Source organism: Rosa chinensis, chromosome 2 (genome assembly GCF_002994745.2).
Source record: "Rosa chinensis cultivar Old Blush chromosome 2, RchiOBHm-V2, whole genome shotgun sequence".
Classification (NCBI taxonomy): domain Eukaryota; kingdom Viridiplantae; phylum Streptophyta; class Magnoliopsida; order Rosales; family Rosaceae; genus Rosa; species Rosa chinensis.
Window position 1 is genome coordinate 43,501,682 of NC_037089.1, and position 72,089 is coordinate 43,573,770.

At 37.2% G+C, this 72,089-nt stretch overlaps 1 protein-coding gene, 1 long non-coding RNA gene and 1 pseudogene across 4 annotated transcripts; all 3 read right to left on the reverse strand.

The window, feature by feature from the left end:
* Window positions 1-11,733: 11,733 nt before the first annotated feature.
* Window positions 11,734-17,642, reverse strand: LOC112185436. Its single transcript, XR_005807266.1, has 6 exons — window positions 17,580-17,642; window positions 17,358-17,491; window positions 17,000-17,136; window positions 16,620-16,683; window positions 11,887-11,976; window positions 11,734-11,766 (listed from the first exon to the last, which is right to left on the reverse strand). It is a non-coding gene; the product is annotated as an uncharacterized LOC112185436 (long non-coding RNA).
* Window positions 17,643-65,870: 48,228 nt separating this feature from the next.
* Window positions 65,871-70,422, reverse strand: LOC112189277. Of its 3 annotated transcripts, none has more exons than XR_002931810.2 (4): window positions 70,266-70,422; window positions 67,250-67,425; window positions 66,210-66,923; window positions 65,871-66,013 (listed from the first exon to the last, which is right to left on the reverse strand). XR_002931810.2 is itself a non-coding variant. In XM_024328571.2 (4 exons), exons 2-3 carry the CDS (start codon window positions 67,343-67,345, stop codon window positions 66,378-66,380), a joined length of 642 nt encoding a protein of 213 aa, XP_024184339.1. In that variant the 5' UTR covers window positions 67,346-67,425; window positions 70,266-70,422; the 3' UTR covers window positions 65,871-66,013; window positions 66,363-66,377. The 3 variants fall into 3 exon arrangements, 1 of the variants encoding a protein (XP_024184339.1); XR_002931809.2 differs by having other exon boundaries at window positions 66,186-66,923; XM_024328571.2 differs by having other exon boundaries at window positions 66,363-66,923.
* An 853-nt stretch (window positions 70,423-71,275) lies between these two features.
* LOC112188304 overlaps window positions 71,276-72,089 on the reverse strand; it is a 3,711-nt pseudogene continuing 2,897 nt past the window's right edge.

The window sequence follows — 72,089 nt, forward strand, 5'->3', positions numbered from 1 at the left end:
GACTTGCAAATTTGTAGAAGGCTCAAAGTTGAAAATTATGCCTTTGTCCATTCCCATGTTGGTTAGAGTGAAACTGGGCCCAAAACAATGATATTTGGTCTACAAAAATGATGACATAAGGTGGTCCTTATATGCTCTGCTAGGTCCTTAGGATTTTTTGTATCCTTAATCTTCATTTCGAAAACCCTAGCTTAGCCCTATTACAACCTGTTTTAAGTGCTAACTTGATCCTTGAGATGGGCAATCTTTGGTTAGTGGAGTCAGTTACGCAGTCGAGCTTATGGTTTAGGTCCATTTGTGCACTTAGTCATTTCATGAGGTCTTTAAAAATTCTTCACAAAATGATTTTATTGATGAAATATGCAAGCTGTTTGTTGCCTTACAATTTGTTCTCTTGCATATACTTGAGTGTGAAGCTTTTAAGCATAGCCATTTCTGAGAGAAAAATCGAGAGTATGCCCTGTAAGTTTGGATTGGACTTGTTCGAAACATGCTATCATTCACTGTATAACTTAAGTTCTCCATATTTGCTTAGTCATATGAATGTCACAGGTTTATTAACCATGGAATTATCTTTGTGATTTTGATTAAGTGTTTAACGTGAAAGCCATGAGTTTGGAGTCTCTGAGACAACAGTTAGGAGCAATAGAGTCATTTACTTGCTTTTTGTCAAGTCTTTGTTCTGTTTTGGATTTTTTTTGTTTTGTTTTGCTAAGGGACTAGCAAAAGCTAAGTGTGGGGGAATTTGATAGGAGCATTTTAATGCGGTATTTTAATAGTTAATTCCTCACATTTTGCTTAGTTAATTCCTTAACGAATCGATTTTTAACTCAATTTCTATTTTTTAGGTACATTGGAGTAGATGATGATGAAATGAGCTGTTTGGCCCTAAAATGAGCATTTTGGCCTGAGAAAGCGTGTCTTGGATAAATTGAGCCAATGAGAAAGCGAGCTAGACAAGAAATGAGGAGTGGCAGACTAACCATCCGAACTTCAAATGAGTTGAAACTTTCCAGATTCATTCTAGAAAGCCCAAGGATCATTTCTTATGAAGAGTGCTAGAGCAAACTATGAGTAGAAGGCATTCAAACAATCAGCCCAATTTTCTACAGAAGCAAAACTGGAAAACTGGACCTGTAAGAGGTCCAGCAGCATTTCCGGCCCAACCACATGGCAATACATTCTGAAATTTTACCACAGTAATCTACATTCATGGGGAATATTTGTTATGAAGAAGTCTTGGGCAGAATCTAAACTTTCGGTGGAGATAAAATTGAAGTAAATGAGTAGGAAATCCATCATCATCATCACCCAAAAACATTCTATGTTTTAGGGTGTAATCATCATGTTTTCTCCATCATTTCTCACACTAATCCACCATCATCATCACCCAAAAACATTCCATGTTTTAGGGTGTAATCATCATGTTTTCTCCATCATTACTCACACTAATTTACTCAATCTTTTCCAATTTCACTCTTCTTTCTCTTCCCTATATAAACACCTTCTCTTCTCACTCTAAAACATCTTCCTTCATCCATCTCATCTTGTTTGTCTCTCCATTTCCTTTCCATTTTTCTCTCCATTCTCTAGTTTTAAGTTTCTGCATTTTTAAGCAAAGAGAAGAAGAGAAGAAGAAGCCATGAAGCCTCCTAGCCGTCATCATCCACCTTGTGCCGTGATAGTGAAGTCTTGCTTTAAAGATTCAAGATCAACGTCTCAAGCTCTTCATCATCCACTCCGTTCATGGTGTAATTCTATCTTTTTACTTGTAATTTCTTTTGGTTTTCTTTGTTTAGATTTGTAGAACTATGAATTCTAGTTAACAAATAATGTTAAGGGCAAACTTTAAAGCCCGTTTATATGTTTTGAGATAAAGTTGTGATTTCTATATGTTGATTTTTATGTTGCTTTATGATTAATTGAGAATTTTCAGATTCATATATTGTGATTCGAGAGTTGCTTATGTGAGTTTGTTTAATTAAATTTGCGTTATAGATAACTTTTGTATTTTAATCTTATGTGGTTGCAAACACGTAGGGTTTTGATATGAATGGTGCTAGGTTTAAGAACATGAAATCGACTTTTCGTTTTGTGTAAACTTGAATCAAAGTAGTAAAGGTTTTGTGCAAAGACCGAATTTAATTAAAGAGGATTGCAATTAGGTGGACTTTTCCATACTAAGTTGTACACTTGAGTTGATAGCCTTTCTCTATGTGTAATGCGTTAAACATGACATGATTGACTAGCTTTCTAGGGTTTGATTGCATGTTTAATAGGATTAATCTAGGTGCTTTCACTTAGATTAATTAGCATTGAAAAGTAAAATATGGGAAATTATTTGCTTTTAACGTTTCACATGATCAACTCCTCTCTCATGACTTAGATGAACAATATTAGAGTTTGAATCAATTTTAATCATAAGTTTCGGTTTTGATCTTTGTTTCTCTCATTCCATTTGTATTTTTATGTTTTTGCATTTTAATTATTTTGTTAACTTAGTTTTATTTTCGAAAAAACCAAAAACAAAATCCCCCCATTTTTCGTAAATAATGTTTATACTTGTGAATATCTTTGTGAATATTATACTTTGTTTTAATTTTAATTGTTTAATTGTTTGACAATGACAGGTGTACCCTCAATCCCCGGAATAGAACGATCCCTATTTGCTTATACTACTAACGACATTTCAGGGTTAAATTATGTGCTTCCTTTGAGCGCATCATATCCGCCTGACCAAACGAACACCGAATGAGTTGAAATTTTTCAGTTTCATCCTAGACATCCCAAGGATCATTTTTTATGCAGAGTTCCAGAGCTAGTTTTGAGTGGAAAGTCTTTAAACAGTCAGTCCAATTTTCTGAAAGACAAAAACTGGAAAACCTGACCTGTATGTATTTCAGAAACATTTACTGCCGAACCACAGTGAATTTAACTCTGAAATTTTACCAAAATGATCTGTACTCATGGAGGAACATTTGATATGAATAAGTCAGAGGCCCATTCTGAAGTCTTAGTGGAGAATTGATTGAAGGAATAAAGGGGCAGAAAGTGACCCAAAACCAGATCAACACCCATCATCTTCATGTTTCCCACCCACATAAAGAAAGCTAAGATGCTTTTCTCTTTTTCCTTGGATATATTTTTCTACTCCAATCTCCACAATATATCATCATCACTTCCATATTTCTACACCTTCATGCTTTGCTTTCATTCATCATCACTCCATCTTTTCCATATTTTACAAACTACTTCCATACTCCACCTTCATTATTTTTCTTTCTTTCATCATTTCACTCTTCTTTCTCTTCTCTATATAAACACCTTCTCCTCTCACATCAAAAATATCTTCCTTCATCTATTTCATCTTCTTTGTCTCTCCATTTCCTCTCTATTTTCCTTTCCGTTCTCTAGTTTTCTTGCATAGCAGTTTTCATATCTTCAAGGAGCTTAGCCGTGCCATCCACCCTCCTAGCTATGATCGCCATCTTGTGCCACCACCTTGGAGCTACTTTGGATCTTTGGGACGTAATCAAGGGTTGTTTATATCATCTTATCATCATATCTTCACGGTTATGTGTAATGGACCTGTACGTATTTCAGAAGCATTTACGGCCGAACCACAGTGAATTTAATTATGAAATTTTACCAGAATGATCAGCACTCATGGAGGAACATTTGATATGAAGAAGTCACAGGCCCATTCTGAAGTCTTAGTGGAGAATTAATTGAAGGAATAAAGGGGCAGAAAGTGACCCAAAACCAGATCAACACCCATCATCTTCATGTTTCCCACCCACATAAAGAAAGCTAAGATGCTTTTCTCTTTTCCTTGGATATATTTTTCTACTCAAATCTCCTTAATAGATCATCATCACTTCCATATTTTTGCACCTTCATGCTTTGCTTTCATTCATCATTACTCCATATTTTCCATATTTTACAAACCACTTCCAAACTCCACCTTCATTATTTTTCTGCCATTCATCATTTCACTCTTCTTTCTCTTCTCTATATAAACACCTTCTCCTCTCACTCTCAAAAATATCTTCCTTCATCCATTTCATCTTCTTTGTCTCTCCATTTCTTCTTCATTTTCCTTTCCGTTCTCTAGCCTTCTTGCATAGCAGTTTTCATATCTTCAAGGAGCTTAGCCGTGCCATCCTCCCTCCTAGCTGTGATCACCACCTTGTGCAGCCAACTTGGAGCTGCTTTGGATCTTTGGGACGTAATCAAAGGTTGTTCATACCATCTTATCATCATATCTTCACGGTTATGTGTAATTGTAGATAGAAAAAAAATTTGTTCCAAAAAAAAGATTATGAACTCACAATTTCAGTTTTACACAAAAAAAAAAAAAAGCAAAATTTTCTATCTACAATTACACATAACCGTGAAGATATGATGATAAGATGGTATGAACAACCCTTGATTACGTCCCAAAGATCTAAAGCAGCTCCAAGTTGGCGGCACAAGGTGGTGATCACAGCTAGGAGGGTGGATGGCACAGCTAAGCTCCTTGAAGAGATGAAAACTGCTATGCAAGAAGATTAGAGAACGGAAAGGAAAATGGAGAGGAAATGGAGAGACAAAGAAGATGAAATGGATGAAGGAAGATATTTTTGAGAGTGAGAGGAGAAGGTGTTTATATAGAGAAGAGAAAGAAGAGTGAAATGATGAATGGAAGAAAAATAATGAGGGTGGAGTATGGAAGTGGTTTGTAAAATATGGAGTAATGATGAATGAAAGCAAAGCATGAAGGTGCAAAAATATGGAAGTGATGATGATCTATTAATGAGATTCGAGTAGAAAAATATATCCAAGGAAAAAGAGAAAAGCATCTTAACTTTCTTTACGTGGGTGGGAAACATGAAGATGATGGGTGTTGATCTGGTTTTGGGTCACTTTCTGCCCCTTTATTCATTCAATCAATTCTCCACTAAGACTTCAGAATGGGCCTCTGACTTATTCATATCAAATGTTCCTCCATGAGTACAGATCATTTTGGTAAAAATTTCAGAGTTAAATTCACTGTGGTTCGGCCGTAAATGTTTCTGAAATACATACAGGTCAGGTTTTCCAGTTTTTGTCTTTCAGAAAATTGGACTGACTGTTTAAAGGCTTTCCACTCAAAACTAGCTCTGGAACTCTGCATAAAAAATGATCATTGGGATGTCTAGGATGAAACTGAAAAATTTCAACTCATTCGGTGTTCGTTTGGTCAGGTGGATACCCCTCTTTTCTTGTCTAGCTCACTTTCTCTTAGCCGGAGTAGGAAAATGTCTAGCTCACTTTCTCTTCTCCATTATTTTCTTAGTCATTTCTGAACTTTGAGACTCCATTTAGCTCTTAAAGTATCATCACGAACACAATGTACCTATAAAACACCTAATAAGTTAAATTGATCATGTTAAAGGAAATATCTTAGCGAAATATAGGGTTTTAATATTATAAATATCGCATTTTATGCTCCTATCAACGTGTCATCTTTTGTCTTCACTGCAAGGGTGATGTTGAATGTGTGATACTGAAACAATATTGAGTCAAACAATCATCACTCGAGATTCGCAAGTAAAATTCGTAGGTCTAGTCATGTGATTCAAATCAAAGAAAAATATGTAATTTGCATCCTAAAGTTCATGAATGAAGACGTTAATAAAGATGAATTTGTGGTGGTAAAATCGAAGTGGAAAAAGCAGGGCCATAGGCAAACTCAGGATTTTGATCAATTAAAGATAGATCATTTGATTAGTATTTACTATTGAGTAGTGCTAGACACACCAAAATATTTTACCAAATTCTAATCGTAAATGATGTGGCATTTGCCTCCTCATCCGTACTAATTTCCAACATGTAATTATGTCAATTAATTATCATTTTATAGTTTCCAACATGTATGTAATTAATTAATATTATACTTTTTAAGGAAAATAATTAGGAAATAATGTTTCCCTGCAATCCCAAAAAATTGATCTTCAAACACTAGGGAATATCCCTAATACTACCGGTCATCATCATCCTCATCTCATGCTGCATCAAAATTTGGAACCCAAGAGATGAAAACTCATCTAGAATTTGAATAAATAAAAGAAGGTGTTGCATATTGATAGGCGCATTTTAATGTGATATTTTAAATGTTAATTCCTCACATTTTGCTTAGTTATTCCTTAACGAATCGATTTTTAACTTAATTTCTAATTTTAGGTACATTGGAGTAGATGAAGAAGAAATGAGTGTTACGTCCATAATTACCTAGAAATGATGGAGAAGAATGAAAATGCACTAAAAAGTCAACCTTGAATATTTTCTTACTCCGGCTAGGAGAATCAGAGCCAAGCAAGGAAGAAGGAGCGGCCACCTGACCAAATGAACTCGAAATGAGCTGAAACTCTCCAGATCTATTCTAGACACCCAAATGATCATTTCTTATGAAGAGTTCCAGAGAAAAATATGAGTGGAATGCCTTCAAACAATCAGCCCAATTTTGTACATAAGTAAAACCGGAAAACTGGACCTGTAAGAGGTCCAGCAGCATTTCCTGCCCAACCACATGGAATAAAGCTCTGAAAATTTGTCACGATGATCTACACTCATAGTGGAACATTTTTTATGAAGAAGTCGAAGGCTCATTCTAAAGTTTTGATGGAGAAATAATTGAAGGAATAAAGAGGAAGAAACTGACCTGAAAACAGCTCAACACCACATATTCATGTTTCCCACCCATATGAAGAAAGCATTTCTTTTTCCTTGGATACATTTTTTCTACCATAAAAGATCATCATCACTTCCATATTTCTTCACCTTCATGCTTTGCTTTCATCATTACCTCATCTTTTACATATTTTACAAACCACTCTCATACTCCACTTTCATTATTTTTCTTCATCTCATCATTTCACTCTTCTTTTTCTTCCCTATTTAAACACCTTCTTCTCTCACTCTCAATCACCAATTTCTGAATCCATAACACAAATTCCTTCATCCATTCCATCTTCTTTGTCTCTCCATTTCCTTTCCATTTTCTCTCCATCCTCTAGTGCATTCAACATTTCAAGCAAGGCCAAGGGAGAAGAAGAATTGCCGTTAGCATCATCCTCCATCACCATCCTTGAAGCTTGCTTTCGAGATTCAAGAGACCACATCCTCAATTCGTTCATCTCATCTCCATCTCACGGTGTAATCTGATTCTCCTTTGTAACCTTTGCTTTGATTTCGTTGGTTTTGTTCTAGTTGACATATGTGTTTGAATGAATATTAATTTCTGGAATTTTATGATTAATTGAGAATTTTCAGATTCATATTATTGTGATTTGAAGGTTGCTTATGTGGGTTTGTTTAATTAAATTTGCGTTATAGATAACTTTTGTATTTTAATCTTATGTGGTTGCAAACACTTAGGGTTTTGATATGAATGGTGCTTGGTTTAAGAACATGAAATCGACTTTTCGTTTTGTGTAAACTTGAATCAAAGTAGTAAAGGTTTTGTGCAAAGACCGAATTTAATTAAAGAGGATTGCAATTAGGTGGACTTTTCCATACTAAGTTGTACACTTGAGTTGATAGCCTTTCTCTATGTGTAATGCGTTAAACATGACATGATTGACTAGCTTTCTAGGGTTTGATTGCATGTTTAATAGGATTAATCTAGGTGCTTTCGCTTAGGTTAATTAGCATTGAAAAGTAAAATATGGGAAATTGTTTGCTTTTAACGTTTCACATGATCAACTCCTCTCTCATGACTTAGATGAACAATATTAGGGTTTGAATCAATTTTAATCATATGTTTCGGTTTTTGATCTTTGTTCTCTCACTCCATTTGTATTTTTATGTTTTTGCATTTTAATTATTTTGTTAACTTAGTTTTATTTTTGAAAAAACCAAAAACAAAATCCCCCATTTTTCGTAAATAATGTTTATAGTTGTGAATATATTTGTGAATATTATACTTTGTTTTTAATTTTAATTGTTTGACAATGACAGGTGTACCCTCAATCCCCGGAATAGAACGATCCCTATTTGCTTATACTACTAACGATATTTTCAGGGTTAAATTATGCGCTTGCTAGAAGCGCATCAATTTTTGGCGCCGTTGCCGGGGATTGAAAAATCACTTGCTAAATTGTGTCATTTATTGTATATATTTGTTGTATATAAATTGTTTAAAACTTTGTTTAAATTAACTAGGATGTTATTTATATTATTGAACACGAATTTTAATTGTAGGTTGTAAATTGAGAGGAATAGGTGAAGTCTCTTTTGTTAATATTGGCCTAAACCCCTTACTGGTACCTACCTCAGGTCCCTTAAGGTTGAGGGCGGCCTTTATTAACACTTGTTGAACTGTCTTCACACTTATGACCTTTCTCATCTTAGTAAGAAAGCCTATGTGAAATGGTGTCTAGGAAGGGGACAACGTTCATGACGGGTTTTTTGAATCCAGAAGTGCTTGCAAATGGGCATAAACCACAATGTGGGAGTAGCTCATGCCAAAATGGATTTTTCCTCTCGTGTTCGCCCTCCCCCACCTGGCCATTTCAGTAAGGTTGCCCAAACGATTTGAAAGGGAGTTTGTGTCTAGGCGACTATACTTGGGCCGCACGTTCACTTGATTTACCGCTTGGAATTTGATTCGATATCAATAATGTTTATAATAAAAGAAATACTTGTGAATACTCTATACGTGTAAATTATTTTGTTGTTTCACACTTTAAACTTGTAAAAATACTTTTCACGTTTTTTTACTCACTTGAGTACTTAACTTGTGTCTTATGTACAATATACTTGTTAATACTTGTAGTTTGTAATTAATAGTTATACTTGTTTTTATTTTGTATTTCTTTGTTAATTATAGTTACTAACTTTATTTAATGTATGTACTGTCTGGCTGCAAGACGTAAAATACAAGCGCTACTTGGGAGGCAACCCAATTCAGAATATAATCAGATTTGCTTTCTCTTTCCCTATTTCTTTTTATTTATCATTTTTTCTCTATTGTTTTATTTTAGGATTTGTTTTCGTAAATGTCTTCTATCTATGCTTACTTATTTCATTGCATGCTTTTAATTGATTACATTGAAGATAATGCAATATTTAAGTGTGGGGGAAGTGATTTATATTTTTGTCTTTCATTTTGAGTCCAATATATATTTATATTTGTCTTTTATTTTTGAGTCCTTTATATAAAAAAAATTAATAAAAAAAAAAAACTGCATTCATTCAGTCTTATTAAATTAAGCTATTTACAAAAAAAAAAAATTAAAATGTCCTCACCATGCATAGGGAATAGTGGAAGGGTTTCAATCTCCTGGTGATATTCTCCTCGTTGTTCCATGATCGATCCATCAACACCATAGCCGACACGTAACCCAAAATTTAGATCAATGGATCTGTCAGTACTAGTAGAACCAGTGGAACCAAAGTTCAGATCAATGGACCTACCATCATCAGTAGAACTAGTGGATCCAAAATTGAGATCGAGAGATCCACCAACCCGAAGATAGATCATTTGATTAGTATTTACTATTGAGTAGTGCTAGACACACCAAAATATTTTACCAAATTCTAATCGTAAATGATGTGGCATTTGCCTCCTCATCCGTACTAATTTCCAACATGTAATTATGTCAATTAATTATCATTTTATAGTTTCCAACATGTATGTAATTAATTAATAGGATTAAATTCTGCTTACTAACTTGTACTTTCAAGGGTTCATCAGTTTAGTCCCTACACTTCTAATTTAATCAGAAAAGTCCTTACACTCTCCAATTTCATCAAATCGATCCAATCCGTCACTATTCCGTCAATTTTCGTTGTTAAAATGATGACGTGGGACCTTCTCACAGGGAAAATTCCTAAACTACCCATCACTAGGAAGCTCGCCGACGCGTTAGTGTTGTGAATGCAAATGGGTAGTTTGGAATTTTTCCGAAAATTGACGGAGTGGTGACGGATTGGATTGATTTAATGAAATTGGAGAGTGCAAGGACTTTTCTGATTAAATTAGAAGTGCATGGACTGAATTGATGAACCCTTGAAAGTACAGGGTAGTAAGTAGAATTTAGTCCTAATTAATATTATACTTTGAGCTAATTTCATTTTACCTCCCTAACATTTACATGTTAAATCAGTTGTGGCCCTGCACTTTTAATTTCATCACATGTATCCCTATGCTTTCCAATTTAATCAATCATGTCCAATAATTCATTTTTTTGTCAAGTATTTTGTAAATTGAAAATGTGGCTCTAATGGGCCCCCTTGTATGATGACGATTCAATAATGTGGCATGCAAAATTATATCGTATGTGACTACAATTTCAAAATACATCATACAATATTTGGCAAAAAAGCTAAGGGTTAGACAAGATTGATTGAAATTGGTACGTACAGGGGCACGCGTGATGAAATTAAAAGTGCAGGGGCACAAATGATTTAAGGTGTAAAGATTAGGGAGGTAAAATGAAATTTGCCCTTATACTTTTTAAGGAAAATAATTAGGAAATAATGTTTCCCTGCAATCCCAAAAAATTGATCTTCAAACACTAGGGAATATCCCTAATACCACCGGTCATCATCATCCTCATCTCATGCTGCATCAAAATTTGGAACCCAAGAGACAAAAACTCATCTAGAATTTGAATAAATAAAAGAAGGTGTTGCATATGAAAACTCAAAATAAAGAAGATGATTATGAATATAGCAACCACAAGGCATAAATTGGCTTTGTAAATCATAATAAAAAGGGATTATAATGAAAAACTGTGAATTAGCTCTTACTAAGAGATTAAGATTATCTCTGCACTATGATAATCTTATTTTTGTTAGTGCTAGCACTACTACAAAAAGGTCATCAGACGTCGGTGGATTTGTGTTGTGTGATGACCAAGCTCACCATGGTCTAAGTGAGTGTTGTGTGATTGAAAAATCAGACAACGGTGATTTCACCGTTGTGTGATAATAGTTTGCTAAATAGAAATACATATTTCCGTTGTGTGAGTTCTGCGCAGCATGTGCCTGGCATGGCATGCGCGGCGATGCCTCGGCACATTTAGACAACAGAAGATGAAATTTTGCCGTTGTCTGAGATTCATAACACACAACAGGTATGACTTATTCTTTGTTGTCTGAGATTCATAACACACAACGGATATAACTCATTATTTGTTGTCTGAGACTACTAACAGACAACGGATATAACTTAATATTTGTTGTCTGAGGTAAGTAACACACAGCTGAAGTAAAATTATCTCCCTTGTCTGTTGATTACTCAGACAACAGTGATCATTTTATTTCTGTTGTGTGTTATGAATCTCACACAACAGAATTTTGTTTTCTTTTGTTGTTGGTTGTTAGTTCACACAACAACTATATTTGGTTATCCGTTGTGTGAATACTATAATCAATTGGGTACCAACTAGTGACTGTTGTAGGAGAAGCCTCAATTTTGAACTATTTTACATTCATACAACACATTGTTTTGTATTGTGTTGTATGACTAAACCTTGAACAACAAGAAGAATATCAATATAAATGTTTGTCCAGAATAATGCTCAATATATTACCATATAAACAATACTCTAATCCATATATATCATTCAAGTACCATTATTCAAGCATCAATACATTCAAGTAACAAGATAATGCACCAAACAAGAGCATTCTTAGCTAGCTACACATGAATAAAAAAACATTCTTATTCTCGATGGCTCTTAACCTTCAGCTGCCATTCGCTTATACAAAATCTCGAATGTCTCACTCACAATTGGCCTGCAAGATGCAAACTTGTTTAGTGATTTGAAAAAATTTGACAATGTCTGCATTAGGCACAAATGATTTAACAGTTGCAGAAGAAAAGTATATATACAAAGATGCATATACTAATATTACCTTCTTTTTAAGAGAGAGAGCACTTTGCATTCGCACTTTTGGCAAAGTTTGGTCTTGATTGGCCAAGAAGCTATTGATTGGAAAGACCTCCTGTAGAGATTAAAACACATGATATACACCAAAAGCTCTATGATCAAAATGTTGTATCAAAGAACAAGAGCATGTAACCCAAGTTCAAGTGCCTTCTCCCCACTCACTATCAAGAGAAAAGCAGAACCCATTATGCACTATTAAAAATGAGAGACCAATATGAGGAAGAAAATCTTTGGGAAGAAGAATGTACAATCTGTCCTTTCATGCATGCTATATAGGGCTGAGATTTTTGAACCGAAAACCCGAGGAACCGACCCGAAGTGGTCGGTTCAGTGCGGTTCCAGTCGGTTCTTCATTTGAGTCTTTCGGTTCCATATAGAAACCGACCCGAGGAAAAGGGTATCGGTTCGGTCCTGGTGTTTGGTGTCTATCATCCCTTAGAACCGAATATCCATTAATTGACACGTTGCCTAAATAATCAACTATAACCCTAAACACCTAAACAGTTCAGAACAACAGAAGTCATAGAACCCAAACATGCCTCCTCTTCACTTCTTCGCCTCTTCCCCAAAATTCAATTAATCGATTCAAACCATTCCCACTATTGTTGAGATTGCGATTTGCCCATTTCGATTTTGAGTTCGATTTGAATACCCAAACTGCCAAACATTTCTTTTTCATTCCCAACTTCACATTCTCGTTGAGCTCACCATTTCGATTTCGATTTCGATTTGAATACCCAAACATTCCCAAACTCGGTACAAGGATGAAGGGAGTTGAGGATGAAGGGAGCGAGCTTTGATCTGTCCAAGGAGCTGCAGAGTAGGAAGAGGTTGAAGAGCTCGGGTGTTGAGAACTTGAGATCAAGTGAAAGTCGATCACTTGGTGCTCGTAGAAATTGATCTGTAAATCTGCCCTGTTAGCTTTGCAGGTTTGTAATCTTTGATTCTTTGTTATAAACTTCATACATGGATTTTGACATGCAAATTCTATGCAGGCTCATTCTTTTCCATCATGCCCCAAACTTCTGGTGCCGGACAATATGGGTCCAACCAGTCTGGTGCTTCTGAACAATCTGAGCCATCCTCTGCTTGCAATGAAATTGTTATTGCAAGAAACAACCCGGAAACAAGCAAGCCGAGAAGCACTGCTCAAAGCACTGCTCCTATGAAAAGAAAACAAGGAGGGAAAGGCAAGCAGAGGAGTGATGTCTGGGATCATTTCACAAAGGTGGATCATCCATTAATCGACATTATTGATGGAGTTGAGAAGGTGGTTGGCAATACCAAACGAGCTCAATGTAAGTATTTTTCGACGCATTTGGCATGCAATCCTTATGATAATGGAACTTCCTTTCTTAGGAAACACATAGAGATAGTCTGCAAAGGGTACCCGGGTAGAGTTAAGGTTGAATCTGGGCAACAAGTGTTAACCAGTGATGGTAAAAGAGGGCAGGGTAGTTTAGTTTCTGTGAATTGGAGTCAGGATAATTGCATTGAAGCTGCTACTCATATGATTGTTGTCGATGAACTTCCTTTTATTTTCATCGAAAAACCTGGGTTTAATTACTTTTGTAGTGTTGCAGTGCCTCTTTTTAAAGTCCCTTGTAGAGGAGTGATAATGAAAAACTTTCTTCGCATGTATGATGCGAAGAAGGAGGAGTTGAGGAGGGAATTGAAGTCTCATTGTGTTAGTTTGACAACTGACACTTGGACTTCTTGTCAGAATATAAATTACATGGTAGTTACTGCTCATTTTATTGATCGGGGATGGACAATGCATAAGAGAGTGCTTGCATTTGTGTAGTTCCAAATCATCACGTTATAACAATGGAAAACTGTTAGAGTCTTATCTTATTGATTGGTCTATTGAAAAAGTTTTAACTGTTTCTGTTGACAATGCATCTGCAAACAAGCATGCTATTGATTATCTTAGGAGGAAAATGTGTAGTTGGATATATACCAGTTTGTGAAGGTAGGTTTATGCATGTGAGATGTTTAGCTCACATTGTAACCTCATTGTGCGGTCTGGTTTGAAGTTGATGGAGAGGTCAGTGGTAAGCATAAGGAATGCTGTGAGGTATGTTAGGAGCTCAGGTGCTAGGCTAGAGGAATTTAAAAAGGCTGTGGAGAAGGAGAAAGTTGAATGCAATAAGATTTGCATTTTAGATGTTCCAACAAGGTGGAATTCCACATTTCTTATGTTGGACACATCTTTGGAGTTGAAAAGGCTTTGTGAGGTGTCTGATAATGATGAAAGGTATCGTAGCTACTTTGATGAAGAGGAAGAAGTTGTTGAAGATGAGGCAGAGAGTACAAGTAAGAAGAGAGTGTCTACGAAAAGAGTTGGGCCACCAACTAAAACAGATTGGGACAATGCAGCCATTTTTGTGAAGTTCCTGAAGGTTTTTATGATGTGACACTTAATGTAAGTGCTTCACTTACCCCTACTGCACACAAGGCCTTCCATGATGTTGTAACCATTGAAGCTGAGCTTGAAGAACTAGGCTCAATTGGTGTAGGGCCTGATTCAAGTGAATCTGACTTGGTATGTATGACATGGCAGTTCAAATGAAGTCTAAATATGACAAGTATTTTGGTTCCTTGGATGACATGAACCAACTTGTCCTAGTTGCTGTGGTCTTAGATCCTAGGTATAAGTTGAGAAACATTGGTAGAGTGTGTGAGGTGTGGCTGAATTTGCCTAGTGGGGAGATCAAGAAGAAATCGGAGGAAGTGAAGCAGCTTACTATAGAACTTTGTGACTTGTACAGTCAGTCTAATGATGCATCAAGTGGAGGACAGAAGAAGAAAACACCAATTACTAGTGAACTAACAACTAGTAACAGTAGAGGCAGATCGAGGCATTAAGTGGGAAAAGGTTGTTATGCTTGAAGATTGGAATAGGCAGCTTGAACAAAACAATGAAGTTGTTGTGAGACATAAAGTGGATCGTATTTGCTGGACCCTATAGAAAAACCTGAAGTGAAGCAAGGGGAAGAGTGTGATTGGAAGATTTTGGATGGGTGGAAGCTGAATGGAGGTAAATATCCCAACTTGCAAGCATTGGCCAGAGATGTATTAGCAATACAAGTGTCTACAGTTGCAAGTGAGTCGAGTTTCAGCACTGGAAAAAGGGTGATAGATCCATATAGAAGCTCTTTAACTCCTAGGACAGTTGAAAAGTTAATATGTCTACAAAATTGGCTAAAGTCTGATTCAATTATGGGGTTGGAAATGTACCAAGTGTAGAGGAAATGGAAACCTATGAACAACTTGAAGCTGGTATGTGTTTTTGACTTTCTGTGCTTAAAGACTTAAGTTTTATTTTTTTTTCTCTGTTGAAATTCCCTTGAACCATACTGATTTGTTATTTTTCTGCAGAACATGAAAAGGAGGACAGAGACAAGGTTGACAATGTTGGTGGATCTGCAGAAGCACCAAGTGTGAAAACAACCAAAACCAAAAGTAGTGAGGCTTCAGTTTCAGCCCCTGCAACCAAGAAGAAGAAACATAAAAAATGATGTTTCTCACTTTGTCAAGGTATGAAGTTTGCAGATTTTTAATTTTTGAAGGCTTCAATTGTTTCTTACTTTTTTGTTTTCATTTAGTTAATGGTAGTTCGGTGAAAGACTTGGTTTAGAATTGAACAATATGTCATAATCTTAAATTTTGAATAATGCAGAATTGCTTGTATGCCTATTAGCCTTGGTGATTACTCATTTGATTCTTGGATTGGTGTAATGAGGAAGCTAGGAGAAGTCTGCATTGTAGCCATTGCTGATGGAGTTGTGCATATGCTTATTGCTTAAAAATTTTAACCTATTGTGGATTCCTAGTTACTGCTCATTGTGATTCTGTTGGAAACTTGGAATGTTGCAGACTTTCAATTGTTCTACATTATTTGTTTTGTTTCAGACTTCCAGTTTGTACTTTGTACTTTGTATTTGCAAGATGGACATTTTGTAACGTTGTAATGGCATTATGGCATGTATTTATGACTTTGTATGGTCTTGCCAAGTTTCTGCGATGCTTTATTGAAGTGATTATGAAAAATTGCAAATGCATATTGCAATTTTGCAAATTTCTGTAACTTTTGTCAATCAGTCAGTTTTGAAACAGGAACCGAAAAAACCGAGAACCGTTCCGTATGTGATCGGTTCGGTCCCATCTCGGTTCCTAAGATGAAAAATTGCAAACCCGAACCGAAAATATACTAATCGGTTCGGTCTCGTTCCATTAAAAATCTGCCAAAATAGGACCGATGCCAGCCCTAATGCTATATATGGTGATGCATATATACGTCATTGATGCAGCATTTGAAAGAAATGAAGGATCCTATAATTGACCCTCCCATAAAGTCTAAATATATCCAAAGCTAAATAAAGCACCATCTCACGCAATTGCAAATTTACAAGTTGCAACATTTTGCAATCCATGAAATCTTAAATAAAGTAGCATGGTTCTGCAATAACTAATTACCACAGAGTAAGCAAATGCAAAATTTAGGCTATTTTCAAGAACAAAAAATAAAAAGCCTGCATATCAGAATAACAACAAATTAAGGGCGATCTGATTATAACCATATGAAATAGAATATCCAAAACCTATAGGAAGCATTGTGATACTAAACTGTACCAACTCCCCATGTCTGGAAGTATATAATAGGTTTCAAAGGAAGTTTTCCATTTGTTCCATCACCTTCTAGCATTGAATGCCTATCTCAGCTTTAAATTTTGCAGCTTCTTGTTTGTACCGTTTAGACCTGGAAATAGTGCCAGAAATGAGCAATCAATTAAGATATGAGAGTATCAATCCGTCTTGATCTACAATTTTTAATTGTTTGTTTACACTAGCATTGAGAGCATTGAGCCGTTCTGTTTTATATTTGATTCCAGTTTACAATCTATATTAAGCCTAGCACAGTACACACTAGTAATTGTTTGTACAGTTAAAACAGCTCATTAGGATCACAATATCACAAAGTTCCTGGCATGGAAAGTTTTTAGATAGTACACAAACTTTAGAACCATTGAACTTGATATCAATTGTGATAATAAAAGTTAATAAACTCAGCTTACTTCATGGTATGGAAAGGCTTTCGATAGGACTCGGACAGCCTCATCGTCCCATTTTTGGTCCCCAAATTGTGGCGCAATGATTGCTCCATTGGCAACGTAGAAATTCACATAAGAAGCTGCAAGTCTTGTGCCTGTAACTGTAAAAACAATGAACAACAAGATTGAAAAAATGCTCCACACAGTTTGAAATTTAATAATTTTCCAATTTAACAATAAAAGGGGTAACTAGCCATTAGTATCATCATCTCCTGCCAAGCATGTTGGTACATAGTTTAGGTTGAAGTAAAAAATAAGTGACCTAATTCCCAAATGAAAGAAAGTAAACCAATCATTAGATAGTAGCCAAGTATAGTTCTACCATACAATCCACGGGGGAACCAAATAATCTTCGTCACTCCAAGATATGCCTTAAGTTGATCCTTTATTTGCTCCTTCGTCAAATTAGGTTCCTATTTTTATTTAGCAGGCACTCCTCAGTAGTGAGGCAAGTCCCTAAAGCAAGAAAGCAATTTATGATTAACAAAATAAGATGACAACTGTGCTTGCACAGAACGAGCTTTCATAGTGCCTTGATTGTTACCTTCTCCATCTACATGGATGCTTCCACCTTCGAGAATTATGGTATGTGGAAACCTTGGAAGCTCTCAATTGCCAGAATCTGCAGATTACAAGTGTCAGAAAAACCTTTTGGCAATGTCTCAGAACACAAAGCACATATCCTATAAAATAAAATAAAAATATGATCTGTTTAGTTCCTCTTACCTTCATGCCACAAGGAGGTCATGATTCCAGTCTAGATAACAATCATCATCAACGCCTAATGAAATCTTCAGTTTGTCAGTCTGTACTTTATCAACTACTAAAGACATGATAAAGTCAAACACATTTTTATAGAGAAATGTGGATTACCAAACAAATCTAGAAGTTGTAAAGCTGCAACTTCTCTTGCAGGCTTACCCAGATGAGAATTGATGGTGTTGTTGACGCCGCAAATGGGACAGTGTTCTGTTGTTCTCAAAGTAGCAGGCAGCTAGCTAGCTCCCAATATACAACCAACGGCCATTTTAGAGATGGATCGAAAGTTCAATTACCTAGTACTCCCACCACCAAAGCTACATGTCACTCCCCGATCCCAAATTCATGGAGATCATTGAGTCTTTGACAACCATTTACAACTCAAGAGACAGTAAAGAAGGTAAAAGCAGAATAAGCACTTCTTAGTGAAAAAAAAAAACATGGCATTTATATAAACCACTCCAAAGAAACATATTACATATATACAATAGTACATATGTACAAGAGTTGAATTATATAGAAACATAATCAAAACACTTACAGCAAGGGATAATGTCCAGTGGCACCAAAACATCAAAACTAAAGAAGAAAGACAGAACTCTTAACACTCAGGCACTCTTTTCACAACCCTGCTACCCAAGTATCTGCAAAGAATAAAAAAAAAGAAAATAGAGGCATGAGCAACTAAAGCTCAGTGAGTAGCTAAACAAAAAAAATGAAACGTAAAGGTGTGAATCTGCAACATTTACATTGAACTTTAAATACCACTAAAATGATCAAGTCTAGAACCTGAAACTTAAAACATAGCGAAAAGGTGCAATTTTGGTTGAGATTTGAAATGATAAGAAATTCAAATTGAGCAGAGAAACAATCATAAGCACATTAAATGGTAAATCAACCTACTGCTATCAATTAGGCAGCTAAACAGCGTACCATCGTAATCTTATATGGTCAGCAATTTTCTTTGCCTTTGAAGCTCATTATAAATAACCAAAGTGCATTTGAAACAAAGAAGCTGGTTTGCAATCAATTTTTTGAAACACAAGATACAAAGAACATGCTATCCAACACAAAGATAATATGTATCTTTACCCGTGATGAAATCTATGTTCCTACCCACTACCATGTTTGTATGTATATATCCATGCCTTATACAGCTGGAACTATGCCACCATTTTCAACAGATTATTGAGCTTCCTTTGACTGTTTCCATATTGTTTTTCTAAAACATGTGTGATCTGTTTCTCTTCCCACTTTCCATGGGTCTTTTTAAATGAATGTGATTGCCGACGAAATCTATTTACCTTATTGAGACTACTTCTAAGCAGATCACGGCCTTACATACCTCGCCCTGCAAAATTATAAGAAAATTATAAATGCCCAATTGTCCAATTCTAAACGTTTATCGAATAAGGACAATATAAGAATGAAATGAAACCCATGACGCCGATTATGGAAGATTCGAACTAGATGTCGCTAATCAACTTTGATCGATCCTAGTTGAAGGCAACAGAAAAAGCTTTTAAAGCTTTGTTACCCAGAACCAAAGCATACAGATCTGGCAAGAAAAAAAAAGATAGACAGATCAAGAAGGAGAGAGAATTACCTATCCGTTGGGAATAAATTTGTTTGCTCAGAGCTAGAGAATCTGAGCTCCGATTTGGTTTGTCGAGGAAGAGATGCAAACGGAGAGAGAGGTCACTAGAAACATAGAGGCCAAAGTGTGAGTTTGTGCGGGATAAAGAGGTGGGAACTGAGAAGTTTAACTTTTGGCAAAAAAAAAGGGCGGGCCAGCATTTGTGTTGCTCCTGTGTTCTATCACTTACCTGCGTTCTAGGCTCTTGGTGACAACGTCCTTAAAATACTTAAGAAAATCGAACCTTGGTCCGAACGAAATCCAGAAACTCAATCAAAAACCAAATCCCAAAAAGATCAAAACCCAGAAAATCGAACAGGCTGCATGTGGTGGAATACATACCCAATACGCCAAGTCGGAGAATTGAGAGGTGGGTTTTACTGTGGCGCCATCATCAGTGACTTAGATTCGGTGGAGACTGGTTATTGTGGCGGACGTGAAGTTGAATCAGGCTTAGGTTCTCTGCTTCAACGAATTCAATGGCAATCCAAATCGGCCGCTAGAGAGTGTGAGTGAGGATTGAGAGAGGACTGAGATCGAGGTGGGTTTGTAAGAGAGATGAGTTTCTAGGTTTAAGAGAGGACTGAGATTTCGTTTAGGGTCGAGAGAGAGCTGAGCATCGAGCGTCAAGTGTCGAGAGGAAGGCTTTCTTTTTCTTCCTTTCTTTTGGACACGATGGCAATTAAACCTCGCTAAAAATTCTCCATGTTATTCACACAACAGAAATCTCACAACTGTCGTGTGAGTGCAGCACTAAAAATCAAAATGTGAAATCATGAAGGGAAATATGTGACGCGCTTGAAGCAAGCGCATAATTTAACCCTGAAATATCGTTAGTAGCATAAGTAAGTAGGGATCGTTCTATTCCGGGGATTGAGGGTACACCTGTCATTGTCAAACAATTAAACAATTAAAATTAAAACAAAGTATAATATTCACAAATATATTCACAACTATAAACATTATTTACGAAAAAGGGGGATTTTGTTTTTGGATTTTCGAAAATAAAACTAAGTTAACAAGATATTAAAATGCAAAAACATAAAGATACGAGTGGAATGAGAGAACAAAGATCAAAATCGAAATATATGATTAAAATTGATTCAACCCATAATATTGTTCATCTAAGTCATGAGAAAGGAGTTGATCATGTGAAACGTTAAAAGCAAACAATTTCCCATATTTACTTTTCAATGCTAATTAACCTAAGCGAAAGCACCTAGATCAATCCTATCAAACATGCATTCAAGCACTAGAAAGCTAGTTAATCACAACATGTTTAATGCATTACACATAAAGAAAGGCTATCAACTCAAGTGTACAACTTAGTATGGAAAAGTCCACCTAATTGCAATCCTCGTTAATTAAATTCGATCTTTGTGCAAAACCTTTACTACTTTGATTTAAGTTTACACAAAACGAAAAGTCGATTTCATGTTCTTAAACCTAGCAACAATTATGCATAAACCCTATAAGTGTCGACCCAAATAAGATTAATACACAAAGGATATCTATAACGCAAATTTAATTAAGCAAACCCACATAAGCAACTCTCGAAGAACAATGATATGAATCTGAAAATATCAATTAATCATAAAAATTCCAGAAATAATACTTTGTTCATACATATATGTCAACTAGAACAAAACCAACGAAATCAAAGCAAAGGTTACAAAGGAGAATCGGATTACACCGTGAGATGGAGATGAGATGAACGAATTGAGGATGTAGTCTCTTGAATCTCGAAAGCAAGCTTCAAGGATGATGATGGAGGATGATGCTCACGGCAATTCTTCTTCTCCCTTGGCCTTGCTTGAACTCGTGGCTTGCTCTAGAGGGTGGAAAGGAAAATGGAAAGGAAATGGAGAGACAAAGAAGATAAGATGGATGAAGGAATTTATATAGGGAAGAGAAAGAAGAGTGAAATTGGAAAAGATGGAGTAAATTAGTGTGAGTAATGATGGAGAAAACATGATGATTACACCATAAAACATGGAATGTTTTTGGGTGATGATGATGGTGGATTAGTGTGAGAAATGATGGAGAAAACATGATGATTACACCATAAAACATGGAATGTTTTTGGGTGATGATGATGGTGGATTAGTGTGAGAAATGATGGAGAAAACATGATGATTACACCCTAAAACATGGAATGTTTTTGGGTGATGATGATGATGGATTTCCTACTCATTTACTTCAATTTTATCTCCACCGAAAGTTTAGATTCTGCCCAAGACTTCTTCATAACAAATATTCCCCCATGAATGTAGATTACCCTGGTAAATTTCAGATCTTTTAGAAAGGTATTTTGGCCGGAAATGCTTCCAGAATACGTTCAGGTCCGACTTTCAGTTTCGTCTTTTAGTCAAAACTTTGGACCGATCTTTTGAAGGCCTTCCACTTCTATCTGGATCTTGCACTCTTCATATGAAATGTTCCTTTGGGTGTCTAGAATGGATCTGGAAAGTTTCAGCTCATTTAAAGTTCATTTGGTCAAGCAGCCGCTCCTTCTTCCTTGCTTGGCTTGGTTTCTCCTAGCCGGAGTAGGAAAATGTGTAAAATTGACATTTTAGTACATTTCCATTTTCTCCACCATTTGTAGGTAAGTGTGGACATAATGCTCATTTCACCATCATTACTCCAATGTACCTAAGAAAATAGAAATTGAGTTAAAAATCGATTCGTTAAGGAATTAACTAAGCAAAATGTGAGGAATTAACTATTAAAATATCACATTAAAATGCTCCTATCAATATGGCGCCTTCAGCATTTTGGCTCAAAATGCTGCCGCCCAGTTTCATCTTCACACAACAGAAAATCTTAAATCTGTTGTACAATTACAACGGCTCGCATTAGGCCTATCTAGGGAAAGACATTCAAGCAAGCTTCCTCAAACTTTGATGCTTAGTTTTTCAATCACACAACGGAAATTGTAAAACCCGTTGTCCTAGTAGCTCAAATTTTAGTGTTACAAGAGCCAACCAAGACTCCAAAGTGGAGGGAAATCTGTCGCTAAATTTTTTAAGACTCAGACGATAGACATTACTTCATTTCCGTTGTGCAATGTAGTTCTGATAAAAAAGTTTTCACTTTGTTGGCATTCACACAACAGAATATATCAAGTACCATTGTGTAATAAAGCTAGTTTAAACGCACAACAGATGATTTCTGTTCCGTTGTGTGATTAATTTTTTGTAGTAGTGTAGATTTTCATCATTCCAATGAACATAACTTTATCAGCAATATAAATCTATAGAGAAGTTAATTTTGCCATTTGAATCCATTGGATTGGTTCCAGAAATTAAAAGAGAGAACAAAGAATTTACTTCTTTTTTGTTTCTTTTTCTTTTTAATAATAGAACAAAGAATTTACTGGGTGGTGGATAGTGGCTGCGATATATGGGGATGAGGTTTGGAATTTTAGGGTTTATCAAGAAATGTGTTTGTGTGCTTGTTGGATTGATTAACTTCAACATATTTTTCTACTTCCATTTTCTAATATTTTAGAGATGAATAAACTAATTTGAATACATGCTCTAAATAAGAAAGTAAAAATTACAGCTTGAATTGTTGGAGGTTGATTTGGGCTGATGTGGTCAATGCCATGTCATTTGGGATGATTTTTTTGTATAGAATTTTGGGATCCAAAGAATTTTCCTTTACTATTTTGTAGTTATAATTCTAGAAGTTTGAGATCCAAAGCAGAATGCCTGTTTTATTAAATTAGAGGAATTATGACTTAAGTTTTTGTTATCTTATGTTGATGTAATAATCCAGAATTTCATATATGTGAACTTCTCTTAGATCTAATATTTCAATGATATGACTTTGTCAATTAGATGATTAGATATGAAATTAAAGCTAAACATGGCTACCTCTGAAATGCTTGGCTCTGTCTCTCAATTTTACATTATTAAAATTTCTAGTTTCAATTTTTTTCTTAATTTTGATTCGAAAATGTTGACGTTACACTACGCCAATAAGCTTAATAGACAACACAATTTCCACAATGAAAAAAAAAATCTTTATGATTAGTTGATGGAAACTTAATCATACACGAAATCTAAGACACTTATGTCGTACATGGATGTTACAATTCTGAATTTTTTAGCTAGAAACTTATTGCACAACACTTACAAGCTAGTAGTGCTTTTGTAGCAGCCTCTGTGGCAGTACTGGATGGCGGTCTGTGTGACAATATTTATGTGCGCAATGCCATGTGATGATTTATGTGTGGGTTAGTTGAGGCAAGACCTTATCTTGATTGTGTTCTGAGATGGCAGGACACTTGTTGAGTAGTGAAGCATGATTCGTTGCTATTATGATAGAATTTTCTGTGTGGTTTGGTGTATGGAAATCTTGTTGTGATTTTGTGATAGGTTAACTATGAAGGAACTGTGTTTTGATAACTGAGTTGAAGTGAGGTTGTCATTTTCAATTCTAGGTGTGCTAGTGTTGCATTATCAATGTATTGATGCAGATACTATTTGGAGGACAAGATTTTGAATTCTTGTGTAGTCTGTATGCAGTGCTATAGCTAGCAGAATTGATGTGGTGTTGTGTACAGGGACGAGATTCATGAAATGTTTGAATTACCACCAAGTGGAGTGGTAGGTTGTCTTAGTGTGGTGATATTAGGTATTGTACCTGTATCAGTTGTTTGATCTAGACATGTTTTACTTCGAGGATTTAAGACTGTTCTAGAAGCTACGAGGAATTACTCTAAGTGTGAGTGCGCCATTCTATCTGCGGATTGATGAAGGTTTATTGAGGGCGTTTGTTTTGAACTTCAAAGTGAACTTAAGACCGAGGTCTGCTAGACCTGTTATGATTGTGGTGAGCAGTGGAGATTCGGTATTTGGTTTCGGCTTATCTCCTAAAGTTTTGTGGCACGGAAAGTATTGATGTGCCTAGACTGAAGAAGAAGTCTACGATGGATTCAGTGCGAGTGATCGTGGTACAGTTAGAGTGGATGTTGATGCGACCTTTGTAGACCAGACGGGATTATAGAGCAACTTGAACCGACGAAAATTGACTTTTTCAATATCTGGTGGAGGCTTCATGATGAAAATTTTTTTATAGGGAACAAGAAATGGATTTGAGGATGAGTTTATAGCTGCACCTGATTGTTAGGTAGTGCACTTAAAATTCGGGACGAAATTTCTTTGTAGAATGTAATACCCCAGAAATTTGTTATTAATTTCTTAAAATTTTCTGGAATTAATAAAGTGTTTGTTTGTACGATTTCGTGGTTCGAGGGTGGAGTGGAAGTGTTTCGGATGAATAATTACTCGAAAAAGTTTTATTTTGAAGGGCCAGGGGTTGAATTTTTATTCGTTAAGTTTTTTTTGAAATATTCCTTCACGAAAGTTGTAGAACGTGTCGATACGAGTTCGTGGATATATGAAACGCGAAAATCGAAGTTCGTATGGGAAAGTTATGATCTACGGAAGACAGGAAATTATTACTATTTCGAAAAATTTCTCTATAAATAGGATTTTTTTGAAAAAAAAAAATCACTTCCCCATTTTGGAAATATTCCATAGCGATCTCCTTCCTCCGGCCACGGTGTTGAATGAAATTGGTCCAGTTTTGATGCTCTCCTCCTGTAGATCATAAGCATATTAGCCTTGAAGATCGATTCGAAGTATGGTGGCCAGAATCACGAGTTGAAGTTCAACGGCTGAGAATTTTCGAGCTTGTTCTAGCTTGATCTAGGCCGATTCAGTCTTAGCTCCAGGTATGAAAGTTGTTACTCTCATCAAGCTCTTCATTTTGACCGGTTGGATCAACTTGGTTTGGAGGTTGATCTGGCAGCGCATGGAGTCCACATGCGGCCACTGGTGGCAGCTCGTGGCGATGCGTCCAAACTTTTTTGGGGTCAGTTGTTTGTCATGTTATCATCTACTCGTAGATACGAGCGTTTTATATATGATCTGTAGCAATTGGAGATCGTTTGAAATGTTAGGGTGTTTCCGTAATTTTGATTATCTAGATTTTCAATCCGTGAGGATCCAATCGTCGGATCGACTTGTCATTTTGACATATTGACCGTAGGAGTGTTCCAGAGACTTTAGGGTGGTCTCAGATGAAGTTCTGCCTCTATTGGCGTTTTACTTTCGGGTTTTAGTTCAAACGGGGGGTTTCGAACTTTAATTGGTTTGTGATTCGTGTATTAAAATGTGACATTGACGTGACTAGGTACGTGACGAAGTTGTTTTGGATGTATTGTTGTGCTTGTGTTATCTCATATGGCGTGTGTAAACGCAGCGGGATATAGAGGTGAGTAAATCTCACGAGGTTCATTTATGAACGAAGTTACTTTATTATTTGGAATCATTTGATAAATCGTGAAATAGTTTTTAGAAATAAATATATGTTTTAAATTATATGAACTTGATCGTTTACAGTTTATGGGTAAGTTAAAATGAAGTTTTGTTATACAAGTGATTTTTTTTTGGGTTTTGTGATTTGTGAACCATATTTGTATTGGTGGCATTTCTGAGCGAAGAAGTACGTACGTACGTACGTACGTATGTATGTATGTATGTATGTATGTATGTATTAGGCAAACTATTAGTCCCTGAAGTATGCCTTCGTCCTCGTTTCAGTCCCTGCCTTTCTAATTTAATCTCAAAAGTTCCTGAACTCACAATTTTGAATCCAACCGGTCAATTCAATCCATTTCCTGCGGTTGCTCGATGACGTGTTAGTTATGTACTTGCTAGCTTAGAGCCACGTAAGACATCGATTGTGTAAAGTGACGAAAATGCCCATGGCCTCTATTATAGTAGTTTCAGACCTAGCGTGAGAGAACTCGAGGAAAGAGAAAATAGATCTGGGTTTCTCTCTCTCCCCCACTAGTGGATAGCTTGGCACCATCGTTCTCAACGGCCTCCGACGATCCACTGGCAGCCTCTCCATCATCCGGAGACGACCAAAAAAGCCCACGCGCCATCACGGTAAATGCCCAGACATTTTCTCTGGCCCACGACCTCTGCCTCCTTCACTGGCCTTCATAACCACCCAGCATTAGGTATCACCTATCTGAAAAATACCTCCTACACCCTCTCCTCTCATAAATCCATTTCCCCTTTTAACCAAGAAACTGGGTAAGGAGGAAAGAATCAGGCTAAAGTCCGTAACTGACTCTCCACAAATAGAGAAGAAGCAATGGTTTTTCTCTGCTCTTAAAGACAAGGTGGTTCGCGACCTCAACCCCTCTCGCTCCCACGCCACCAACCCTGCCTGCTCCTGCTCCCCTATGTCTGGTCTGCTCCGCCAAAAGAAGCAACATAGCCACCACGACTATAACAGCCACGGCCAGCTGGTCGCGCAACTAGAGTCGTTGATCGGGAGATCGGGGAGCCTCAGGCCGATCATGGAGGGTTCGGATCTGGACGGCGAGGAAATCGGGGAGTTGAAGCAGGTCGGGTCTGGTCGGGTCTGGGCCAGTGGATACGCACTCTCCCGGACTCCTACGGTGAGTTCGATGGCTCATAACAACCGAAGGTCTGATCTGAGACTCTTACTTGGAGTCATGGGAGCTCCGCTTGCCCCCTTCCACATTAGCATCTTCGACCCTCTGCCTCACCTCAGCAAGGACATTCTCATAATAAGCTTTCACAGCTCCTCTGGTTTTCTTCTTATTTTTTTTTTCTTGTTTTTTGTGTTGGTTGGGTTTGATTTGGCTGGTCTCGTTTGAATTGGGGAAATCCCTCTCATGTTTGATTTGCTTTGAGTGTGTGTAGTCAAATTTTGGAAGAAACTGAGGCCACTGGCATTTTCGTCACTTTACACAATTGGTGTCTTACGTGGCGCTGAGCTGGCAAGTACATAACTGACACGTCATCAAGAAAATGGAGGGAATTGACCGGTTGGATTGAAAATTGTGAGTTTAGGGACTTTTGGGATTAAATTAGAAAGTCAGGGACTGAAACGAGGATGAAGACATACTTCAGGGACTAAACAGTAGTTAGCCCATATATATTTACGTGAAATATGGTGTGGTATTGTGGTGTGCACAATAATTGTGATTCTATTTATGATATTGTCTTGAGTCTTTGTTCTTTACGGGGAGCAATATATCACAATATTGATGATTTATATTTTTTTTTGGAAGTGCTTGGAGTGTGGAAAGTATAGTTGAAATGAGTACATGGTATTATCGTATATGAAGTGTGAGTAATATTTTTGGGTCTTGAGTGACTCTTTGAAATGATTTGGTCTTTGTACCAAGAGTCTGAGTATCGAGGATCATAGTAGTGATCAACGACGAGAAATCGATTGATAGTTTTGTTTTGTGAAACCTTTTGGGTCTAGTGTGACCGTTGCAAGTAAATTAGTGACATGTGCGGTGAATTAAAAGGAGTTTCAGAGTATTCTTCCTTTCTCGTCCAAGAAAGACTATGTTGTCCCAGAGGGACTATAATGTAGGCAACATGTGTGGTGATTATTGTTATAAAGTGTGTTAGTGGTGGTAGAGTTTGTTGTTTTTATCGTAATCTCCTTAACTAAATTATATGCAAGGATTACAATCTTTCTGAATTGTTTGATTTTCATGTAATCTCTCGAACTAAATTATATGCAAAGATTACTATGATATTGAATTGATTGGTTTTAATGTAATCTCCTGAACTAAATTATATGCAGGGATTACTTTGATATTGAATTGATTGGTTTTAATGTAATCTCCTGAACTAAACAATATGAAGGGATTACTATGATTTATGTTGTTTGATTTTAATGTAATCTCCTCAACTACACTGTATGCAGGGATTACTATAGTTTTGGATTGTGTGCTTTTTGATGATCTCCTGAACTAATTTTCTATGCAGGGATTACGGGTTTTATTTACTTTAATTTGTGAGTGCAATTGTGGCTAAGACTCGTAATGAGTTAAGAAATGTTTTAGCATATCATGGTGGTGATAATGATTCATGCCAAAAGGAAAGAAGAGTGATTTCTTAGTTGGGTTGTTGAGATTATAAATGATTTGTTTTGTCACGGTGGTGACTTGTGTTTTCCTTAAGGAGAAAAGGATTATGTTTTTTTTTAAATAATCATTATGTCAATTTATTGTCCTTGAGTCGGAAAGGTGTTTTGTGGTTATTTGGTTTACTCAAATGAGCTTGCAAAAGCTTACCTGGTTTGTTGTTTAAACCCAGTGCACTATTCCAAGGTGTAGGGGTTATTGTGCAGGTTAGAGTAACGAGTAACCATCGTCAAAGCTGAGGTTTTGTTGCTGTCGTAGCTTGGATGTAGAAGTGTACTTTTGGTATTAGGCTTCCGTTGTGTATTGAGTGTGGTGGATGTGTTTACTCATTGAATTGTTATTCAGTTTAATTTATAAACTCTTTGTAATGTAATATATGACTCTAAAGAACGAGATGATATTGACATTGTGAACTCAGTTTGTTTTGTTGCTTAGTTTAAATGAAAAAAATTCTGAGTGTTCTTGTGGGCTTGTTAGGTTATCGCGTTTTGGATTTGAATTTCTTTATTCGAAATTCGGGGCGTTACAATTTCTCTCTTACCTTTACTCAAATTAGACTCCAAATTCTACCTCACGTGCATTGCCTTTCTACTACACAGTACGTACACTAGTTTACTTGTTTATGTTGTATGAGTATAACTTGCAAAATGTCATACAACGATGTTTAACTTTGTGTTGTTCGAGTGAGGGAGATATAGGCGGAAAAATTAGATGTGCCCCAAAATGATATTCATTCCCCCCAAAACGACCAAATTTTGCCTGAAGTGTTAGTTAACAATGTGATGATTTTATGTTTTTACAACATAATAACATATTTATGTTGTTTGAATGAGTAAGGATAGAAATTTGCTCCAAACTGACATTGTATTTGCCATATAGACAGAAATTTTTTCTCTTTGCTCCCTCGTCTTAATTTTTAGGGAAACTAAAACAAACAGACTTCGAGCTAAGGCCCATTCTAAACTTTCATACCCGACATTTAGAAACTATCATATTAGTACTAGAAATTTTCAACTCGACATATCATTCATACACTCCGTTTATAATGGCATTAACTCTCATGCTATGTGGCATATTTTGAGGATATTTTGATCACTCCTTAATTATGAGCTATCTTTGTGTTAATTACAAGCTGGGTTTTCTGGAGAAAATTCTCTAGCAAGATCTTTGACCTCTTTGAAGAAAGGTATAGAAACCTTAGTTCCCGAGAATTCAAGCCAAGATCACATATGGGCAGAGAAGGTCAATCTCTCTCTCCCCCTCACTGTTCACCTCTCTCTCTCTCTCTCTCTCTTTGTGCAACCTCCAACTCATCTCCATCAAAAAATTCAAACCCCATATATGCAAAATCTAAAGATTGAATTGAAATTCAATCAAAAATACGGAATCATCACTACTTCTCCAAGCACATGCCCTTCAATTGTCTCTAATACCTTCTTCTTCATCACTTTGTGACCTAGGAGAAGATCATCATCCAAAGCATAGAGCTTGAACTCGAAGCGATGACCCGATAAAGGCAACAAAAGTAGAGAAGAAAAGGTAAAAATCCATCGATCACTACTCTTTACTGAAAAAAATGATAAAACAAAGAGGAGGAGCCAACGGCAACGCCATCACTGGAAGAAAAGAAGGTGAAAGAGAATAACATGTACAAAGTAATACAGCAGCGGCGGAGCCACATCTGCTCATGGTGGCAGCAACTGCCATTCCTAACAACTTGACAAAAATTGACAAACTATATTTAATAGAAAGCCTAGAAGACATAAAACAACTTCAAACCTAGGGGTTTCATAGATTATTCACCGTTTGACCGGAAAATACAAAACTTTTGTCAGAAACCTAATGCTTTCTCTCTTTAATTTGTCATGTATAGAGGGAGATAGGGTGGGAAACTTATGGATGTGTTGCTCGTGAAGAAATGAAGAGATTGGGATATGAATATTTTTCGGAGGTTGCCAGAATCAGCGATGATGGTCAAAAAACCAGTTGACAGTGTTGGAGTTTTCTTTTTCTAGGTTTTTCGTTCCCTTCCTGATGTTTTTTGTCTCTTCAGGTTGTGCAAGCTCAGGAAGTGGAGACAATGGAGGGCCAAAGATGAAAATACCGATAAAAAATAAAAAGACAAAGATTAACGTTGTGATTAATATGATGTATAAATAGTGGGTTGAGAGGGATATTTCAGGTACTAATGTGATAGTTTCCAAATGTCAGGTATGGAAGTTTAGAATGGGCATTAGTTCGGGGATTGTTTGATTTTTTTCCTGTAATTTTTATGTGTACATCATCCCACAATAGAACTTCGTTTATGTGTTGATGAATCATAAAAAATAAAAATAAAACTATATGGTACAAAAAAAAATGCCTAGACTGGCTTTTAAAGGATGAAAGGTACTTCAATCTAATGAAGGCCCGAAAGATAAGTTAAGATTATTTCTCGAAAGCTAATGAACATTGCTGCTTATTGGTGGGATGATTTGTAAGAGGCAGGGCTGGCCCTGAGTATAGGACCAGCAGGCTTGTGTCTATGGCCCCCAACTTTGACGGGCCCCCGAAATTAAATCAAGTTTTATATATATATGTTTGAAAAAAAAATTACTGGAGATATATTAAATAGATATATTGTCGTTCTTTACTTTTTCTTTGACGCGGCTACTCAGCCAGACTCGCCGTCTTGTTTTTCCCCATCTCCACTTCTCCATAATCCCAAATTCTCACATCTCAAACCTAACAGGTAATTCATCATCAAAGTCTCAATTTCATCTTTGCCAACAATCATCATAATCTGCAATTATAATTTTGATTTTCTTGTTCTTCGTGTGTTCGTTGTTTTTTATTGATTTTTTTTTTGAATTTCTAGCTGAATTGGGATTTGGCAAGAAGGATTTTTTAGTCTAACACAGCAATTTCGTTGGGTAAGTCTCTAATTATTCTCAGCAAATTCAAATACTTTTCAATGAATCAATGATTAAGATTTTGGGTCTGTTTTCTTTACTTTTTTTCCTTATTTGATTCGTCTGAACTAATAGAGTTATAGAGATCATAACTGATTATGATATAAGTGCATCCTTGATTCCTTGTTAATTGTAAATAGAATTGTGGTAACTGGTACTAGTGCTGTAGTGGTATCAGTGATGCAAGCTAGAATAAATTTTTTTTTTGTATGCACAGACGACAAGGCTAGCACTCTTCTTATTCTACATACATATATCATGAATATATGATCAGCCTTCTTTGATATATAGAGTAGAAAAGAATACTTCAATTTAGGGTTAATTCGATGATTCTATTCATCCCACAATGAGGGTATATATACAAGTACAAAGGAGTAGTCTAACTCTAATAGGAAACAATCTTTCCATAATTACAGGATATTCTAATTAAATAAAATTCTAATTACATACAGATTTACAGCGATTCTATACTCCCCCTCAAGTTGGTGCATAGATGTCTATCATGCCCAACTTGTCAACTGAGCTGTCAAATACCTTCCTAGACACTCAGTAAGAACATCAGCTAATTACTCCTCTGAGTTTACAAATGGAAAGCGAATAACCTTTCTGTCAAGATTTTCTTTAATAAAATAACGGTCAACCTCCCTCCTCTGAGTTTACAAATGGAAAGTGAATAACCTTTTTGTCAAGATTTTCTTTAATAAAATGACGGTCAACCTCCACATGCTTTGTTCTATCATGCTGAACTGGATTATGTGCAATCTCAATGGCAGCTGTATTATCACAATGCAAATCCATAGGCTTTTTAAGCTTGTAACCCAGGTCTTTCAAGACATTACGAATCCATAACATTTCACAGACTCTGTGTGCCATACCTCAGAACTCAGCTTTTGCACTTGATTTGGCAACAACTTTCTGTTTTTTGCTACACCAAGTGACAAGGTTCCCTCAAACAAAAGTGAAGTACCCAGATGTAGAACGTCTGTCAGTTTTATCACCAGCCCAATCTGAATTTGTATACCCAACAACATCCAATTTATGTTTTTTTCTGAAACAGTAACCCTTTACCTAGCGCCATCTTCAAGTACCTCAAAATACGAAAGACTGCATCCATATGCTCTTCACTAGGACAATGCATAAATTGACTAACAACACTCACAACATAAGCAATATCAGGTCTAGTATGTGAAAGATAAATCAACTTTCCTATAAGACGTTGATACCTCCTTTTATCAGTTGGAACTTGATCAGGATAGATAGCAAGTCCATGATTCAGCTCAATGGGTGTCTCGATGGGTCTACAGTCCAGCATCCCCGTTTCAACATGTAAATCAAGAACATATTTCCTCTGTGAAAGTGAAATCCCTTTCTTAGACCTTGCAACTTCAATACCTAAAAAATCCTTCAGTTGTCCCAGATCCTTCATTTCAAACTCCCTGGACAAATACTTTTGCAATTCATTTATCTCTTTTGGATCATCCCCTGTAACAATCATGTCATCAACATACACAATAAGAGCTGTAACCTTACCATTCTTGCGCTTGATGAACAAGGTATGGTCAGAATTGCTCTGTCTATATCCAAAGGCTTTCATGGACTATGAAAATCTTCCAAACCAAGCTCTTGGAGACTGCTTCAGGCCATACAAAGACTTCTTCAATTTACACACCTTGCCAATGTCACTTGGGTAATTCTTAACACCTGGGGGCACATCCATGTACACTTCTTCCTCCAAATTCCCATTAAGAAACGCATTCTTCACATCAAACTGGTGCAAGGGCCAATCTTTGTTTGCTGCAAGTGAGATTAGAATCCAGACAATATTAATCTTTGTCACAGGTGCAAAAGTCTCCTCATAATCAATCCCATAGCGTTGTGTATGTCCTTTGGCAACCAACCTCGCCTTGTATCTATTAATAGTTCCATCTGCATTAAGCTTCACAGTAAATACCCAACGACATCCTAGAGTCTTCTTTCCAACCGACATAGGTACTAGCTCCCATGTTGCATTCTTTTGAAGAGCTTCCAATTCTTCATTCATCGCCTTTGTCCATTTTGGATCCATCAATGCATCCTGCACGTTACTAGGAATATATACAGTAGATAATTGATCAACAACAACTGCATGTGACCCAGAAATCCTATGGTTAGACATAAAATTAGCTATAGGGTATTTAGCTTTGGCTTTGATATCTAGTTCATATTGTTTCTTAGGAATTCCCTTCGTAACCCTTTGTGATTTCCTAGGTTCGACATTGTCTAACCGAGAGGACTCATTAAAGCCTAGTACCTGAAGTGGATCATTCTGACCGGGATCTTCAGTTGGTGATGCAGAAGGGGAATATCTTGTGTGTGAGCTTCAGATACGTCTTGATTTTGATTCAAACTATCCAGGAAAGTCGTCTCTTCTGTCTCGAAATTCACAACACTCTGTTCGGTAGTTACATTTTTTATTTCGGAATTTGCGACACTTCGTTCGGCAGTCACATTTTCTGTTTCGGAATTCGCAACACTTCGTTCGGCAGTCGCATTGTCTATTTCGGAATTCACAATGCTCAGTTTGGCAACTGCATTTTCTGTTTCCGAATTTCTACCTTCAAATCTATCCTCCAAATTTTCCAAGTCTTCAAAGACATCAAAATCAATAACAGAACGAGGATTCCCTTCACAACCTCTCTCCCCCTGAGTAATAGGCTCGGATTCACGAAAAGCAGCATCAAAAGAGACATGTATAGTGCCTGTAAGAGGTCATAATATCGATAACCCTTCTGGAAGTCAGCATAACCAACAAAGATACACTTACGGGCACGGGGATCAAGCTTGCTGCGTTGAGGCTTGGGAATATAAACATAGGCTTTGCACCCAAACACTCGGGGCTCCAAATTAGGCATAGAAGGGATGGTCAAAAGTGTATGAAGCTTCTGATAAGGATTCTGAAACTCAATCACCCGTGAAGGAGTACGGTTGATAAGATATGCTGCTGATTTTACTACTTCTTCCCAATAGGACCGAGGTACATTCATGCCAAACAAGGAAGCATGAACAACTTCCATCAACTGCCTGTTCTTCCGTTCTGCTAAACCATTCTGTTGAGGAGTATAAGAATTGGAGGTTTGATGATGAATTCCATGTGACCGGAAAAACTCAATATAGGGCCATTCACAAACTCTCCACCATTGTCAGACTGAAACACTCTAATGGATTTTTGATATTGAGCTGCCACCATTTTGTGAAATTCGGTAAACATCCCAAATTCATCACTCTTATTCTTCAGTAATGATACCCATGTCATGCGAGTACAATCATCAATAAACGTTACATAATATCGAGCTCCAGAAAGATAAGGAATTTTCGCAGGACCCCAGACATTAGAGTGAATTTTCATAAAAAGAACATGACTTTTATTAAGACTTGGTGAATATGAAACACGGTGGCTCTTGGCTAGTTCACAAATGTCACAATGGAAATCCAAATCACTGACAACAGAAAACAAATGAGGTTGCAGCTTCTTAAGATAAATAAAAGATAGATGACCTAAATAGCGATGCCATAACCAGACAGCTTCCTTCGCATCCTCTACCCCATTGATCTGATTAACTTGCCCCAAAAGATGCTTCTACTTCTCTCCAGTCTCTGCCAGATCCAGGTAGTACAATTTCCACCTTCTAACACCATAACCAAGGATCCGATGAGTCAGAATATCCTGAAACACACAGAAAGACGGATAGAAGGTCACAATACATGCAAGAGCTAAAATAATTTGACCAACAGACAGGAGATTATAAGCTAGTGATGGAACAACTAAGACAGATTCAAGGGTTAATGTATCAGATAAAACAATAGAACCTTTTCCGGTTCCCGGAGTTGGAGTACCATCAGCAGTAGAGATAACAACTTGAGGGGAATGTCTAAGGTTTTTCACAAGATTAGGGTCATTGGTCATATGATCAGATGCACCTGTATTAATTATCCATGTATTATTCAAAGTAACCTTACCCTTCATACAAGATTGCGCTACATTAGCGGAGGCATTGTCTAGACGCTCTTCCTTTGTAGTAGCAATGGCGTCCTTGCCCAGATTCTTTCGTGGTTTCTTGGTGAAGTCCCACCAATCAAGGTAACCAATCACTTCATAGCACCGCTCTTTGCTATGACCTAGTTCCCCACACACAATGCACTTTCTATTTGCATATGGATTTGTTAGGTCCATAATTACCTAGTAATTATTCCCCTAATCTTGCACTTTTGCGTAACCTTTGTGTCTATTTATATATATTTATTATGTTTTCCATAGCACTCATAGCGAACCACCGATTGTTGAATAAACCAAAAGTAATCCTTCTTTTTTGCTTCAAGAAAAACAACTAATCCTTGTTTATGGCCACCAAAATTGAATGTATAGGTGTTCTACTACACTAACATGCCAATGTGTGAGTTGTCACACGCTAGGCTCCTAACTAAATTGATCACCAAGTTCCCCCCAGACCATACTCAACAAATTCTTTTTCTTAGAAAAAGAGACTTGTCTCTTTCTTTTTCTCCTCAATTATCAAGGTGATATGCAAGTTGCATGCAACTAGGAGTCCTAGTCTTTGGAATGGACCATTCTGGTTCTATTGTAAAGTTCAATATTGGCTTTGGGTATTGGTTTGGACAAGTCGAATTTTTCCGGCCAATGCGGAGTTAGTAATAAAACGTTTGATTGGGGGTGTGTTTTCATGTAATGAACGAAGCACCAGCAGATGGACCAATATTAACAAATTTTACAATAAATGGTTTAGCGACTTAGCGTGTATGCATAGGTGATCATTTAATAAAGTTTATAGGTCAAGTCGTTGGCATTTTCTTTTGTTATATGTTGAAACCCAGAGTCTAAGATTGTGACATTGCTCCAGCACCCATTGTTTGAAAGGGACTTCATAGAAATCTAGATCAAGTGTCATTTGCATACTCAATTAGTCCTTTTATTCTTTGTTTTTGTTTCATAGAGCCATATAAAAATAACAAGAGGAGGTAGAATGGTTTTCAAGTCGTTGCTGCAAGGCTTGAGGAACTCATCGGAACTAGCTGGCATAGTGGTGGCGTTTTTGTTAATGGAAAATGCTACAGTTGATGGTTAGAGGAGCATGAAATGTGAACTTATTAGAGTTTTCCCGTTCATGCTTGTATTTCTTTTGGCCTAAGATTAATAAATTCATAGTCATATCTAATATCAAGGTTTAAGACTAAAACACTATAACTCATTTAATCGTCACAAGAAATAGATAATTATGACTTTTTTAGTCAATAGGTGACTGTTGGAGAATGAACTATGCAAGTATCACACATATCGTCAAATAGTTGGAATTGTCCGCTGATTTGTTGGCATGTTTAGTGAGTTCAAGTGATTAGCTTTGTAATTAGACTTGAGAGCTACAGATTCAATACTGCATAAAAGAAGACGAAGTAGATCGATTGATAGGACTCGGGCCAATGAATTTTTATTGAGAAAAGGTGGCAGACAACATGTGTTGCTTCTTTTTAATTTATCGTTCTCTTTCATTTTGGCCCATATATATACAACGTACGTATGGTGATGTTAATATTTCCATACATGTGCATGTGCTTTCAAGTGTCAATTCCCAACCTTGCTCGATTAGTCCTTTAAAATGGTCATTTAGTAACCACGTCCCCTCGTTCAATCACGCAGTTCTGGAATTAATATACTTATCATGTTCATAAAAAATGGTTTAGTAATCTGATTATGATCTAAACCGATCTGTTCAATTGTTAGTTCTCGACCTGTTAGCTAACGAAACTCTTTAGATTATTCAAACATGACGCATTTTGCATGTACATGTACATGTATATTTTGTTCATTGATGTAATATAATTTGATTGATTGCAGTAAAAAGTTTATGAACTGATTCATTAAGTGGAGAAATTTAACATTCAGAGTGAAGAAAACAAATCTTTCGCACTCTCTAAATTACGATATAGATGCAAACAATAGGTAATTAAATACAAGATCATGATGGAAATGATGGTCCAACAAATTTGGACATCGCTCGTAATCCCGATGGACAAGTTAGAAAAGTATGCAATTGAGTTCAATGCGTTCATAAGTTCTAATATTCGATCCATTTTGTCACATTCTCATCCCAACTGCCTTATGACTTTGAAGAATTTAGTGTAGATTGAGCTGAAGTACTTTCTTATACACGACCAAAATTAGAGAAAAAAAGTAGTACTTAGATATTTTTCTTCATATATTGTCCACACCCGAGTTGTAAAAGAACCCCAACTAAAGTGAATGAAGAGTACTGTGAGTGTGCCATTGATATGAAGTCCTCAATATCTATCACGAATACTTGCAATCACATTACTCCAATATATGAGGATAATATCTGTAGTGCATAGCAAAAGTAATGGTGGAAAATTATGCGTGTGTACTTTAGTTATTTTGTCATATTGCTTCTGGTCTCTTCTTTTGATATTAGGTATAGCTAGGGTTAATAAACCGGAGGGCCTGCCGTAAAAGAAAATGGCACAAGAAATTAATTGACTTTGCTTCTGATTTGTCGTCTTGTTCTTGGATCAATTAAGATCACTGTCCTAGAAGGACCTCCACCACATAGTGCAGAAGAAGAAGAAGCAGCAGCAGAAGGTCGCAGGTCGTCTTTCTTTTCCATGGGGCCTCCCTCCAGGCCACCTTCTTCTGCTGTTGCACATGAACATATATGATTGATTGATTCTATTTCTTCGTCAACTTGGGGCAGCCGATCCGACCCCTTCTGCCTGCGAAATTAGCTTAAGGAAACAACTCTAATTAATTAAACAAATTATTGGCCAACCCCAGATTTGGTTTTTCATTTAATAATTGAGTGCGACTATTTCCACCCTACTAAATACTTTGTTCACCATATAATCAAAAATTTTCTTTAAAATCTCAAAATTGTCCTTAACTACAATTATTAATAGAAAAATAATTGTAGTAAATAAAACTTCACCCAACAGATATCTCTATTATCATCTCAGCTTTTTATACCAAAAAAAAAAAAAAAATTATCATCTCAGCTTCTTCATCGCTAGTCTGCCAAAAAATTTGTTAGACGAAATTTTCAAGCTATAGCAATAAATGAAAAGAATTGTTGGTTAGTATTATTTTGTTCAACTTCATCTAACTCGTGTTTGATTCTACGTCATAGTAGCTGATGAAGGGAGAAGATAGAGAAGAGGAAAAAAACGAAAGAGTAAAAAAAAAACTAGAAAGTGTGGGGTTGTAGTACGATGGTATGTTTATTTTTTTTTCCTTTTATCGTTTCCAGTTTAAATTTTCAATAGTGATATTTTTTTTTCTTTTCTAAATTATTTGAGAGTGAAATTGGAAGTTTCAGGATAAAATTTTAATTGTAGGGTGAACAAAGCATTTGGTAGGGTGGAAATAGCCTCACCCTTAATAATTTCCGGTCAGTCCTATGAAACACTTATTAAACCAGAATTAGTTTTTAATGGTCAGTGAACCCGATAACACGACTCGAAACAAATAAAGTGGGTTGAACCCGCACGATTAAAAAGAGGGTCGGCCGTGGGTCAACCCCCCATTTAATAAATGGGTCGGCCACGGGTCAACCCACCAACACGAAGTGAACCCGTATAACCCTATTATGCTATATTTCTTCTTGAAATATTGGACGTTAGGAGTATTTGATCATAGGATTAGACAATTTGAAATATTTTGCTTTTATAATTATTGGATTTAATTAGTTATGAAGTACATATAATTATTTATATTCTTCGTCTTGTGGAGTTTTTAATGAATTTAATCAATTTTTGTATTTTTTAGTTAAATGGGTCGCATTGTTAACCCTTACGTAGGTCATTTTGTGTAACACGACACGACCTATTTATTAAATGGATTAAGCGGGTTGGAAACGAGTAACCCGTTTAATAAATAGGTTGGGTTTTGGTTTAAATTTTTGACACGATTATTAAATGGGTTGGGTTTGGGTTTGTATCTTGCAACACGATAAATACCTTGACCCAACACGAACCCAACCCGACACGACCCATTGACAGCCCTACTTCTAATCCCTTTATAAGGATTAAATCTTACAAATAAAGACACTTTGCTCTTCACTTGCCACGTGGCAAGAGTTAATTTATTTTTTTACCCTTAATTACTTATTTTAGCTTCTAATTCATTTATGTTACTTTTTTTTTTCTGAGAATAATCTCTTTTTGTTACTTTGTTGTCATGTGTCAATAAGACATTTACAATTCTAACCTTCATACATGGATAACTAAATCTTAATTATTTTCTTTAATCCAAACTCGTTTTTGTTCAAATCCTACTGTTTGCTACTGCATTTTATACCCATGTTCTGCTATTGCATTCGTCATCGCCTAATCCTGCTACTGCACTCGCTGTACTCATACTCGTCCAGTTCTGCTACTGTACTTGTACTCGTGTTCAGCTACTGCACTCGTCATCACCCAATCCTACTACTGCACTTGTCCAATCCTGCTACTACACTCGCTGCACTCATACTCATCCAATTCTGCTACTACACTTGTACTCGTGTTCTGCTACTGCACTCGTCATCTCCTAATCCTGCTACTACACTCGTCCAATCCTGCTACTGCACTCGTTACAATCATAATCGTTCTGTTTTGCTACTCGTGTTCTACTACTGCACTGGTCCAATCCTGCTACTGCACTCATACTCGTCCAGTTCTGCTACTGCACTTGTACTCGTGTTCTGCTACTGTACTCGTCATCGCCTAATCCTGCTACTGCACTCGTCTAATCCTGTTACTGCACTCATACTCGTCCAGTTCTGCTACTACACTTGTACTTGCATTCTGCTACTGCACTCATCATCGCCCAATCCTGCTACTGCACTCATATATGAGCTACACAATATAACAGAATGTAGTTATCATGCAAGGCACATGATATGCATAATGGGTTTCGAGCTAAACCAAAATTGGAAACTTTACTTCTTATAACAAGGTTTGAACAGTAAAGTGCTATGCCACTTTCTCAAAGCTACCTTCATTTATGTATAAACAACCAAAACATAAGTTGAGTTCAATCAGACCCTTACACATGCATTTGAAAGCATGGTTACTTAGTGTAACTTTTAGACGTTTTAGTTACAATTCCAGCACTTGAACAACAGAAAAGAAATACCAAAAAGAAAAAAGCTCACAACTCTACTGAATTACTAAGTCAAAATGCCTACAAGAACTAGCATAAGTCGTAAGTACCACGACAGGCATCAGTCAATGTTCAAAATGTTAAGGCAAACAAAAACATTTAAATTAGCACTAATTTCAGTTTACCCCCCTGAGGTTTGGGGTCGTCATCATGTTAGTCCCTCTAGTTTCAATTTAATCAGTAACACCCTTGTACTCTCCAAATTCATCAGCCGTGTCCAATTTTTGGACCTCCGTCCAAATTAGACGTTAAATCTGACGTTGGGGCCCATTGTAAGGGGAAAACAGTCATTTAAATGTAAAAAAAGTAAATTAAAAAAAAAACCACGACAAATAAACTCTTCTTCTTCTTCATTTGATCCGCCTCTCCTCAAAGCCCGAACCCTACTCTTCCTCTCCCTCCCTTTCTCTCTATCTTTATCCACTCTCGCCGCTCCACAAAAAACCTCGCCACCACCTCCACGGCTCCACCAGGTGACGAAGCTCTGATTTACCATACCGACCACCACTCTCTCAAATCGTTCTCACTCTCTGTTTTGCCGACCAAATGAAACTCCAACACTAGCAACAACAATACCACACCAAACATCGATGACTCCCCGGTAACCATAGTCAACAAGATCAGCGCCTCAATTCTAATCTTCTCCAAACCCTCGTCACCGCCGTTGATCCCCAAAGACATCGTGCGTCCGATCTAATGACGAAAAGGCGAGTTGATTGACTGTGGATCGGGTCAGACCTAGGAGGTAGTGAAGGAATGAGATTGTGAGAGAGGTGCAAACGACGACGTCAATCTAGAACCACCACCAGGCTCGAACATAGGATCAACGACGCCTAGCCCAAAGATTGCCCAAAGCTCCGGAAAATCCTTATGTGGTTGCCTCGGTTTAATCTACTTAGGCACTTTGATGGTTACCAGTTCGCGATTACGAACCCGATTGAATCTGCTCACGGGAGTTTTGCAAATCCAAGCTTTCAAATTTTGGTAGTGGAGGTGTTTGGTTGGGGACTGGTTTAGTTAGAATCAAAGAGTAGGACGATGCGTAGAGAAGACGACGTTGTTTTCCAGTCATCTTCTTCTCAGTTCATTGATTTGCAATCGAAGAATGGGTTTAGATCTGAAGCAGGCGAAGTCTTATACCCGCTCATTTGATGTGTCTAATTTAGGGTTCTATAGCCACCAGGATCGAGGTTTCGGTGGTTTTGTGAAGTGGGTTTAATTATGTGATCAGCTTCAAAACGAGAGAGAGTTTCAGTTATGTGTTTTACTCCTTCAGGTATAAAGGAAAAAGATAAGGGTTAAAAGTGTAATTTAGCTCCTCAGGTGGATCCAAAGTGGGAAAGTTAACGTCCACGTCAACAATTAACGTCAAATTTGGACGGAGGTCCAAAAATTGGACACGGCTGATGAATTAGGAGAGTACAAGGGTGTTACTGATTAAATTGAAACTAGAGGGACTAACATGATGACGACCCCAAACCTCAGGGGGGGGGGGTAAACTGAAATTAATTAGTCCTTCAAATAATATAGCATCTCAAAGCAATGCACATGAACAATCAAACAAACACAACAAAAAGCACTAAATGAAGAACCTGCGTTGAAGTTGGAAGTGCAGGACGTAGCTCAACTCCTTATTCTGCATCTACGTTGAAGTTGCTTATGGATGTGGAGAATCATTCTGGTGCAAATCGATCAAGTGGTTTGTTTCCACCACTGACTCTAAGTTCATTTAATCATCCTGATCCGAATTCGATTAAGCCAAAATTAGCATATGGGTTGTTTAAGAAAAGCATACCCATGGGGTTTTCAGAAGGCGTTACGGTGCTGAAGGAGGCGATCTCCATAGAAGAGGAGGCCTTAGAAGAGGGCTTTACGGGCAGCTTAGGGGTGGTGAGGGCAGCCTCTTAGGCAGCGAGCTTGGCCTCGTCTTTCTTCTCGCAGTAGGGCTCTGCCTCTTCTACTCTTTCTAGACTCATTGTCATCCACCATGGACACCTCTAGCTTATCTTTGGCCTAGTTCCAAAAATTCACACAAATCAAAACCCAAACTTTAAACCACATTGTCAACCAAAGACACCTATTTTCTCTGCTAAATCACACGGATAAAAAAAAAAACACAAAACTCAAATGAATTACCAGATTAATTAGATGATCACACTCCTCCTTAGAAAGAAAATTCTTATAAATAAAAGCCCTACAGATCATGAAAATGATAAAGAACAAGGTCAATTGTGGACAAATAATCAAAATCGAGATATGAAAATGCAAAATTGAGAAAGAAAAGAAAACCTGGGATTCCATGAGAGTTGAGAGACGCGAGACGGATCGAATGTAGCAGAAGAAGGACCTTTCTTCATTCTGACCAGGGATTCCACACTGCAAAATGCACAATACTCCATCAGGGATTTCCGGCATGATTGGGCAAGCAGCGGGCGGGTTCGGCACCGAAGGTAGCCCAAGCGCGGCTTTGGGTTTTCGTTTTGGGGTGTTGGTATTGGTCAGTGGCATACGCATAAATATTTCATCAAACTGAGCATTTTGGTCATTTTCCATTAAAATTGGGAGTCAGGCTTGCATAATTTGGATTTTGGGCTTGAGCTCATATAATTATTTGTATTTTTTTTTTGAAAGTGAGTATTCTGTGTTTATATCTTTGATCATGTGATACTATGTAATTTTCTATTAACTTTATTAAGTTAAAGGTTGCTTTTAGTCTCTACTCTTATCGATCAACTTCTGTAGTGATGGGTCTCTTTCAGGTTCAAGTAAGATTTATATAAATTGTCCTTTAAAAAAAAATTTATATAAATTGTTATAAACAACAACAATCATGTTAACTCCATAGTCTTTACGCTTCATAAAAAGATGCCTTCAATCCTACACTTGTCTCTAATGCGATTAAAATGAAACTAAGATTCAAGTTTGAATTTCTAATGTCAGTGATAATCTAAAAATGATAAAGGATGCACGCCGCGGGCGAGTGATGGTCCGTTACTCTACTTCAAGACTACTAGTGTCCTCTAGCGATTTCATCAGCCGAAGGTGAGTAGCTAATCTCGTGTAATATTCTCCTCAATTATTATTCAAAAATGCAATTATCTGAAAAATGCATTGAGCTAACGGAAAATTGATCGTATCTACTTCGCAGCATCGATCGGCCTTTAGGTTCTCGACAACAAATGCAATCATTTTAAACCGATATAATCAAAGTCATATTATGATATATATAGGTCACCATCTTCTTTGGGCCAAAAGTCTGTCATAGCCACTTTAAGTACTTCACAAGGCTAATGCCTAATGGATAAGCCACATTAGTTAGTTAGAAAGAGTCGTGCGTTTCATATCAAACAAAAGAATAATTGACCTAACTTTACTTAACTAAATGGATTTGATTTCCACAAGTTGATGCATCACCGGATGATAAGTACCAAGTATATATTATACATGGGAAGTTTCTAAAACAATGACTCAAAATTACGTAATCAGACTAATGTCCAAAGACTCAATTATGGCAACACCCCCTTGTCATTGATTAGTTGATTTGAATTGGCTGCATTTACCTAACTTAATTGTGCTTTACGAAAGCTGTGTTTATGGTGTGCATGATATTGAGCAGCCAATATTGATTGTGGACAACTCGATCAATTATTTCACATGCTACAAATTAGGCTATTTTTAATGGATGTTTAATATATGCATGGATGGTTTGGGTGTTGTAATTAAGGTTGTACACGGATTGGATTGGATCAGTTTTGACTCTAAACTATCTTTATGCCAAATTGAGCGGTTTATGTATTTTGAACAACTGATCATCAGAAAAAATAAGCATAGTCCAATCCAATTAAAAAATGTTTGGTTCGGTCGGTTAGGCGGTTTAACCCTAATAATATTATTTATAAAAAAAATCTTAGTAAAATTCAATCACAATAATAAAAATTATGTTAAATAAACAATAACTAAATTTAAAATTCAATAATTAAAATCCAAAACTAATATTCGATCAAAAATCAACATTTAGAATAGATTCAAAGTGATTCACTTATTTGCTGGCTCAGCCATTAGTAATAGCTTAATTTGCTAGTATTGAAGGTTAGAGAATGAGAGACTGAGAGATGTAATAACAAACAATAACTAAATTTAAAATTCAATAATTAAAATCCAAAATCAAAATTTAGAATAGATTCAAAGTGATTCACTTATTTGATGGCTTAGCCATTAGTAATAGCTTAATTTGCTAGTATTGAAGGTTAGAGAATGAGAGATGTGATGTGAGAGAATCAAAGTGATTGTAGCGATTACATATTAGAGTTCTAGGCCTTTGGGCCTTAGATTTAATATTGTAATATATCATTTAAGAATAAAATTGTAATTAGAGTTCTAAAACTTATTTATTTTTTTCAAAAGAGGATCAAAGGATTTCATTTCGGCTCTTTACTTCAGTAGTCCAAACTATAAACAGTACAGTATTCATGGTTCTAGCAACATTACCTAATCAATATTTGGTGTGATACATATGTAGCTCTAATCAAGATGAAGTTGACACCGTACCATCGTTCTTTTTTCTTGGTTTAAAGTTTTGTCTCATCGAATTTTATTCGAATAAAGTTTTCCAGAGACCATCTATAATCTAGATTTGAGAATTTATTTATTTATTTATTTATTTTTGAAAGGGATTTGGAACCCAGCTAAGCTGGGAGGCTCATCCCCATACCTTACTTATTGTATTATTTAAAATAAGGTGTGTCGAGGGTGACATAGGGCCTTGACCTCGCACACTATTATAATATCTTCGTAGAGTACATTTCGAATAATAGCAAGAGACTCATTTAACCATACATCCCGAAGCAAATGGGGTTGCCAATAGATTGACAAACCTTGTTAGTTTCGATGTTATTTCTAAGGGTTTTTGTCCATTTACCCTAATTCTAGGGTCATTTATCTCACTTACCCCATTAAGTTTTTTTAATTCCCCTTACCTATAAAGACTCTAATAAAGTATTCCTTAATACCCAATTAAGTTTATTTTTTATTTTTGAGACTATTTTACCCTCATCCATTTGTTACATAGAGAGAGAGAGACAGAGAGAGAGAGAGAGAAGGAATAGGAGACTTCGCCGGATTCCAGTCACTGGATGCCACCCACCGGACTTCTTTGAAAACCTCGCCGAAGGTCCCTAAAGAAGTCGTCGAATATCTCATATGTCGCTAGAAATCTCTATTGCCCTCCAATATACCTTTATTGGGGGCAACAGAGATTTTTGAAATCTCGCAGGAATTCCCAAAGAGATTGTCGGAGATCTCATATGGGGCCGGAGAGGTTTATTACCCCCCCCCCCCCCCAATAAAGGTCGATTGAGGTCTATTGCTCTCCAATAGAACTTTCGGTCCTCGAAATGGGAACTAATCTCTCCAAAATTAGACAAATAAAACTTTGATTGAATCAAAACATTTATTGTCCTCAATAGAAGTCCATTTCCCCCAATAGACCTTTATTGCCCTCCAATAGAACTTCTTTTTTCCTTTCCTTCTGAGCATTTTATTGCAAAACAGAAGTTGCACCATTTTGATTTGCAATGAAGAAGCTCCATCCCAAAAAGAAAAAAAATTAAATCAAAGGCACAATTAGCTTCGTCTTCTTGAAAGAAATGGCGTCCAAAACTACACTTTCAATTATCATGTCAAATAAATATTTGTATGGCTTGGTGTCTTGAGAAAACTATAGACTGGAGTTGCTTAATTTCAGACAAATGCAAAAGAATGAACTCTGAGAATCCTATCAAAACTAGTGCTCCACTTGACCTGAATTCGACTCACCAGATCAACGTTCTCCGCTACCACTGTCTTGGGTCGAGAACTGGAGGGGCTGAGGTCCTTGCCGGATGGGGTCTTCGGGTCGAGAGGTGGAGATCGGTCTCATCGAAGCTAGTGATGACCTCCTCGACGAAGTAGCGAGTCAAATTGAAGTGACCCTTTCCTGGAGCAACAACGACGACTTAGCGTCGTCGACGAGGCCAGGACTGACGTCGAGAATTGCCTGCTACGGTCTGGTACCCTCCGGCATCGACGGACCTCAATTCAGACCAAATCTTGGCCTCACGATCTAATCGGTTTGGCAGAGAGAGAGAGAGAGAGAGAGAGAGAGAGAGAGAGAGATCAGAGAGTGGCATGATATAATTTCTTAATTAGGTTATGGGCAAAGTTGTCATTTCTCTTTAAATTGGGTTAGTGTGAATAAAATATGTTGCTAGAGTAAAAGTGAGATAGTTTTGGTCAATTTTGGTGCTTTGGGTCAAGGACCTATTTCTAATGTATGGAGAAAAAACTTGTTCTACTCACGTGATTAGTAGCAGTGTGTTTTTGTTTCCTCCTTTCATATTAGACTGTGAATTATTATTTTAAATTTTATCATACTTATATGTTATGTAATTGCATCTCATATGAATACAATTTTACATTTACGTTTCAAAAAAAAAAAAAGATGAAGTCAAGGTCGTTTTGTGGTCAACACCACCAAACAATTAACACATTTTGACCTCTTAAGTATTGATTTTCATATTGCAATTTTAGATAATAATGTCAAAAGACGTTGAAATCATTTTTTTGGTTGTAAAGCGACCAACTTAATTGTGTTCCAGGCAAGGCCGGTCCTGAAGTTGTGGAGGCCTAGAGCAAAATCTAAATGAGGCCTTACTAATTCCAACATAAAAAATATATTATAAAATTTGGTCAAATTAATTTAACAAGGCAAATAAAATAATATATAAGAATGAAAAACATAAATAAAAGAGAGATTACTACATAACGAACACATGTCATGGGTGGAAAATGGACAGTGACTTGGCCAACTAAACTATTTGCATTTCATTAAATTGTTTGACGTTTTTTGTTAATATATTTTATATACACATATTCTGAGATCTGAGGCCTCCCGAGATTGGAGGCCTAGTGCGGCCGCACCACTTGCACTACCTCAGGGCCGCCCCTGGTTCCAGGATACATTGATAGATAAACCCTACAACAAAAAGAAAAGTTTACGGATTGTTAGAGCACTAATGTTCTCCTGGTTAGAGACGCCCAACGTAACTATCATATTCACGTTCGATGAAAGCGAAATGATTAGATTGGTATGAACAATTTACCTTGGAGTGGCTTAGGGTTGACATAGAGTGAAATAATGGCAGGAGTCCTATAGACTAAAAATTCTTGGAGTTGAAGGAAGGTACCCCAAATAGGATTGGGCCACTTTTTCAGTCTTTTCTTCGTTAATAAAGACTTATAGAATTTTTTTTAGACATTGGGCTTGCCCATGTCAAGCACCACAAGCACAGTTGAATCCCAAATCTTGTTTTATAGCCCATATGGGTTAAATTGTGTAGTACTGGACATGAGTCAGCATTATGAGTGATCTAGTTGGTTTTGTAAGAAAAACCTTAAGAGACTAGTCCGAGACCCACTCACGCTTCGGGTCTCTCACTGCTAGTTATGATAGTCTGAGAGTATGGTTGCTGATTGCTAATTTAGTTTTATTTTATTTTTTTATTATTATTATTTTATTTTATAATTTTTGTTTATGTTTTTATTTTATTTTATTTTATTTTATATAGAGTAAGTTATGACAGTTTGAGTGAAAAGAGGTCAAGGAGAAGCATATTGTCTACAAGGGAATTAATTGTGCTAATGGTTTCTATTGGCAAATTGGTAATGGAGAGAAGGTGAAAGTTTGGTGTGATCCGTGGATACCAGGACTCCCATCTTTTAAACCAGAGCTGCAAGTTAACGATGGGGACGATTCACTCAAGGTTAGTTATCTTTTTCTAATAGAGCATTCTTGGGATGAAAGGAAAATTCGGAATTTATTTTCAGCCAATACAGTAGAGGCTATCTTGTGTATACCTCTAAGCTCAAGAAGAACTTAGGACAGGTGTGTTTGGAGGTTAGAAGGTGATGGAAAATTCTTGGTTAAATTAGCCTATAGATTAGCTTTCTTACAGTCTTCATCATATCGACCTAGTACTGGGGTAGTCACAACTAAGTTCTGGAAGCAAATTTGGAAGTGTAATATTCCCACTTCCGCAAATATGCATATTTGGCGGATTTGTAATGATATTCTTCCTTCTTTGGAGTGTTTGGCTTCGAAACAAGTTCTATTGGAGTCTCATGATTGTGTTTTATGTGAGGGTGAATTGGAGTCAACACTGCATCTGAGTTGGAACTACTCCTTTGCAAGGCAAGTACTTAATTCACATCGAGATCTGTGTCAAGTTTGTTTTGATGCACAAACTGATGGTGTTAGGGTGGTTGAATGGCTCATTCATTGTGTTGGGAAGCTGTCGAAACACTCTTTTGAGGAGCTACTTGTTCTACTTTGGAATATTTGGAAGGAAAGGAATACAAGGGTCTGGGAGCATAAGAGGACTGAAGCAAATGATGTGGTGATTCGTACGAGTACTAGCCTTGCTCAGTACCGTCTGCACAATGTCCAAGCAAGGCAAATGGGAACTGGGTTAAAGCAGCTCGATAGAGGTGTCCTGCCATAGGGGTTTTGAAGGTCAATATCAATGGCTCGTTTCATGCCTGCACGAAGATAGGTGGTTTGGGATTCATTGTCCGAGATTGACAGAACCCGCCCCGGATTTCAGGGTGAAATCCGAAGTGGCCCTGCGGGGCCCACTTTAGAAGAAATTCTACCAAAAATTTGGCGAAACTTCCCATAAAAGTAGGCTACCCAAAACATGTACGAAAACATTTACACTTCTAAAACATCCATCTTTATTCTCCTGGAGCCACCCTGCTCCCCAAATCAACATCAACCAAAAATCACATAACACAAATCACAACTTAAATAACATTAATTTCCTCAGGTAATCAGAGCAATTCTAACAGCAAGGGTAAACAAGGAAAACCTAAATCAAATAAAAACGCGGAAGTCATGCTGTTGACTATGCCTCAACTCCAATGTACGCCCGACCTCAACTAATTCCGCCTGCAAACTGGACATTTGAAACCGAAGGGCGCAGGGGAAAGTAATTGAAAAACACGTTAGAGTGAGTGGACAAAAATAAACGACTAAATAAATAATTTAAAAGAAAAGAGGTTGTATTACTTTCCCACGAATTTAAATTCGTAAAACTTCGATGCATGCAACGTTTATAAAACGTATGTCTTTAAAACTCGGCGTCTCATGAAAACATACCAGTCCCCGCTGGCTAAAAGAATCGGACTAGCCCCGCTAGTCAAGTAACACATAAAGGATATGGGGAAAAGATGTCACCATACGGGTAAAAGAGCCCTTAGGCTCTACCTACCCTCGACTGCCACTCACACATAGATTGTGTGAGGAGGAGAACTAATAACCTCTACTTCCACTCACACATAGATTGTGCGAGGAGGAGAACATTACCTCGACTGCCACCCACGTGAGGAGGAGAAAACCTACCTCAACTGCCACTCACAAACACAAAGTAAGTGAGGAGGAGACCTAATCACATGACCCGCGTATGGTGAGGAAGAAAATCGTCAAAACCAATAAATCCATATAGCTTACCCACACTTCTCACGAGATAAGAATCCAAGTGTGCAAAGACGTGACCCCGCACGCCAAGATTTCTCTCAATCTCAGAATAAGTAAGTGAGAAAAAATCCATAATAAACCAATATTCACTTTGGCGGATATTTTGAAAATAAAGTAGAGTATAAATTCTGAATCCGCGCATAGCAAAAATAATATCCGAAATTAATCATTAATTAGGCATTCCCAATGCCAAAACCGAAAGTCAATAAATAAAGAGAAATCCAACTCCATCGAAACTCGTCTCGAAATCTTCCAGGAACTTAAATCGGCGATTAGGAATATACTTAATTCCGGCAATTATCTCGGAAATAAGTAATTAGTAAAATAATATTATAAATCATAACCAACCTTTGAAACTCATTATTGAAAGCAAATCTACAAGATAAACCGAAATCAAATTCCGAAAATCAATTCATTTGCTCAAAATGTAATATGATTAATAAGTAGAGCATTATTTTAAGAAATAAATGCATGCATCATTATTTAAAAACAAAAGTCCACTCACAGTACTATATAGGCGACCAGGCGTACGAGTTCCTTCATCGAGCAAAAGCTCGGTATTTCGTCCTGTACACAATTATTCGTACATAAATAATTATCGGACGGAAAAAAATCTTACGATAATCAATAATTAAGTCTCAAAACCCAAAACCTCAACTTCTCCAATTCTCTTCCACATCCAACCAAACTTCACCAACACTGCCCACTCGTCGATTTCAGACTATATATGGAGGAAATCCGACAATCGGATTCACGATTAACATTAACCGAAATCCAAATCTTTAGAAATTTATAATCGATTAAAAACTTCTCCAATTCCAACCAAATTCACATATTCAACCTCTACAAAAATTATAGGATTTAACTAGCTAAAAAAAATGTAATTTAAATTACTGTTTAAACGCCACCACTGTTCACGAGCGGCACTGTTCATGCGGCGGCCAACAAATTTCAACCACAGAATCATCTCAACATTCTAAGCTTTTTTCATAACTGTGACCAAGTGAGAAAATACCTTGAAGTGCTCCAATTTTGCAGATGAACACAAACCCGGAAATCTCCAAACCCACCAATTTGGAAATCTTTCAAATTCACCTTCCAAATGTGGAAATTTCAGCTAGAAGTCTTGAGGGAAGATGATCAGTGACTCGAGGCGCTCCTAATAGAGCCAATTTCACCGCCGAAGATAGACTGGAACTGGAGAATTTCGTAGGAGAAGCCAACTACTACAGTAAAAATGCTTGCATAAATTCGGGGTTTTCCGGCCAAATCGCCAATACCCACTTGTACCATCGTGTAGAGGAGGAAGAGACGGTCCAAGGACAACTGGAATCACGTCAATCGGACGTCGGACGGTGAAGAAATCGGAAAAGAAGAAGGTAACTTTCTATATATATAGAAAGTTACCGTGAACAGTAACTTTAGTATTTAGGCTATAACTTTCACATACAAACTCCGATTTTTACGTACCACATATGAACGCGCTCGGTTTAACGTCCTCTACAACTTCATGAAGAACATTTTCTCACATTTTGACCCGAACAAAAGTCAACTTTTAGGGCCACTAAAAGTATCGAACAAGTAAAAAGTGAAAGTAATTGTCGTTTACCGTCCAAATGACTAGTAAACTGGTAAATTGAGGTACGAGACATTATAGAGATAGTCAGGGAGTAGTGATTGCAGGTGGTGTACGGTCTCTTCATCATTTGTTCTCAGCTGAACATGCCGAGGCATTGGCATGTCTTGAAGCAGTCAAATTTGTTCTGGAGCATAACTTGAACCCTGTTATTATTGAGACAGATTCTCAGGTTGTCCAGCGACAAGCTTCTCTGTCAAGTGAGGCAAACTCTTCTATTGTCAGTAGAGTTTATGAGGATATTGTAGAGCTACTCTCCTATTCTCCAAATTTAAAGATCACTCATACCAAGAGAGAGGCCAATCAGGTGGCGCATAGGCTGGAAGCTCATGCTACAACTCTTCAGCAAGCAAATTTTTTCTTTTCTCCTCCTAGTTTTCTTATGGCTGCACTTGCAGTGGATACCATTCTAGTGTAATTCTCTCAGTTTCAATAAGGGGATGACAATTTTACTCAAAAAAAAAAAGGAAGAAAATATGGGAAAAAAGATATGTGCATACAACAATTTGGATCACAACTAACCGGCCTATTTGATTGTCTAAACGGGTTATGTAATTTGATCCACCACTTTGTGTTCACAAAGTTCATTAGGCGGAAGAAAAAAACATCAAATTTCATGTTTCCTTAAAGCAGGCCCATCACTTAATTTTGAGAAGCAAATTTCATTTATTGAATATGCTTTTGAAAGATGAAGAGATCAGCGTGGTAATAAAATAAAAGGCTACTTTCATTTTACCTCTCTAAGCGTTACACTTAAAATTAGTTGTGTTCCTATACTTTATAATTTAAATTTAATCAATGATAAGTACTTGCAATTAATGGACAAGCTAAAAAATTGTTAGCTTGTTCATTTAGTGCTTACGGGGCTCATTTTGACTCCACATTTTTTGATGATGTGGCACACATAATCAACATGTCACGTCATTAATAAATAAAAAAATTAATGGTTATTTTAAGAATTTAAAAGGAAAACCTAAGTCTTATTGGCTTTCATCTAGCAACACTCCACGTCTGCATTGGCCTCAAGTCTCATCGTCTCAAGAGGAGTGCAGCCAAACGAGTTGTTTCGGCACTTTGGAACGTTGTTGGATGCTCATCAACTCATCAAGTAGGTGAAGCAGTGAGTTGTTAGGAATGAAGAGGTTGGATTAGGGTGGTGAAGTTTGTTCATATTGATTCGATTTGGGGGTGTGGTTTTTGTGAGCGGTGGCCATGGTGGCTCCATGTATGGACATGTAGTGGGTGGTGGTCGTTGGATTAGGCATATGTCACAAGAAAGCGAGATTGATGTCAAGTATGTTGTGATGTTTTTGAGAGATGTTGGTTGTATTCCAATAATAGGATGTCCTCTGAAGGGTAGCACGTTCAAGTGGTGGCACGACAATGGCAAAGTGATAATGTAACAAGGTAGGTGTGATTGCCCTAATGTGGTATAGGTTGAGGTTTATGATGAGTCACTTTGTAACCACATAGGATCATTGGGTATGCGGTGGGTCAAGTTTGGATAGTGAAGGGTGGTGGGCCTTGGCAGTTCGGGTCCACAAATGATTTTTCGGCAATCTGGTATTTTGACAAGTCTATTATAGTTGGATGGATGTTCATCATCGAAAGGTCGCAAGTGTGGCTCTATGTCGATGATGACCTTTCGTTTGTAGGGTCAGATTGCTTGCAACATGTGGTTGGATGTTTTTGTGGCTAGATGTGGGTCCCGCTGGCTCGATGAGAGTGGCGGCAAGATAGTAGCATCAGCTGAATGGATGACTCCTAGCACCCTCTCAGTGGTGGTTTTGGTTTTTTTTTATGTTGTTTATCTTGTTCTTAGTTGTTTTAGTTTTGGATCTATTTTGAAATCTCAAATAAGTATATGCTCTTTCGAGCCAGAGTTGAGTTTGTACCAAATAGTCTTATTGGCATAAAATGTCGTTAGGGCCTTCTTCTTTTACATATGTCCTTCTGGCTTCATGAGGCGTGTATGGGCATGCCAAACAAGGTTTTGTTTCTGGGTTGTCGAATTTTCCTTTGGTCTGACTTCTAATCAGGAGATTATAGGCCAATAATGGTTCAATCTCAACTTCAGGGTTCTTGATGCCTTGATGCAAGAAATTAACACAAGTCGGTCTTATTAGTTGGAGTCTTCATGTTGTGTAACTCAATGACTGCTTGTAAAAGTGCAAGTAACGATGAAGAATATAAAGTTTGTGAGAAGATGAAATGCATTAAGTAAATGCCAAGAGAGTAGGTGGATGCAAGTAAATAAAATGCATTAAGATAAAAGAAGAAATTTAAAGATCAAGTATGCAAAATGCAATGATCAATCAATTTCACAAAAGGCACATGAGTAGAAGGCCTCCGAGGTCTTCAGAGTGATCTTGCAAAGTAAACCCTAGGTTTTGCATGTTGCCGGTGGCGAACACATATTCCTCAAACCAAGCATCGGCGAGGCTCCAGCGAGAGGGTGGCGAGGTGATGATACGACGACGTTGCAATGGCGGTGAGAGCTACAATCGGTGATGGAGGTGTGGTTGATCATCGTGGTGGAGGTCAGGGTTGTCTAGGTGTCAAGGCTTGTTCTTGTTGATCGACAGCAGCTTCATAGCTTTGATGAGGTTTGCGGAGGATTTTGAGTTTATTGAAGGCGGTCGGAGGCGATGGTGATTTGGTTCCTGGTAGGGTCGCAGCGGTACACTTCTTAAGTTCGATCCAGGTAGGGGTTCTCTCAAGTCCAGAATGATGGTGGAGGATAGAGGCCGCTCGCTAGAAGAATGATGAGGCACGACCACTTGCCGGCTCCTATCTAATCGACCTGAAGGGAGGAGGAAGAAGTGATGGGTCAATGGGCCTCCAAGCCGTCTGGATTGCAGTTTTGTGGCCTTGACGGGTTAGCCCATTCCTTTTCCATTTTTCTTTGGGCTGCTGGAGAGTGGCATGGCCTATGTTTTATTGCTTTGAATAATTGAGCTTTGCTCACTCGTGCCCTATTCTATCTGGGATCGTTGTTGTTTACTGGTTGATAAGTGACGATGTATAGCATTGAAGGTCTTCGGCGTCAACGCTTGTCAAATTGGTTGCTCTGGTTTAGGATTGGATAGGCGTAGGGGTTGTTTTACTTTTTGCAATTTTTTTAGTTTGGTTTTTTTTTTTTTTTTTGAGAAAAATGCACCATCAGTGCCTCAACTCTTGCGCACCGGCCAAGTTGATACCCGGACTCTCAATTGTATCAATGTGATACCTGAACCCATATTTTGCTATCAACGAGGTACTTCCGTCAAATTTCTCAAACGGAAACGTTAAAAAAGTCACATGCCAATCACATGGGCCAAAAAAAAGGGCAAATACGTCTTTTTGCCCAAATGCAGGCCAATTTTTTTTTTTAACACAATTTTCTCTCTCCTCCTCTTCTTCTTCTTCTTCCTCCTCCTCCTCCTCCTCCTCTGTTTAGTCATTCAGTCCAATGAAGAAGGTAAAGACAGAGACCAGAAACGAAATCTTGCAGCAGTTATCACAAGACAATCCTTTTGCCTTGTCACTATCCCTACTTTTATTAAACACCGAAGACGTGAACATCGACGAAAGCCTCTGCTTCCCCATCACCGCCGCCGTAAGCAACGAATTGGGCTTTTTGGGCCGCGGTTCCTTTTCCTTCTTCTCCACCTTCTTTCTCCTCCTGGGCCTCATATCGTTGTCTGATTCATCCGATGATGTCGGAAGCCCGCAGAGGGTCCAGTCCTCTTCCTCGTCGTCGTCGTAGTACCTTAGGCCGTCATCATCCTCGATGAAGTCCCCGAACTCCTTGAGGAGCTTAGCGATAATCGCGTCGTACTCGTCCTCGTCAACCGTGTCGTAGATCGGCTTCTCCATCTTGATCTGGAACCGGTCATCGGAGTTTTCAGAGCAGCGGCCGCCTTGCCGACCAGTATAAGCTGCCAGTACGTCGCCACCTCCGCCCCACCAGAGCCTCGAGTTTACCTTCAAGTCGCTGTAAGTGATTTCTGGGTATGCATTGATTAATGGGTTTTTGATCTAGCTCCTAAGGAAAGAAAGCATAAAGCTTGAGTCTATGTTGAACAGATGGTGTTTTGATTTTGAATGATGTCAAATGCCAATTGATTGGATAATATATTGATTTCCAGATTTGGTTTTGGTTTGTTATCGAATTTCAATTTTGGTCAAGACTTACAAGTGGAATTGCTACATTTTAATTTGAAGCTCTGAGATTTTTGGGATAGTGGAGCACCTGCATCTGTTTGCGTCTGGTTTACAATGGCAATGCATTCATACCATCTTCATTCTGGGCCCTTTTCTTTATCTTCTTCAACCTCAATTTCCCTCATTAATTTGCTTCGTACCCTGTTGAAGGTTTGTGTACAATTTGTTGGGTTTTGGTTGTGATTGGAGAACTGAGTTTTGGCAATTTGTTGAGTTTTGGTTGTGATTAGAGAACTGAGTTTTGGTTTAATGGAGCATTGCTTTAGTAAAGTTTGGAACTTTGGATTGAGCTGAAATCGAAATCGCATTGAACATTTTTTATGCTTAAACTTAGAGCTGAGGTAGTGGAGGTCCGAGAGGCAGGCGGTTCTCGAAAATGACTACTAAGGGAATGGTGATCATCCCCTATTGAAAATGGCGGGAAATCAAGGTTTGATAGAGTCTGGGGTCATTTAAGTCATTTCATGGCATTTTTTGGGTCCGCATGTTTGCCACATCAGGCATCTGCCGGAGCCGTTAATGAAATGTGACGGAAGTACCTCGTTGATAGCAAAATATAGGTTCAGGTATCACATTGATACAATTGAGAGTCCGAGTATCAACTTGGCCGGTGCACAAGAGTAGAGGCATTGATGATGCATTTTTCTCTTTTTTTTTGGTTGCTCTACTCTATGCAGGCTGATTTGTGCATCGAGATGTATTATGAGAAATTTTTTAATTACTATAGCTTCACAAAGAGATGTCATTGCTGTTATTAATGGAACCTGATTCCGTTCCCCTAAAAAAAAAGTATGTAAAATGCTGAAAGATAGAAGAATATCATAAGCAATCTTTAAAAATGTTGAGACTTAATAGAGATTGTTGTAGATGCTGAATGTATTGAGATTTTGTGTTTGGTCAAGGATCTATAATAAAAATTTCTATGATTTTTTTTATTGCCAAAGATAAAACGAGTGAATAAATATAACACATAGTCTCGGCTTTAATTGTCGAGACCTCATTGATTACAAGAATTGAAAGTCATGAATTTAATTGTAGTAACTGCTAATTTGGAAAATGTCCCAAGTTTGGTTGCAGCTGCTTTGAAAGCGTGCTTTATTCTCAATTAATGAGTGAGTGCCATCAGCCGGTTGTTACGAGTGGCTCACTGCTCGTAAAGAGAAACCTCACTGCACCGAAGTGGCTCCCTTACTACTCAATTAGCTTTCGCCTGCGTCACACTTCTCATTTTAGACATACTAACAACATATGACCTCAGCCTAAGTTGGCCGTGATGTTGGCTTCACTTGTTATTTTGTGGACAACTTAACTGCGGTGACGATATTACGTACTTACAATCCCAAAACCTAGCTAGCCACGGTGCCAACTTCACTTGCTATTTTGCGATCAAGTTGGTCACAATATCGAAATACTTACAATTCCAAAACCAAGTGCGTGGTGTACTAGCTTAACTTGCTATTCCACAACCAACTTGGCCCTGTATACGAATACAATAAGTTGAGGTGGCTCCCTGATGGCCTACCAAGCCTCAGCCTACGCGACCTGGTACTCACTTCTCATCTTTGCCTCGTCAGCAAAATGCCTTATGGACCTGACCTACCTGTCTGTCACATGGGCCTTGCCAAATGTAGATTCAAACTAGTTATGGTCATAGGTTTCGACAGGTGGCTGGATTAGAGTAGCCGGTCGGTTATCAATATGATAAAGTTCTCTGCCAACTTAAGGTCGTGCATTTTAGTGCCAACTTGTTGTGATGTGATCGATCAGGAGATCTTAGTATGACCAACTCAATAGTTTTCTATTGTGGCACTTGTCCCGATTATTGCTAATTTTTTTGTCTTTCTGGCTTGTTTAGTTTCTTAATTTTGTTCCAGTCGTTGGATTCATTGATCTGTCAGTTTCTTCTCTTTCGAGTGATGATGTTAGTTTTAGTTTTATTGATATTAGTCATGGTTGTAAGACCACTTTGGGTATTGTGATTAAGTCATTACGTTTAATTTGTAATTGCAATTTTATTAGAATAAAATTTTACCTTAATAAGAAACAAATTCTTAGATAAAAATGGGCAATCTTATTGAAGAAATATTTAGGAAGTACAGTCTCTTTCAATGACCTCCTAAATAATCTCACTATGGTCATTCAACAAAGAATAACTAGAATTCAGAGCTAGTGCAGTAGGAGCTGAAACATGTGCTGCAGTGCTACATTCACGTCTTATATATTTGTGAGCATATTTGATAGTAACTCCTTGGAACTCTGCCATGATAGCCGACAGGACCCAAACCGGGTTCCACCCTGAAATTCGGAGTGGCCATGAGGGGCCCATCTTAGAAAAAATTTCACAAAAAATTTGGTAGAACTTCCTTTAAAAGTGGACTACCCAAAACTTGTAAAAATATTCTAGCACTTCTCAATAAACTTATCAATCCTCAACTTCTGGAGCCTACCTGTTTTTTTTTTTTTTTTCTAGAAAAAAAAAAAAGAGGATGAAACGGTTTCACTCTTGTCTCCATGGTGACTCGAACCCATGACTTCGTACATAGGTAGTAGGTGCTCTAACCCTACCTGCTCCCTATAACTCATAATCAACTTCCTAACAAGTAATAGAAAACGAATCTGAATCTCAAATCTTGAATATAAAATTATCTTTCTAATAACACACCTGAAAAATGGTCATCAAAGCAATCTACACAAATGATAGAAGCATTTTAATGTGGTATTTTAATAGTTAATTCCTCACATTTTGCTTAGTTAATTCCTTAACGAATTGATTTTTAACTCAAATTCTTTTTTCTTAGGTACATTGGAGTAAATGATGGTGAAATGAGCATTATGTCCACACTTACCTACAAATGGTGGAGAAAAATGGAAATGTACTAAAATGTCAATTTTACACATTTTCCTACTCCGGCTAGGAGAAACCAAGCCAAGCAAGGAAGAAGGAGCGGCTGCCTGACCAAATGAACTTTAAATGAGCTAAAACTTTCCAGATCCATTGTAGACACCCAAAGGAACATTTCATATGAAGAGTGCAAGATCCAGATAGAAGTGGAAGACCTTCAATTGATCGGTCCAAAGTTCTGACTAAAAGACGAAAACTGAAAGTCGGACCTGAAGTATTCTGGAAGCATTTCCGGCCAAAATACATTTCTAAAAGATCTGAAATTTTACCAGGGTAATCTACATTCATGGGGGAATATTTGTTATGAAGAAGTCTTGGGCAGAATCTAAACTTTCGGTGGAGATAAAATTGAAGTAAATGAGTAGGAAATCCATCATCATCATCACCAAAAAACATTCCATGTTTTAGGGTGTAATCATCATGTTTTCTCCATCATTACTCACACTAATCCACCATCATCATCACCCAAAAACATTCCATGTTTTAGGGTGTAATCATCATGTTTTCTCCATCATTACTCACACTAATTTACTCAATCTTTTCCAATTTCACTCTTCTTTCTCTTCCCTATATAAACACATTCTCCTCTCACTCTAAAACATCTTCCTTCATCCATCTCATCTTCTTTGTCTCTCCATTTCCTTTCCATTTTTCTCTCCATTCTCTAGTTTTAAGTTTCTGCATTTTTAAGCAAAGAGAAGAAGAGAAGAAGAAGCCATGAAGCCTCCTAGCCGTCATCATCCACCTTGTGCCGTGATAGTGAAGTCTTGCTTTAAAGATTCAAGATCAATGTCTCAAGCTCTTCATCATCCACTCCCTTCATGGTGTAATTTTATCTTTTTCCTTGTAATTTCTTTTGGTTTTCTTTGTTTAGATTTGTAGAACTATGAATTCTAGTTAACAAATAATGCTAAGGGCAAAGTTTAAAGCCCGTTTATATGTTTTGAGATAAAGTTGTGATTTCTATATGTTGATTTTTATGTTGCTTTATGATTAATTGAGAATTTTCAGATTCATATATTGTGATTCGAGAGTTGCTTATGTGAGTTTGTTTAATTAAATTTGCGTTATAGATAACTTTTGTATTTTAATCTTATGTGGTTGCAAACACGTAGGGTTTTGATATGAATGGTGCTAGGTTTAAGAACATGAAATCGACTTTTCGTTTTGTGTAAACTTGAATCAAAGTAGCAAAGGTTTTGTGCAAAGACCGAATTTAATTAAAGAGGATTGCAATTAGGTGGACTTTTCCATACTAAGTTGTACACTTGAGTTGATAGCCTTTCTCTATGTGTAATGCGTTAAACATGACATGATTGACTAGCTTTCTAGGGTTTGATTGCATGTTTAATAGGATTAATCTAGGTGCTTTCACTTAGATTAATTAGCATTGAAAAGTAAAATATGGGAAATTGTTTGCTTTTAACGTTTCACATGATCAACTCCTTTCTCATGACTTAGATGAACAATATTAGGGTTTGAATCAATTTAATCATATGTTTCGGTTTTTGATCTTTTTTCTCTCACTCCATTTGTATTTTATGTTTTTGCATTTTAATTATTTTGTTAACTTAGTTTTATTTTCGAAAAAAAAAACCAAAAACAAAATCCCCCCTTTTTTCGTAAATAATGTTTATACTTGTGAATATCTTTGTGAATATTATACTTTGTTTTAATTTTAATTGTTTAATTGTTTGACAATGACAGGTGTACCCTCAATCCCCGGAATAGAACGATCCCTATTTACTTATACTACTAACGACATTTCAGGGTTAAATTATGCGCTTGTTTTTAGCGCATCAACAAATGAACTGGAATACAATACAAGTAGGTTAACATGTAACCTATAAAGATAACGGAAGTGGTGGTCACTATGCATCGACATCCTACACAAGCTCGATCTTAACTACTCTGCAGACTTAAGAGAAACCAAAAAGCCCAGGGAAAAGCATTAAAAAAAAATTGTTAGAATAAATGGACAAAAAATAAATAATTTCAAAGAAAAATAATTTAATGCTTTCCCGATTTATTATCTGAAAAACCGAACATGCAGTAAAGTCTCGTAAAAGTACTCTTGATCCTCTTCTTTACTAAAATCCCAAACATGTATTGTAAAACATCTTGAGAACCATCTCAAAATCTCATTAAAATACTCATATGATAAATACCTCAAATCATACTGTAAATCTCATCTCATAATATAACTTCAAATCATCAGTGAAATCATCTCAAAACTCTTGGAAATCTCATAAAATACTCGTATCGTAAAATCAACAATGACTAGAGGGAACTGTTGACTACTCATCTCATGCCACCTAGAGGGTACTACCAACCGGAATATGAGGTGGCAATGGTTAGAGGTACTACCGACTTACTACCCCATGTCATCTGGAGGGTACTACCGACCAGACAACGCATCGGAGGGTACTGCTAACCGAAATTATATTATTGAGAGTATTTGTCGACCATAATATTGTCTAGATGGTACTACTGTTGACCAGAGGGTACTGCCAACCAGGTAATGCATGTATGTGCTAACATATTAACCTCCTCGAATAAACTAACCTCAATCTCATTAAAATATTAAACTCAACAAATCTCGAGAAATCAAACATACTCAAAGTTTTAAATATCATACTCTTAACATTTAAATCTTCGTTATTCTCATATCATACTCTTAACATTTAAATCTTTGTTATTCTCAATAACTCAATACTCAAAATACTCAATAGAAATCATTATAAGATCTCATAATTCAAATATTAGCAAAAACTCTGTAAATCCACCATAACTCAAAATAAACTCATAGCCGATAAATCATAAATAACTCGTTGAAAACATAAGATTAAGAAATCTTGATAATTATAAGTAAATCGTAAAATCAATTATCAACTCAATTATTATCTACTTAAATCAATATGATAAATTAATGCTCAAAATCATACTGCATGCAATTTAATTTAAAAACAAATTTCCACTCACATAATTACGCTATAATGTCCCTTCGACAATTTCTCCTCAAGCTCGATCTTCACGTCATCCTGAATATATTAATATTATGAATAATTGTTCTCGAGAATCAGTACTAAATTGACAATAATAAAATCAAAACCCTAGAAACTATAATTTGCCGAAAGCTCGAAATCATATCAGAACTAGCCCAAACTTCATAGGTTATGTCAATTCGATTATTATAACAACATATCGAAAATTGGGATCGATCCAACGGTTGGGTCCTCCCAAATCAAAACCCGAATTTGTGAAACATCGGAAATTCCGATCATTTTCAATACGTGCTTCAATTGATACCAAGTTCATATCCACATGCTTGTAACAATAAGTTCAACCCAACAGACCAAAGCAGGAAACCAGAAGCGGACAGATGCGCTCCCACGCTTTGCCACAACCCCGAATTGGGTCACCAAAATACATCAACATGTTCCTCTCATCATCCCTAATAACTCTCTACTATAACATTGATATTTTTTTTTTTTGTCAACATTGATCAATTTTAAGTGTATAGATCATAAATTACCTCGAACCTGAAATTCCCAAAATTGCTCTACTCTTCGATTATCTCTTCTCCGATCAAATTGGGCCAAAAGATGTATACTAGGATGATTAGTACATCAAGGGCTTCAAAACCCGGGTGGTGGGAGGGGCCAAGAAGCTTCCAAACTTCTAGAGAGAGAAACTCTGCCTTCTCTCTAAAAACACCCAGCCGACACAGCTTTCCCCCCTCCTCCCCCTTTCTTGCCAGATCTAGATCTCTTGATCTGGATCTTTGGCTTGAAAGTCGGGGGAGATCCCTTCCCTCTGCGTGAGGTTTTCCTACCCTTCTTGTGGTAGCTCTCTGCCACGGCGGTGGCCGGTATGTTTTCTCTTCTGCCTTTGTTTTCCTTTCATCCCCAGATCCCTTTTCCCAACCTTTCCTAACTTTTCAATTCCAGCTTACCCATCCCTATAAACCCTCTGTTCTTCTTTTTCTTCATCCTCCCCACCCCTACCATCCCTCTTCCTTCTCATGTCTTTTCCATCAATTCCCTCTTCTCTTTTTCTTTCCTTTTCGTCTATTTCTCAAATCTCTGATTCTTCATGGACAAGATGCACATCCTCCTCACCTTTCAGACTCCACTTCACTGATAGCTCGTTGGTCCTCCGGAGCTCCGACGTCGGCGTTGTTTGGATCGTCTCTTTAAACGGGGTTGTCCCTTTATCGCGCATAAATCCGCTGACGGTAGTGCAACAAGGTTCTGTATGGTCTTTGGCCATCTGTCCCTTTGATCCCTCTGCGGATCGTTTATTTTTTTCTTCTTTGTTGGTTCCTTTGTTTGTTTCAGAGGCTGTTTGTATGGTTTAGAGATTTGGGTTATGGAGATATTTCGATGGGTTCTGTGCTACTTTTCTTGTATGGGATTGTTTCGGTTGGTCTCCAAGTTCTCGCCGGCCGATCTCGTGACGTTTCTGTGTCACCCTTGGGTTTGGCTGGTGGCGGCGACGTCACTGCGTCCTCTCTCTCCTGGTCGATCTGCACTGTGGTTGAAGCTTGTTGGGCTGTCTGGGCCTGTTTGTTTTGTTTGTTTGTTCTTTTACTTTGGGCTCGGTTTGGGTCTTTAGCTTGTACTGTTGTTTCTAATTGAATAAAAATCCTTCCATCGCCAAAAAAAAAAAAAAAAAAAAAAACCCGGGTGGTGGTGTCATCGGAGGTGGAAAACGGAGATAGAAACGGGTCAAGGCTACGGAGATCTGTACAAATCCTCAATCACACAAAGTTGAGAAATAGTAATGCATGCACAACAGTCAAAATATCTCTTTACCATTTCATTAGTGAAGCTCTTGGCAACAAGAGTGGTCTTCCCAGATCCTTCCATCCCGACCACTAAGATGATTTTCTGGTTTTTCTCCTCATTCATCAGCAATTGTATTAACATGCTCTCTCCTCTTCAATCCCAACGAGCTCATCTTCCTCAATGAAAAGAGAAGACTCTGCTTGGTTCTGCACACATTTCTGACTATCATGATTAGAACTCGTTCCTTCTACACCACCAACAATTGAAAATAACTCGGCTGCCCATAGATTAGCATGGGGCTGGTTAAGTAGTAGCATCATGGCCAGTAGAAGCCCAAGTCAGACCAATAGTTTTTTTTTTTTTTTTTTCAGCGAAAACTGACGAGAGAATCAGCATTCGAATCAAGTCACACTTCCAAGTCTCTCTAAGTAAGACTTTAATAAGAACTATTAAGACATGGTATTCGTCTGGAAATGTAGTACGTAGTACAGGAGCATATTTGCAAGAAAAATTTATACATATGGAGCCTTGGTTTGTGTCGTAAACCAACACACGTACAAGAGTTCATGAACAATAATTTGAAGCAAAAAGAGTTAGCGTCACGTTCATGATGTGAAAAGCATACCTTGCCTGCAGTCAAACTCAAATTTGCAGAAGATTGAATCAATATGTGGATATGTCAACATTCTCTCAGTATCAGAAAAATATGGATCCAGGGGTTAACATACCTTATGAGGGGAAGCAGTAGGTAGATCTGCTAGAAAGTAAGTCTCAAACTAATTGAAACCTGACAACCAAAGACAACAAGATTTTGTGGTTTGATCTATCATCCAGTACTAATAGAAAGGTTAATTTTTCATCTTCTTCTCTCACTTCTAGAATCTCAAATAAAGAAGGTTAATTCTGCTATTGCAGAGATGTCATGCATTACTTATTATGGCACTCTCAAAACTTCAACATACTAACTGCGGTTCAACTATCATTGTACTCGAGAAAACAAAAATGCGCACATACAAACGCAGTCACACACAAATACAAGTACATTATGTGTGCATGCAGCCCTGTAAATCTAACCTGAAAATGCCAGGCATCAGTAGCAAAACACATGAAAAGGGTCAATTACCGTTTACACCACCTGAAGTTCAACCAGTTTTTTTTTTGGTCTAAAATGCTTTTAATAAAAAGCCCAAATGGAGAAGAGATACAGAAGATAGCAACTATTACAACATAGCAGCAACTGGTACAACACACCAGGCAATAGGTAATAACTGCACATAAAAGAACTAATGTGGACACGGAAGACCATCACTAGACAAAACAGAAACTAAAGAGGTTGGGGTCTGTTGACCCAAATTTCATTGCACAACCTTGATTTGGCAAGCTTTGCGGCCACATCAGCAGCGCGATTAGCTTCTCGGGAAATCCATGACCAAGAGACCGAGCTAAGAAGCCCTATTAATCGGTGGAATTCTGACAGAAAAGGATAGATTCTCCAATTTCCTTTTTCAATCCTGTTATTTAGAGCAGCAACCAATTCTTGGGAATCACTTTCAAATATGATGTTGTCCAGCTTCAACCAGTTAGGAAGGCTCCAGGGAACATCTACAACAAATTTCAGGAGAAAAAGAATAGCAATAGAAGCAAAACAATAGTTTATTCACTCATGGGTACAAGCCAATTTATTTATGATTCTGGGTACAGTGAAGGTCTCATTTGGGTTGGCCCAAGTTGTACTAAAAATAACATTTCCAGGTACTTTATTTTGTATAGACGACATGATTTTAATACTCGACAACTGAGCCCAGTAGCACCAAGAGATTACATAATCACTGGCCACTTATTTGCAAATTTTTCAGAAGCTAGATAATTTAGACAGCACCATGATCAGCCATGGGATGCTGCAGTAAGTTGGACGCTTATTTACAATTTACAAAGGCGCCTAGAGAATCTCCCATTCAGATTCGCAAATATCACGAGTCGGGATTTCTTTGAATCTTCTCCACCTAAAAATGCTTTTGTATGATGCCCATGCCATAATGCAAGCTGCTCATATTCTTGTTTCCTTGCTGAACTCGTTCTTGAAGTGAAGGCTTTTGGAATTTTTTCTAGAAAAAGGTTTCAATTAAGGCCAATGGCAATAGAAAAAAATGCAGAAAAATAAAGAGAGATACAGAGAGACTCTACCTTGTAAGGCTTACAGTTGGCTACCATGTGATGAACAAAATGAAGTTCTTCACCACTGACCATCACACAAGTTTCCTCGAGCTTTGCCTTGTCAGATTGTTGACTGATTTCCGTTCCATGCACACTGGAGATATTAGATCCACCTGCAAATGGTCAACCAGTAACTACACATACAAAAGAATCTGCAAATAATCATGCCAAAGAAACACAACACCCCCCCCAAAAAAAAAAAAAAAGTATGCAGGAATCAAACTAGAAACCAAACCAATAGAAAACATTTAAAAAAATGCAGTTTTATAGTATTAAAGAAATCACCATTTGATTCAGCTGATAACCCACCAATCGATGACTCTAACAGTTCATTCCATCTTTTTCCATCAGATTTATCCAAAACAATCAAATCAGATGATTGGCAGTTAATTGAAACATCATCTGTACATTGGCTAGCATTCGCAACCACACATCTTTCCCTCATGGAATCACATCTCATACCTTCCACTGTAGGAGTTATAACTTCATCTGGTTGGTCACATGAAGCGTCATGGTTTTCATTTGAAAATTCGCTGCATGATAGTGATACTCTGTTAAAATCTTTTCCAACAGCAGTATTTGCCCCTGGCAATCTGTCCTTGATAGGAGTTTGTTTGACAACCAAATTTTATTGATATAGCTTCTCATGCCATGGTCTTGTCTTGAGTACAAGTCAGAGCATGCTACTTTAGCACAATCACCTGAGGATCTTGTGCAAGAATCATACACGCGCTGTCTATGAAACAATCCTGTATGTTCCACATTCTTCTCCACAACAGAAATCACCTCTGAATCCCCATTTACTTCTTCAACACCAACCTTTACATGTTCTTTCGTTTTTCTAATCTTTGATTTCTTAGAATTATCAACATCTGAATAATGTTCAATAGGAAAACCACAAGCTGATATATTATCTCCATCCAATGAAGAGTCACAGAGCAAATCTTGCATTATATCTGCATAGAACTTTTTAACACTCTCCCCAACAGTCTGTACCTGATCTTCAACAAATTTAACTGTGTCCTGCCAAAAATAGTTGAAAGAAGACATAAAGTTAAGAACAAATACTAGATGAACTGAGTAATGAAATAGCAAGGGCACTGTCTACAAGGAAGACAGTATCACATAAACCTTGTTCAAATTAGACAGCGGGAATGTAACATGCATTCTATAGGTGTGATGAAAAGATAAGCACAAAAAACAACTCCGGCAAGAAAAAAATGTCACCAAGCACTAAAGATAGGAAGAAGGCAAAGAACTAAAAATTGCAGAAATTCATAAACACTACAATGCCAGCAGTCTCTGGCAACCATTCCATTGTGAAGATTAATAATCCAAAAAGGTCTTACCTGGTACATATTTTCTTCCACCTCCAAGCACATAGATTCAAATTTCTCGTACACACACCCAACCCAGTTTATACCTTTGACATCCATAGTTGTCATAAATTTTCTTCACAGAACAGGTGTACGTCGTCTGCTACTTTGTAGTTTCAGTAATCAGTTCAGCATCAACTAGTGCGCATCTGCAGGATATTACAATCAGAAGAAGCTCTTAACAACACATAAAAGTCTTTCTAATCCAGAGTAAGGAAACAACGAAAATCCATAAAATGACGGTTCATTAATTTATAAGGTTTCTAGTTTTCATAAAATAAAACAACCTATAGGATATGGTAAAATGTGACTAGTACTCAAAAGAAATATCACATTAAATGGTCCACAATTTTCAGGTCATTTTGTACTTTGTGCAAAGAAGTTTAGCTACATATTGTGCCATTTTTATTTAAGTTTACTTAAACACTACAATTATTACAAAGGAAAATATCATTTGCAATGTCTTTAACAAAAAGCAGAGAGTTCAGTAACAGATGATACCTGAACATTTAAGTAGTGAAATCCATTATTCAATGAATAAAGTGCTATTATTTACATATGCCAAAGTAAGCTAAAAGAGGCACAAGCCAAAACATGGTCTGACCATAAAACATATCTAATCATCAGCTGACCGACAGAGGATAGTAGGAATGGGTAGGCCCATGTGGTATATGGTTCAAATCCCCTCACAGTACCTACCTAGTTATGTGCTAGACCTTCCTGTCTCATATAGATTGTAGGGTTGGGCAGGAAGCCCCAGTTTTTTATGCCTGGGTCCACAAAACAGGTTTGGAGGATTCGTTTTGAGAAAAAGAGAATTACCAGGTGGGATATAGTTATAGTTCAAATATTGGTCATTATGGTTCTAGAGAATTTCTTGGGGCTCTGTATGGAAATTGGCTATTTAGATTTCATAGTGTAGCACTCTACGGCATGTTGTAATAAGAAACAACTTTAGTGTGCACAAGAGAATGGGTGTGGCTCCAATAATATGCGAAGAGGCTCAAGTTGTTGCACTTGGAAAGACATCCCTCAAAGTTGTTTCTTTAATTTACCTTTGCCAATTGTGGAGTGGAATGGGGAAAGGGTGAGATTTTGGGAACACTACTGGATGCTGGCCAGAGTCTTTTGCACTCTTTAGCCTAGGCATTATCATTAACTATACAACAATAACTATTCCACTGCTACATAGTGAGTAGATCCTTCTTCATATCCCTTCAGTAGAGATTTTAGGTTCTGAAGCAAATGATCTGGAGGTTCGAGAACTTACATCACTATTTATCATATTTCTCTAGACCAATTTGGAGAATCTGATGCTTCATTGATGAGGGGCTACATCTATTTGTTCGAGCTGCGCCAGCCAAACCTAATGCAATGCTTTTCTATCTGACAGGTTTAATCAATTTGGGGTGAAAGGAGAATAAAAGTGCAACTTTAGGGAGATAAGCTCTCATAAACAGCTTTTGGGTGGTTGGGGTGTCGAGAAATAGAAGGATTTTGATGCTGTGGAGTGTGAAGAGCTGGATCATCTTTGAGAAAGGTCAGTTTTCAAATTCCATGATAGCTCTTTTACTACTATTCTTTTAAAGTGATATGTTTTAGATTCTTTGTTTTGCTGTTTTTTCTTTTTTTCCTCTCGGTCTGTTTTGTTTGTAAGTTTTCCTACTGGTAATGATGCTTCTGTAAGAGGATTTTGTCGTCCTCTGCCGTGTTAAGATGAAAGAGAAACAGGTTTATTAAATGGTTTCAATAGTAATATCAGGCAATACTTGTATTAGCAAGAGATTCTACTTCAAAAAGCACAAGCACAGTAATTTCCTTGGCAAGAGATTCTACTTGAAAGTTTGTTTAACATCTTTCAGTTTCCTTAGACCTGAAAAATATCAAGTCTGTACCTTGCTGAATGCTAAAAGTTGAAATAATCAAAAAAAGTTTTTCTCATTTTGCCTTTCACATCTAGTGACTATCACCATGGGACACCAGAGATGCCAGTACCTCATCACCTAAGCCCTCATTATGACCATTGTGCAGCAGTAAAATCAACATCACCAACATTACTTCCCATCCAACAAAGTAATACAAAAACTGAGACTTCCACTACAACCATCCTCCCAACTATGTCCATCCCACACACCTTCCTATCCATAATCAATGAAATACCAGATTCTAATGAGTTTTCAAGCTTAAAACTTCAGGACTAGCATTCAACATGCTTAGTATTCAAATCTTATTAAAAAGCCCTATAAAACAAGGACTACAGTCGGACATTATCTCTAATGATCTGATGGAGTGATGGTTATTCAAGATGGCTGTCTCAGTGATTAGATTAAATTTTTATTTAAGAGAATGATAGTTAGAATTTTGTTACTATCTCAATGCCCAACAAGGAAAAATTTCACCTGGAAGACTAGCAAGACATTAATATGAACAGTTGCAAAATCTGATCTTAACATGACTAGATGTCTCAGCAATCCCATAACTACTTATCAAAGGATAAGCAGAGGGCATACTAGAGTTATATGAAATGAATTGAGGAAGCAATATGATAAACAGTCCTTTAACTTGTTGAGTTACTTTAGTACCCATTAAAAGCCGAAAATAGTCAGGTTTTTCCAAAAACTCCAATTCACAAAACCCAAAGAACCTATAGAGTAAACAGTAAAACCTCAATTGATCACCATTTCCTTCTCATAATGCAGAAATTCACCCCAAAACATGACAACCAGTATCAAAAAATAAAAAATTTAAACACGCCTGCTATTTTCAGATATGAGAACAAACTACAAAGCTGTTTCAGCTATAGCAAAACAGCATCATACAGTGATACCAAAGCCTTCATACAAAACCATAAGCTGCAACAAGCTGATCACATATATTAAATGGAAAAAGGGCATGCATGATCAGGGAAGAGAAAACCCTTATGACAATTTGAGAAGATGATAATTGAAGCTTGGATCATCTAGTATGAAATTGAAGCTTGAGAACTTACTTGGAACCCAGAAAAGCCAAAAGGTTGAGAATAAAACCCAAACCCAATTCAGTTTTGGTGTTGCTTGTAAAGGTCCTATTCGTTTAGAAACAATAAAGGACTAAACAGAAGAAACGGAGCACAAAAGAAACATGAAAGGCAGGCAGAAAGAGGGAAGCACAAGAAACGTAAAGACACATTTCACCTGGCTTTCTTCCATTGCTTAAATCTTGCCACGTGTTTTTTCGGAAATATTAAAAGTCAATTAAGGTCTTCGCCTGTTTTTTTTTTTCTTCCTTCGGTTGTCAAATGAGTCTCGGCGTATTAGCAATAATTTTCTTAACCTAACTTTTACAAACTTTATCACCGTGAGATAAAAGATTGTATAGAGTACCATTTATTTACGTTTGTTTCTGGATTGGTGGACTTGTAGCTTCAATATTACGATGAAACTATTCTGGTGACGTAGTTACTCTAACTTGACCTAGTACGGTCGTATGATTTTTCAATCAATGAAATCATTTTCTTTCCTCTTCAAAAAAGAAAAGAAAAAAGCTTTATTAGCATGGAAAAAATTTGATCCCAAAACAAAAACAAAAAATAAGAAGAAAGACGGTTTAAGCATTCAATGATTCAATACTTACATTACAAGTGTATATGTTCATTTGAGATCCAAAAACTTGTTGCAGAATCAGTATTCTGGGACGAAGAGCTTGTTGGAGAATTATGACTCCAGTGTATTACGAACAAATACCACAGTATCAATTTCTTTTTGGTCGAAACACAATATCAGTTGGGAATCAAAATTTTTAGTGAATGTAACATTTTGTTGGGTAGCATGCTGCATGCACAAGTATTTCCTCTTGGTAAATCAAGTGAAGCATTGCATGAAACAGAATAAAATAAAATGTGGCTTCATTCCAATCATCGAATGGAGCATCCATGAAAGCTCCATTGGAATTGCAGGACCAAGCCTTTTCTTTTTTCCTCTATGTCCACATACTTGCATGAATTTTAACACATATCTCAGGTAGAGATCATCATGATTGGCACAATTTTCTCTTCAAAGTAAATTCACATTGGTTGGTATGTAACAAGATATACACCAGATCCATTAAAATTTCAAACCCCAATCCGTCTAGGGAACAGACATTCAGACACTTGAATATAAGCATATCTCATCTCAGAGTTTATAATTTATATTAAACAGCAGCCTGAAAATCCCCAAAGTCATCATCTGGTATTTCTTGCGTGCTTTGATTTGCAGAAGTATTCATTTCTTTGGAATCATCTGCCATTGATTCTGGAAGTTTAGAAGCACCCTCCAGAGCCAGATTTGGTGGGTTTGAGGGAGACTTCTGGACATTCGTAGAAGGAGAGAGTGGTCCTGGAGGAGGTGGTGGTGGTTTGATACAGATCAAGGACTCTTTTTGGTTACTCTTTTTCGCGGGTGGCGAATTGCTCACTCCCTGCTCTGAGAGCTTGGACTTCACACCTTCAGAACTTTTCTGTTGACCAAAGAAATAAAAGTCAGTTAAAGCACTCACTCTAGTAAGTAGCATGAATGAGAAGACAGTTGACAATAAAATACAGATGCACTAACACTTTTTAACTGCAGTACAAGAGTCTCCCCCTCTTTTAAGCTGTAATCAACTGATGAAGTTTGCTGAAATTTCTGTTCCATCTCTTCCGCAGTTTTCTTCTTGTTTAGATATCTTCAAAGCAAATGAAAAACAACTTGAGCTCGAGTGATGGAAATTCATCTTCAAAGCATACAGTATCAAGCATTACAAAATCAGATAACAAAACCTCTAAAATGTTGCAGAAAAAAAATAACAGTCAAGA

Coding starts and splice junctions, on each gene's coding strand:
- LOC112189277 (XM_024328571.2), bottom strand. CDS start 67,345: ATGACAACTATGGATGTCAAAGGTATAAACTGGGTTGGGTGTGTGTAC. Junction 66,924..67,249: donor TGGAAGAAAATATGTACCAG/GTAAGACCTTTT, acceptor TATTTTTGGCAG/GACACAGTTAAATTTGTTGA.